General features: G+C 41.3%; 1 protein-coding gene across 1 annotated transcript; it reads right to left on the bottom strand.

Annotated features, from left to right (window-relative positions):
- Window positions 1–16067: 16067 nt before the first annotated feature.
- Window positions 16068–59639, bottom strand: DUSP10 (dual specificity phosphatase 10). The gene is made up of 4 exons (XM_054443485.2): window positions 56563–59639; window positions 53522–54375; window positions 20753–21124; window positions 16068–17323 (listed from the first exon to the last, which is right to left on the bottom strand). Exons 2-4 carry the CDS (start codon window positions 54330–54332, stop codon window positions 17058–17060), a joined length of 1449 nt encoding a protein of 482 aa, XP_054299460.1. The 5' UTR covers window positions 54333–54375; window positions 56563–59639; the 3' UTR covers window positions 16068–17057.
- Between the last annotated feature and the right edge of the window lie 12450 nt (window positions 59640–72089).

Raw genomic sequence — 72089 nt, 5'->3', positions numbered from 1 at the left:
AGTAGGGCACCAGCAAACTGAGGAGCAAGGAAGTCATTGTGAGTCCCAAAACCTCAAAAGTAGGGAAGCCAACAGTGCTGCCTTCAATCTGTGGTCAAAGGCTCGAGAGCTCCTGGTAAAGCACTTGTGTAAGTCCAAGAGTCCAAAAGCTGAAGAACTTGGAGTCTGATGTTCAAGGGCAGGAAGCATCCAGCACAGGAGAAAGATGAAGGCCAGAAGACTCAGCAAGTCGGTTCCTTCCACCTTCTTCTGCCTGTTTTTTTCTAGCCACCTGCCTGCTTTCCTTCTGGCTGTGCTGACAACTGATTAGACTGTGCCTTCCCAGATTGAGGGTGGGTCTGCCTCTCCCAGCCTACTGACACAAATGTTAATCTCGTTTGGCAACACCCTCACAGACACACCCAGGAACAATACTTTGCATCCTTCAATCCAATCAAGTTGACACTCAATATTAACCATCACAGGATGAGAAGAAGAGATGAAGCTGGAGAGCAGGAGGGGGAATCAGGGACCAGACCACGAGTGTGGGTATCAGGGTTCCAGCAATGACATTGCTTTGGGAACTTGTCAGGTCCTGACCTGGAGTCTGGTATGTGCCCCTGTGTACCCAGCTGAGTTTAAAGGTATGGCCCCAGCCTTTCCCAGGAATGCTGCTCACCCATCTTAGAGGCAATCGGCACTGGACAAGTGTGATGAGGTAACACTATTTTTCTAAGTGCTTTATTTCCCTGAACATGCCATTTATTACATTTTGGGTTTTAGCTAAGGCTCATGGGAATGGACTGGAAGGACAGGGCTTCCCAGCTCAGGTTCAGAGTGAAGCAGCATGCCGAGTGAGCATGTTTCCAGAGCCCAGAGGGAGAAGGCCCAGGTGAAGGCTGCCAACTGGGGTGTGCCAAGAGGGTGGAGGTAAAGAACCACCATGGCAGGTCACCACCCTCTCCAACCCCGACACTACTTTGAATTATCAGAAAACATACAGATGTCTGCCTTACAGAAGACCCTTTTATTTTTTGCTTTTATAACTTTATTATGATATAGTATCAAATGTACAGAAGAATCACAAGTACTTCCATATATTCTTTACTCAGTCTCCTTATATATTAAAATTTTGCCCATATTTATTATGTTATTGCCTCAAATTATATGCACACTATTTTCTGAATCATTGGAGAGTAGTTTCATATGTATATAAATATATATTTTACTTTTAATTTGCCAGATACAACTTTATTTTTTTAATTTTTAATTTTTGTGGGTACATAGTAGGTGTCCATATTTATGGATTATCTGAGATATTTTGATACAAGGATGCAATGCATAATAATCCCATCAGGGTGCATAGGATATCCATCACCTCAAGCATTTATCCTTTGTGTTTCAAACAATCTAATTATAATATTTTAGTTATTTTAAAATGAAGGATTAAATTATTTTTTATTATAGTCACCTTGTTGTGCTAGCAAATACTTGGTCTTAATTATTCTTTATTACTATTTATTGTACCCATTAACCATCTCCCACTCCTGCCCACAATTACCCTTCCTAGCATCTGGTAACCATCCTTCTGGGAGTAGTTATATATATATCATGCCTTTATTCCTAAATATTTCCATGTGTATTTCCTCAGAATATTCATACATAGTCACAGTGCAATTATCAATGTTTTTTAAAAAATTAACATTATTATAAAAGTGTTATCCAGGGTCCATATTCAAATTTTGCCAACTATCTCCCAAAACGTTTGTTATTGCTATTTATTCCTAATAAAGCATCAAATCCAGTATTACACATTATATTTAGTTGCCATATATCTTAGTTTGCTTTAATTACTAGCAGTTCACTATGTACATCATTTCATTTAATCCTCATAACTGAGGCTCAGAAATGTTTAAGAAACTTGCCCAAAGTCATAGAGATTGAAATCCCAGTCTATTTGATTCCAACGAGTCTTTTCTTTCCATGGTATCATCCTGACCATAATTAAGATATTATGTTCTTCTAACATGGAACCAACTATCTCTCAGAACTATCAGAGAAAAGATTTGGTTTCTTGTCCAAGATGTATCATTTGTTAAGTGCATGATCTTGAGGTGCTCATAGACTTATTTGCTGAGGCTCACTTTCCTTTCTTGCATAATGAGAGCCATGCCTGCCATTGCTAACCTTACAAGATTGCTGTGAGGTACTAAAAGAATGAGCATGTAAATGACCTTTGTAAATTGTAAAGCTAGAAACATACAAAAACCTACCAATGGCACATTCACACTAAGGTGTAAATGGCTGAAATCAGACCCTACACTGAGTAATGACAGAAAAAACGGAGCAAGAATTAAACAGAATAATAAAATATTCACATAGAAAGGTAAAAAGGCAAAAGAATAGGCTGAAGATATTGGAAGGACATGTTTCAGCTATGTCCTAACTTTTCTGAACCAATTCCTTCCCGGACCCAAGGTGCTATCCTAAACTTTTCCATATCACTTTCCTGTGTTTATCTAAGATTCCAGAATCCATAGACTGCTCCCCTCTCCCTCCACCCATACACACACTCACACTCACTCCCTCATCCCTGGGAGAAGTTTCTTCCTTCTCCAAATACGTACAAAACCACCAGTCCCTAAGCCCAAGTGGGCTGGCTGAGATCAGGGCTATTCTGGGGCAGCCAGTTTGCGCGCTGATAGGGGAGGATTAATGAGACAGTCTGCTCATCCATTGCAATTAGAAACAACACTGGAACTATTCTGAGGCTATTTCTATGCAGGGAACTTGAACTGCTCATCAGCCCTCCTCACTCAGAGACCTGTGGGTAATTAGGGCCGTGTTAAATATAGGAGAATCAACCCAGAGCAGCCCCATCTGTGCCGGTGCCTTGGGTTCTGAGGATACACTGTGCCCTCAGCTAGCACTCCAACAGCAGTAAAGGGGGATTTAGCTTCAACCTGGAGGATTTTGGTGTTGCTTAACTCAAGCTAGAAATGCTCTGGCCTTTTAGCCCCACATGGGCTGTCAGATAAAACTCAGGAGTGAAAACCACATCAGCCCCAGGAAAGCACCTGACATTTATGGGCCCTATTTGCCAAGCCATAGGGTTGCCACCAACTCATCAAAAAGGACAGTTTAGCTTAGGATGAAGGCATGGAGGGAGTGCAGTGTGTCTGTAAACCTTATATTTGAAGAAGAACAACTAAAAAAACAAAAACAGTGGGTAAGGAAGGATGCTATAGTATGTAATTACAACACCCTCTGACTCCAAACAGTTGTGTGGACACTGGGTCATTATGCAGGACTTTTCTGTCCTTCTGAAAAGACACTCCTAAGTAATAAGCTCATAGCACACAAGATTGAAAAATACTGCACAGTCATTATTTTCTCATGATGTTGCTCAGGGGTAGAGAGTGTGCTGAGTATATTAGCTTCACTTTACGGATTTTATTTTCTAGAAGTTGTTGGGGGACATCGTAAACCCAGACCCATAGGTAGAGCCCACAATAGGTCCCAGAGAGAGCCATCCTGAGTTCCTGTGGCCACTAGTCTTCATGGTAATTACCTCTTTGCAAAATGCATCTTCTGGGGCCTGCTACTCAAAGTGTGGTCCTTGGATTGGCAGCTTTGTTCTCCACTTAAAGTGTGGTAGAAATGCAGAATCTCGGTCTCATCTACTCAATCAGAACCTGCCTTTTAACAAGGTCCCTTGGTGATCCATATGAACTAAGAGAAATATTAAAGTTTAAGAAATATTCTCCAGGAGGCCCATTGCCTTGTATCTGGGAGAGGGTGTGAGGCCATTTGTTGCAATGCCCCAGGTATTTGTTGTTTTCTTGTTTATGGTTGGTTGGTTTGTGTTTCCTGATGTCTGATGATTAGAAAGTCTTACAACTTCCCAGCCTTCCAGGATGGGTGCATTTGAGGGTCCTAAGGTAAAATTTTAGGCCAAGTCTTCATTCTTAAGCCTTTCCATTTCATCCATCTCACAAGGGATGAGGATTCAAAGGTTCTAGACTGGGAGGGCCTGTCTCCTAATTGATTTAGGATATTCAGTTGTGTTTATGGTTACCAAATGTCATAGGGGGTTGTCCTGCACTGATCTATAGCTCAGTGACTAACATCCTCAAGATGGGGAAAGTGGCTTGGTGTGTTTCTGTAGCTGTATACCTTGTTTCCACGGAGCCCATTTTTTATTCACGCTAAGTTTGCCTGGCCTTACAAAACTTCTTGGGTGGTAGCAGGGGCCATTGTATCCTAAGCAGATCCACTGGAATCAATTTTTGGTGGGAGCTGGCTCCAGTAGAGGTCAACTGCCCCAGATAAAAAAGGAAATTGCTGTTTTTCCAGGTATTTGGAGGGCTTGCTGACCAGGCAGGTCGCTGTCAGGGTTTGAAGGCACTAAGACCCAGGAAGTAGACACTCAGCCCAGCTGTTGAGACAGATCCAGACTCTCCATCTCTGACAAGCCATTTGGACTGTCTTTTTTGAGTTCTTTATATTATCCTAATTCATGGGCTTCAGGCAATCACAACCACCCAATGACATCTTCTTTCAGCTGCAAAGTACCATGGGGTGATGGACAGTGCACTACCCTGGAGACACTATTTCACAGGCAATTTTGCATCCACTGAGCCCCATCTGAAGTTGACTCACGTGGACTAGTATGGGCTGCAAAGAAGCACACAGACGATGGCATCTCTAGGAGTACTAAGCTACCCAGATGACCGAGAAGAACAGTTATGATAAGGTGACAGGCTGCATTTCTCCAATCCTGAGTAGGAAACATATTTTCATCCCACATGGTAACTCAAGTTCTATGGTTGTCAGGAGCTTCTAATGTCCCCATATTAAGAACCACACAATGTATTACACCACTAGCTATCACATGACACGTGGGAGAGAGTTTCAGAAGAAGAATGTCACATTGGTTCTACTTCCTTATACCTAAGTAATTCTCCTCTTGCCCATGGAAGCAACAGAAGTGCCATTTGCAGATTACCTTCTTTTTTGATTTGTTTCTTTGACAAAGTTAAATGCCCAGGCCAGACTATGAAGTATTACAAGTATAGCAGTGAACAGGCAGATATGCTTCCTGCCTAATGAAATCTACTTCTTGGTGAGATACACAGACATTAAATAAGCAATCAGAGAATTAATGCACAATTAAAATTGTGACAAGTGTGACAAAGAAAACATACAGGATGCTGTATACAGTGGTTGTTCGTAAACGAGCTTTCAAAAAAAGCCTTGATTTGTAGCATCTGCCAATTTCTGCAGTGTAAATATATCCACAGTTAATTTCAAGCTACGGGCAGTTGCAGTTGCCAGCTCACACAGTTCTAGAATATTCAACAATCAGCTCTGGTTAGCCAGCATGAGCCAACTTCAGCAGACCACTGCGTCACATCAGGTATTATAGAGAAGGACTAAACTGAGCTATGGGGGGTCAGAGCTTTTCTGATGAAGTGAAACTTAAAGTGAACCTTGAGGGATCATCAGTAATTTGCCAGGAGTGAGAGCAAAAGACTTTTCACGCATAAGGAATAACTTGTACAATGCATAAGGAATAACAAGCATAAGGAATAACTTGTACAAAAGAGGTAAGAAGGAACATGGTGTTTTATGTAATGGGAGAAGATCAGTGTGAGGAAGCTTAGTGTGCCTCCAAACCAGATGAAATAGATACTATTATAATTATCCTCATTTTTAAGGAAACTGAGCTGCAGACAACTTGAATAACCAAGTAACTAGCTCAAGGTCACACAACTGCAAAGTGGTAGGGTGTGGATCTGAATCGTGGCAATCTTTCTCTAGAGGCTGCCATGCTATCACTTTGTGCTGCCTTTCAGCTGACAATGAAAATGGTAGGCAAGGGCCCAAACCACGCAAAAGCTAGGAAAATGACTTTCTTCTACAAGCAATATCAAATTCGTTTCTCAAGGCATCTCTCTAGGCCAGCAGATCTTACCTAACCCATTTGGTTAGGAGACCATAGGAAAATCTGATGAAAGATGTAGACACCCTCACCATAATGAATGTGTTCAAACACATACACAAATTTACATATGTTTTTTGATGGTTCACAGATACCCTAGTCCATTTATAATCTCCTTAGTAGTCCAAACATTGCAGAAAAGCAAATCTGTGGGCTGCATTTTCCCCTGCTGCTGGCCTTCTGCCTCCTATCTCTATCTTAGATACTTTTGTCGATTCAGTTCTTGCTCTCTGCCATCTTACAAGAAATTGGCAAGCTTCCAGGAACAGAAGATTTCATCTTTCACTGAAGCCCTGGGGCCATGTCATTTAAAATACCTCTAGCAAGAGTGCTGGACTATGGTCAGGAAATGATTTTCATCTCAACCTGCTCTCTGACAACTTTCTCCCGTTTCCCTATCCGTAACATGGAAATTTGTTAGCACCTATATTTAGTGCTTTCCTTGAAGACCCATATCCTGGCACTTCCTATGTTAAAATATGCCATAAAAATCCAAATGTGCCGGGTGCGGTGGCTCACGCCTGTAATCCCAACTCTCAGGGAGGCAGAGGTGGGAGGATGGCTTCAGCCCAGGAGTTCAAGACCTGCCTTGGCAATATAGTGAGACCCCGTTCTCCACAGAAAGGGGGGGAAAAAGAAGACAAAAAAAGGAAATTACCAGACCCTTTGGCCGGGCATGGTGGCTACTGCCTGTAATCCCAGCACCTTGGGAGGCTGAGGTGGGCGGATCACAAGGTCAGGAGATCGAGACCATCTTGGCTAACACGGTGAAACTCCGTCTCTACTAAAAATACAAAAAAAAAAAAAATTAGCCAGGCGTGGTGGTGGGCATCTGTAATCCCAGCTACCCGGGAGGCTGAGGCAGGAGAATGGCGTGAACCCAGGAGGTGGAGCTTGCAGTGAGCCGAGATCGCACCACTGCACTCCAGCCTGGGTGACAGAGCGAGACTCTGTCTTAAAAAAAAAAAAAAAAAAAAAAAAAAATCTAAATGTATGCCTATAATTCAGTTTACAATAAGTCTACTTTTCACTGAATTATATTTGAGAGTAAAATTGTATTAGAGTATTGAATTATATTTCAGAGTAAATTTCTAGTATAATTATGCTTTACTCTGACTTCTTCATAATTGTTTTTGAATTTATAGGTGATATTCAGAAAAGTGTTCTGAAACCTTTGGGAAAAAATCCCATATAAATGCAGAGCATTACAACTATAATAATAATTATTTTGCTGCTATTTCCACCATTGATCCTGAAACTATTTTTTCCTCTGCTTCCAATCAGCTATTTTCTCCCTCCCATCCAAAATAAGAAGTGACAGCTTTAAATTAGCTAAAGATAAAAAAAAAAAAAAAAGATCCTTGAGGTACCGTCTGCTGTGACAACCTTACGAAGTAGAGGAGAGCTTTTTGATACCATCCCACACACCAGCTTATGAGAGCTGATTGTTAAATATTTTGGAGTTTTATAAGTTGACAACTGTTTTAGATGTCAAAAGCCAATGGAGTAAAAATGCTCTGATGAGTCAATAATAAAATACTGAGCAATACTACAACCAAGACACTGACCTAAGTGTTATAGGGAAGACCAAGTACGTCTTTAACCTATAGCCTAAATAGATACATGGGAGGCTATGGGCCCCTCAAGGGTACAGTCTTCTTAATAAACACTTGCCATGGTTTGGGCCACTGAAAGATATCAATGAAACACATGTTTGTTGAACAAACAAATAAATGGATAAATGCTAAGGTGCAGTGCTGCCTAGCATTGGGAATATGACTTTCAAGAGAATCCCAGAGACTCGTGTCCAGATTAGGAGAAAGGAAATGTCTTTCTGATGACTTTCTTGAAATTGACATATATAAGGAATAAGGACTAATGAATAAATACTTGTGTTCTGTTCTTTTCTTTGGGCCTTTTTCTCTGCCTCTCTTACTTCTCTTCCTGACTTGGTAGAGTGTAATCCATTTGAAATACTGCTCATTGGAGCCCCTAGTGGTTTAGTAGATCTGTGAAATTCGATATTATTTTCTTACAAAAACTCTCCTCTGGGGGTAGGAACCTTTGTCAGTCTCCTAGTTTTGGCTTTGTTGTGCAAAGTGAACTATCGTGGATTAAAGATGGCCACAAGTTCTTTGCTACTCTATGCATTGAGAAGTGAAGTCTAATTACCCAACCCTTGGATCTGGGCTTGCATTACTGATTCATTTAATAAACAGAATTTGGCAGAAGTGATCCAGAACTTCGGAATTTAAGTGATTTAGAAGACTTACAACTTTCATCCATGCCTTTTGGGATCCTTGTTCTTGGAAACTAGCTGCCATGTTTTCAGGAAGCCCAAGCATCCCTAAGGAGAGGTCCATGTGGAGAGGATCCAAGGTATCCAGTAGATAACCCTGGATGAGTTCCAAGTCAACTATAAGAAGCACTTGCCAGTCATTTGAGCAAGCTATCTTGGAAGTAGGTTCTCCAGCCCCAGTCAAGCCTTCCCAGATGACATTTCTTATCTGCATGAGTTTATCAGAGATGAACTGTCCCTATTGAACCTGCCTAAAACAGATTAGTGAACAAAACAATTGTTGTTGTTTTAAGTCCCTAAGTTGTGTAGTAGTTTATTATGCAGCCATAAGCAACATGCCAAAATAGTAAACAAAAGGAATATTGAATTCTTAAAGGAGTATGAAGATTAGAGCCACCAATAGGAACTGAAACAAAATGCAAGGATGGAGATTCCTACCAAATTCCCCATTTATTTTGCTGATTTATCCTATGCAGAACACAGATGAATTTTGAAGAATGACAGTGAATTTTTAATATCTCAATCAGATGTTGGCTCCAATTGCAGCTGTTGTTCCAAATGTAGTTTCATTGATGGAACAAATCAATAGGGCTCCTGGCACCTGCTCAGGAGCCACTGAGCTGGCAAATGCTTATTTCTCTATACCTGTTAATAAAGTCTAGAAATTAGCAAATTACAGCTCATGGGCCAAATTCAGACTACTGGATTTTTATAAATAAAGTTTTATTAGAACACAGTTACATTTATCTATTTACATATTAGGTATGGCTGCTCTTGTGCTGCAACAGCAGATTTCAGTAATTATGGCAGAGACCATATGTCCTCCAAATTCTAAAATATTTATTTTCTAGCTTTTTACAGAAAATGTTTGCTAACCTCTGGTAAATACCATCAGAAGAAATTTGCTTCCAGCCAACAGGGTTACTAATATACCTCCACCGTCCTACTTCAGGGCTATTTCAACTTTACAGCCCTGTGTTATAATCTAGTCCGCAGGGACCATAATTGTCTATCCATTCTATCAGATACCATGTGGGCACATTATATTAATGATATTATGTCATGATTACCATACCTGGTAAATAGGATAAAGTAACTAGTTCTAGATAATGATGTTAAGATACTTGCATACCAGAGAGTGATAAATTCCACAAAATTCACTTTATGTCCACTGAATGTTACTGAAATTTGTAGTGATCTACTTGTTTTGAGCATGCCAAGATATTCCTTTCATGAACATGATGACAGGTTGCTATATCTGACCTCTCCTACTACTAAGAAAGAGGGATAATGTCTAATGGGCCCTTGTGGATTTTGAAGAGAATATATATTTCATTGGGCATGCTACTACAATCCATTTACCAAGTAAGATATAAGGTCATTAGTTTTGTGTGAGGTCCAAAACAAGAAAAGCCTCTACAATACAAGGCTGCCATGCAAACTGCTCTTACATCTAGATCCAGTAGATTCCATGGTGCTAAAAATGTCTCTATTAGGCAGGAATCCTGCATGAAGCCATTAACCTGATAGATGAATCATAGAGCAGACATTTAGAATTCTGGAGCAAAACTATAACAACTTCTTCAGAAAAATTCTTCTTTTAATTCAGATATTCTTCTTTTCTCTTCAAAATTCTTCTTTAGAATACCAGTTTGAAACTGGAAGCTTGATCATGGGCCATCAAGTTATAACGCAACCTGAACTGCCCATGATGAACTAAGTGTTGTTGATCCATCAAGCCTCTAAGTTGTGCATGAATGATCAAATGGAAGCCTCTAAGTTGTTCATTCAATGATCAAATGGAAGTAGAATATATGAGATCAAGAACAAGTATGTTAAATAAGCAAGTGACCCAGTTACCCATGGTGTCTATTTGTGCAACAATAGCTTCAGAATCTTACACCCATGGCCTCATGGGAAGCACTCAGTGACCAGTGGACTGAAAAATATTTGGCATTGTTTACAGAAATTTTTGTGTGATATTCTGGTATCATCCAAAACCGAATGACTACATCATTGTGGCCCTATACTGGTGGCGTGGGGAAGAAAAATTTTCCCAGTAATAAGAACTTCCAGCAGTGTACCTAATGTTCATTTTGCCTCAAAGGAAAGACAGCCAGAGGTATAAATCTACATTGCTTCCTGGGCAGTAGCTAACAGTTTAGATGGATAATAAGGGACTTAGAAGAAACATGACTGGAAAATTAGTGACAGGAAAATCTGGGGAAGAAGTAAATGGATAGACCTTCCTAAATGGGCCCATGTGAATGTTCATCAAAGCTCAACTTCAGCATACAAGAATCTTAATAATGGACAAGAGAACACATTCTGCAGACCTCTATCAGGTTTTTCTTTCCAGTTTCTTCTGTTCTTGACCAATGAGGTCGTGAACAAAATAGCCATGATGGTAGACATGGAGGGTATGCATGAATTCAGCAACATGAACTTCTACTCACAAGGCCTGAAAAGGCAGTATTTTGTTCTTGCTCCATAGAAACTTACTCTTTATAGGGATTTGTCTTCCCTACCTGTAATACCTTTGCCAAGATCAGTATCTGTGGACTTAAAGAATTCTTATATCTTATCTCCCTTCATGTTATTCCACAATGCTTTGCTTTTGACCAAGGAACTTACTTTGCAGCAAATGAAGAATAACAGACTCATGCTCATGGAATTCATTAGTCTTAACTTGTTATTCATCACTCTAAAGCAGTAGAAAGGTGGAATTCTTCTTTTAACTATTTACTGTGCTAGATGGATGGAAACACTTTGCAGGGCTAGGATAATGTCCTGAAAGATGCAGTAAATTCTCTAAATGATCAATCAATGCAGACACAATCTTATCCAGGAAATCTGGATAAGACACAATCTTATCCAGATTTCATAGATCCAGGAACCAAGGGGAAAAAATGGAAAGGGCTCCTCTTACTGTTACCCATAGTGATCCACAGCAAAATTTATTCTTTCTATTCTCAACTTTAGATTCTGCTGGTCTAGAAGTTCTGGTCCCCAAGGGAGAGATGCTTCTACTAGGAGATACAGCAATGATTCCATTAAGATGGAAGTTGATACTCCCTGCTGCCGATTTTGGGCTCCTCATGCTAAAGAATCAACAAGCAAAGTCAGATATTGGTGTATTGGCTGGGATGACTGGGGAAATTGGATTACTACTAGACTATAGGAGTAAGAAAAAGTGTGCCTGGAATTCAAGATCATATCTTAAACTCTCAAGTCTTGTAATTACTTTTGTTGCTGTAACGAACAAAGTAAGTGGAAAATAACCCAATGCGGGCTCAATTGCAAAAGCTTGGATCCCTCAAAAATGAAAACTGACATCACCCCAACAGGCAAGAAACCATGACTAGGTGATGTGCTTGCTGAGGACACAAGTATATGGAATGGGTAGTGAAAGAAGGAAGTTATAAATACCAGCTATGACCACAAGATCAGTTATAGAAATTAGGATGGTAAGAATTATGAATATTTATTTTTTGATATACATATATTTGGTTGTATATTAACCAATACTTTTTTCTACCCCATCCACCATCTAATATAAAATGGGGTAATAATAGTCTTTGTATTAGTTCCCTAGGGCTGCTATAACAAAGTACCACAAATTGGGTGGCTTAAAACAACAGAAATTTATTTTACTGCAGTCTGTATGCGAAAAGTCCTAAATCGATGTGATAGTGGGGTCACTTCCTTTTTAGAAGCTCTGAGGGAGAATCTGTTCAATAAGTCTCTTGCAGCTTCTGATGGTTGCTGGTAATCTTTGATGTTCCTTTGTCCAATCTCTGCCTCCATTGTTACATGACATTCTTTGTGTCTGTGTTCAAATTCCCCTCCTCTTATAAGTACACCAGTCACTGAATTAGAGCCCACTTTAATCCAGTATGACCTCTTCTTGATTATATCTGCAAAGATCGTATTTCCAAATAAGATCATATTTACAAGGTTCAGGGTTTAGCACTTCAACATGGCTTTTTGACAGACAAAATTCAACCCATAATATCATTATATCTCAGTATATTTAAATGACATGACATCAAAGGGAAAGTGGATCTTAGCTAAAAAAAGACTGAATATCATCCCCAAATGGACAAACTAACTTATGAGGCTATGTATCTTTTTTTTTTTTTCTGTGGCATCATCTCACTCTACCACCCAGGCTGGTGCAGTGGTGCAATCTCGGCTCACTGCAACCTCTGCCTCTTGGGTTCAAGTGATTAGAGTAGCTGGGATTACAGGCATGCACCACTATGCCTGGCTAATTTTTGTATTTTTGGTAGAGACAGGTTTCACCATGTTGGCCAGGCTGGTCTCGAACTCCTGACCTCATGTGATCCACCCACCTCAGCCTCCTAAAGTGCTGGGATTACTGGTGTGAGTCACCGCACCCGGTCGTCTTTTAAATGTGTTTTCATCTGTAGAACTGATAGTTGCATCATACTAGATAGAAGCATCATTTTGCTAATGTCTTCATTTGGAAGTTATATTTAGTTAAGAGAAGTGGACATGGATGCCAAGTTGGCAAGGGATGGACTTTGGTAGCTTTCTACAGTATCAACTTAGCTAAATCAGGAGCTATATTTTCCAGAATTTCCTCTCCTGATTCACACTGAGTTAAGGTTAGCCTTAGGGGAAATTTGCATGAGGTTGGAAAAGCAGAATTGAAGCAGCAACCATTTGAAGGGGGCACCAAACTCTATGATGGCAAGCACACATTTTCCCTGATGTGGTGACTCACCTGGACTTAGCGCAGCAGCTGTAGTTGAAGCTCCCAAAACTCTGTCTTCAGCTTTGCCAAGTCCTATGCTAGGTACATGTTCAGCTCCATGGCAGAGGGCACTAGATCCCTCTGGAAGTCACCCCCATTGAGGTTGGTAAAAGGCTGATGTGGGTTCCAGTTTTTCCTCCTAATTCCAATTCTTCTTTGTTCTCCTTTACTTCACGCCCAGCTTTTGTTACTGATGGCTGTGCTGACCCAGAGAGTTCAGCCCATTATCAGACAGATGCAACACACTCCCGTTGACTTCTTCACCAGATCCCACACTTGCCTGAGGTCTAATCCCTGGAATAAAACCCTCATTCTATGTCACTGTTTCTGCTTCTTATTAAACACCGATACATGCACCTTGTATCAAACACTGACAAAAGTTGTCACGAAGGAAGAAATCAGGAACCACAGAAAGCACTGGTGTTCATATTCCACCACCTCAAAAAGGCAGGAAGTCTTCTACAGATAGGTGTGATTTGGGGGCACTTCTGAATTATGACCCATCCTTCTGGGTGCCAGTGCTACAATAGTCATTTGCTACCACCCTTCATCTGACCTCCATTCATATGCAACAACTGTCTCCAATCAGAGCTTGAAACCAAACAGCAACTATATTTCGTGATATTTCATGTTTCATGTTTGGGGAAAAAAGCATAAAATAAAATGTGGTGTGGCCTATTTACAAGAACCTGTCCCCAAATAATGTGAAGGCCATCATTGATTGATCTCTATTTAACTTGGCTCATTGGACTTCTTACCATCAGAATATCTAGTTGAGCAATTTATTAGCATTCTATCTTAGTCAGCTTCTGGAGTGTAATTCAGGTCCTAGTTCCTTACTCTGACATAGGTTTTTTTCTTTTCATTTTAGCCTCCCATTTTCTCCTGTTTCTCGTATTACAAAAGGCCATGTTTCCCCTTTACTGCCAGCATGTGATTGTGGGGTTGTGTACATTTCTTCTTGAATATTTCCCCTTGTACATGTTGTCAGCTTCCTTGCCCTACCTCCCATGATGCCTTTCCTTATCCAGAAGACACTGGCACTAACTCTTTCAAGAAATGAAAACTCCCTATCCTGGTTCACATGCATTGATTGGAAAAGTATTAACTATTGAAATAAATGTAAAATATACAGAAAGCTAAAGCTGCTGTTTTGTTCAACCTAAGATAACAATGCTTGCTGTATTTCTTTAAATTAATTACAGGTTCACTCTACTAAGTAATTAGATTCATTTAGTATAAAACAACCGTTGCTGGATTCTGAGAATGGTTCATGCGTTGGTCAGGGACTTGGCTTTCTTGGGGAGACACAATTATTTCCTAGGGCAGCCTTATAGCTCCCAGACAGCTAGTGAGGCCCAGCAACATGTGGAGTCTGGTTTCTAGAGCTATGGCTTGGTTAATCTGTATTATTTTCATGAAGTGGTTAACATTCCTTATGAAGAAATGGAGGCTAAGTGACTCACAGCAGATTAGTAGAAGAGACCTGAGTCCCTCTCAGAATCCTTGGTATTCTGGTTGGCAGGATTACTGTTTGCCCAAGGATAGGCTTTTCTCTCAAAATCATAAACTTCCAAAAACAAAAATCATTTCCATGGGGATAAAGATGAGAAACTGTATTGACTTTTCTCTGTTTTGTTAGAAAGAAAGAAAAAAGAGAGAGGGAAAGAGGCAAAGGGCGAAAGAGGGAAAGAGGCAAAGTGGGAAAGTGGGAAAGGGAAGGGAAGGCAAGAGGGAGGGAAGGGAAGGGAGAGGGAAGGGAAGAGCGAGGGAAGGGAAGGGAGAGGGAAGGGAAGAAGGAGGGAAGGAAGGGAGGGGAACAAAGAAAAAGCAGAAGGAAAGAAGGAAGAGACAGAGGGAGGCAATATACCTTACATGCAATCAGAAATTTAACATTTAGACTTAAAATAACAAAAAGAAATGTCTGCTAAATTACCATGTATTTTAAATCACTTATTATATATCAACCTGACTCCTTAAATACTCTAACAGCAAGGAAATTGTTAGCCTGAGGAGTAGAAAGCACAGAGATTTACTTTTCACCTGATTAACACTTTCTATTAAAATAATCTAAAACAGCTGTTAATTCCTGTTAAATCCAGTCTCCACTTTTCTATAAAAGAAAAATTTAAATTATTTTTGGTAGAAAAGCTATTTTTTTAAATGTCAAAAATATTTCCTTATAACATTTTCAAGCCAACATACACAAAATTATTTATGTCAAATGTTGTCACATAGAATCCAACATGCCAGATTCTTCAACTCTTTTATTCACCCCAGGCAAATTTCAGTTTGCCATAAATCTTCCTTATGGCCAAGTCCCACTAGACTTTTAATTTAATGAAACACAGAAAATATTTGCATTGTGTTTTTCCCATACCCTCAACCCTCCATCAACAGTGAATTGGGAACCCAGCTATGCATTAACCCAGTGTTATAAGGAAGCTGTACATATGTATGGAGCTGAGTTTCAGTTTGCTGGGAAAAGAGTAGGCAATAGCAATTTGCTACAATGCATTACATAGTTAATGTCACCAAAGATGTCAAGTGAGCAAGTGACAATGGGGTGGGGGGGTGGGGGGAGGAACATCAAGATCCCTAAATGGAAGATTGTCCTAAGTATTTATCAAATAGCCACTACGGAGATCACTGAATTCTCACCAATCAATCTGGCAGTGATTTGGTCACCAAGGTGCAAAGGCAGATGGGATCCCCTTAATGCAAGCCTTCCCCAATGCAAAAGGAATGATATTTGCAGGAGAGGATGACAGCATTGTGAGAATAGAAGGGACAGTGACTGGGCAGATCAATACTGGAGCTCTTTCACTTCCTTGCTAATTCTGTTTCACAGTGAGAAAACTGGATATGTTCCCTTCCTCATCTCTCTTTCCCTGTATAAAAATCTGTTTTATTTCGACTTTGTTATATATACAAGTTACCAGAGCTAAGAAAGGCTTGAACCTGAGTTAAGGTAAAAGAGTGGGGAAAAAAAGACACATCCCAAACCAGTTTCATTTATATAATGAAAATAAATTTTCACACAATCAACAGAAACACACCAAGATTTTTTTTTTGCGAAAAATATTTTTAAATAAATTTTTCTTTTTTCCTTACATTCTGATATACATATGTAACAAGGTTTATGGCACTGTAACCAGAATCAAATCAGAAAAAAAAAAAAAAGGAAAAAGGTGGGAAGGAAAGTAATTGATATATTGTTGAATTCCTTTCTATCTCCAAGCTGGCAAATTTGCACTATTTGTCTATCATTCAGCTGCCAGCTCTAACTTGTTTGCACACTTAAAACATCATATTATTGCACAAGAAGCCAGTGAAGGCATATAATGGTCAGTTCCTCACTATTTCAAAAAAAATCTCTTAAACCCAGAGAAGGAAAAAAATAAAATAAAATCCAGAGCATGAAACACACAAAATCAAAGGTATCCTTTGTCTCTTTAAAGAATGCCTGAAGGATTCTTAGACCAATTAAGCTGCCCTGATCTTCTCTTTGCACCAGTGAGCACAACAGGGCTTGGTTTGGTTGGGTTTTTGTTTTCTGTGTGGACAGCCCAGGTTGATCCCAGGCCTTGGTGATTCAATGTCTTTTCTATTTACTTTTGGTTCTTTTTAATTGGTTTAAAGTGTGTAGTATCTTCGGTCTATGAACCTGCACAGACTATTTAGTCAAAAACTCTACAAATAGCTTAAAAGGAAAAGGGGGAGAAACAAGTTGTATTATATTTTTATTGTTGGCTTAAAAAAATTACTTCTTTAACCTCCTTAATTTGTCAGTTTGTGGGAGGTGAATCTCAATGGCATCAAAAGTTATAGTCTTCTTACACTTGTTAAAAATAAAGTGTTTCAACAAGTTTGTTTCCATTCACAAACTTTACTCCCAACTAAAAAAAAAAAAAAAAAGAAAAGAAAACAGAATCCATCCTCCTTCCTCATTGTCTCCTAATGGAGGGCAGCAATCCTTTCCATCCAGACCATTGTCACACGACCGTCTCCACGCCCATCAGCTTTGGTGTAAGGATTCTCGGTGTCACACCGTTGTTTAGGTCTTCCTCAAACTCTAGCAACTGCCCCATGAAGTTAAGGTTTGGGGAGATAATTGGTCTTTTGCCTTTGACAAATTTATAAGCATCAGTCATGGTCATCCGAGTGTGCTTCATTAAGTAAGCGATGACGATGGTGGCGGAGCGGGACACCCCAGCCTGGCAGTGGATAAGAAGCCCCTTCCCACACTGGTGAGCTTCCTCTGAAAAAAGGGAGAAAGACAAGAGATGAAGGGAAGATGGAAGAGAGAGGTACAGAGAGAGAAACTTTTATCTCAACTTTGCAATGCCTTATTTTGTATAGAAATAATGAATTAAAACAGTTTTAAAGCCAAGTATAATCCACTAGCTCATTATGTATATTTACGTCACAACTTCCAGAACTGGCTAAAGTTGATATCAGCACAAACAAGAAGCTATACGTCTACATTTAAAGAGAGGATTAAATGAAAGAATTGCTCATAGGAACAGTTTGCTTCACAGGTGACAGCAGTGGCCTGAAGCCAGACCTATAACACAGTTAGCTTTCACGTTGAACAAGCTACTGATTAAGTCGACTCTAACAGTCACTGAACCTTCTCTCAAATGTCTTGTTCTCTTTTTTTCTGGAATTACACTACTGAAAGAAAAAAAAAAAGAATGAAGGAAAAGGAGAGAGGGAGGGGAAAAATTATACACACACATGAAAATATACACACACATATATATGTATATGTGTGTGTGTGTGTGTGTGTGTGTATATACATATATATACACATACAATTCCTCTTTGGATTAAGGATGTTAATTCCAATTTTCGGTTGTGTGACTTAACAAACCTAGTGCTAGTAACAACTCTCTCACTTGTAATAGAGAAAAAACACTTTCTTTATTCTATAGAATTGCTCTGTACACGAACGGGCATTAAATGGATAAGAGTTTTAGTCTTACTAAACCCTGATTAAGGTTAAAGGAAAAAAGCTTAACTAGAAAGATACTATGTTCAGCTTCTCCCCAGAAAATCCAGTTGTTGCAAAGTTAACTAAAGGCTAGTAGTATACAGGCTGAGGGTGTCACCTCTCAAGCGTTCAATCCCGTTTGCTTCCATGTATGACATTCCAATGTGGCAATAATGCAGAAGATGGAGGAATCCCAGCAATGGCTCAAAATCCAGAGCAATTGAAAGAGGAAGACTTGCTAAGTTTTCAGATATATTAAAAGCTCAGGACAATAGCGTGCAGGCACTACCTGAACAGATTCTTAATGACATTTCCAGACTCTAACACATCCCTATGAAAGCTTCCTTGAAGGAACACCAATTAGATAAACAGGTAGGGAAGGAGAAGGGGTAGAGAGAGTAGTGATTTCACCTAAACTACATCTACTGGCTACCCACCAGTGGACCAAGGAAAAAAAAACCTGATGTAAATTTTCATCTTAAAAATTTACAGATGAGGTTTACTTGTCATAGTCAACAGTATTTCAAGAAAAGTAAGCATCTCTCTTTTTCAACTTTTTCCCTTCAGCACACAGTACTTAGCTCCAAGTCAAGACCAGAAAGCATGGTGGTGAGAGAATGAGCTTCTGAGTGCCTGGCTGGACCACCGGTTCCACTACACACACTTGATTCAGGAATAAATAAACTGGTATAAACACTAAACTTAGATGCTGCTTAGCTTATATTACACTCTCAGTGAAAGCTATTATGTTTATAAAACCTGCTGTGTTTTTCCTAAAGCAAGACTGTAAGATTTCAGCTTATCCAATAATATAACAATGAAAATAAAATTGTGCCTATGCAGGTTGTGATATGGAGTTGTTCTTCGGGCTGAATGCTATTTGTTATTGGTTTTGTTTTCCTTAAAAAAAAAAAAAAAAAAGGCAGGTAAGCCTGAGTAATCTATAAGGAATGTGAGAGCTTTGGTTGAAATCCTCTTAGAACAAGTATATCTTACCCTACTCATTAAATAGAAAACAATTTCCTAACTTCCTCCAACTGGAATTAAGTCAGATGGAATCTTAGTCATAACATCACATCATGTATCAACCAGAAGTTCCTCATATGCTTGTTGAGAAATTTTTCTTCTTCAGCGCTCCAGGTTTGGCTCAGATTTTATTAATAAAGAATCTGCAGTATCTCTGCATCCTCAGTGTTGCCAGTTGGGAATTACTTAATAGGGCATCATAAACATTGCCTTAGTGTGTTGTGAAAAGGCCTCAAGGCTTGGGAGTCAAAAACCCTGGATTCTGGCCCCTTCTTGGACACTAGAATTCCTATGACCTTGGAGAAGTCACTTTACTTCTCTAAGTTCAGTGATCACCCTGAATTTCCTTTCAGACTCAGTATTCCACGGTCCTGTGCTGACGGCATAATTAGCAAGGAAAACAGCTTGGCAAAATGACCAGAGATGTCAACACTACAGCAAATCCACCAGACCCCACTGGCTGTTAAACCTAAGGCTGTTTTTTTTTTTTCTCTGACAAAGGAACACCCCACTCCACTTAACTGTATTCTTCCTGGAATAACAACCTGCTGTAATATTTAGGAAAAGTACTAGGCCACCCCTTTATGGTAATAAAAGTTGAAGTTACGTAAAAAAAAACAAATGTTGAGTTTTGCTATATTGCAGGTGCTCCCAAAATGATATTTTGAGTGTTTTTTTGTTTTTTGTTTTTTTTTTTTTTGAGACAGAGTTTCACTGTTGTTGCCCAGGCTGGAGTGCAGTGGCATGATCTCAGCTCACTGCAACCTCTACTTCCCAGGTTCAAGCAATTCTCCTGCCTCAGCCTCCCGAGTAGCTGGGATTACAGGCATGCACCACTACGCCTGGCTAATTTTGTATTTTTTTAGTAGAGACGGAGTTTCTCCATGTTGGTCAGGCTGGTCTCAAACTCCTGACCTCAGGTGATCCACCCGCCTCGGCCTCCCAGTGTGCTGGGATTACAGGTGTGAGCCACTGCGCCCGGTGATATTTTGAGTCTTATAGCAGTTTGGGGCTATAGAAGTTGCAGAAATTAAGATTAGGGTTAGGCTAATAGTTGCTTCCTTCTGGGGATTAAAGCCTGCTGTTGCTAAAACTTCCTCCTTGGGAACTACTCCGTCTACACAACCTGATCTTTCCTAGTTCAATGAGTTTGGGGCAGACTGTCAAAGGAAAACTAGTACCATCTCCCCTTATGCTGGATGAATAAGGCTTAGTAGGGTGACCGGAAGGCATAGGTATGTTTGGAAGAGGTGTCATATTCACTAGATATTGCTTCCAAGGTGCTCAACGGCGATAGTAGATCAAGTAGCAGTAGCACCAACTCTGACCTCCAATTCCTTACTTTCCATCCACTTTTCTGGTTATAGAGCACATAAATGCTAACCCCTACCACTATTTCACTGAGAACTTGAGGGATGAGGATTTCTAGTTGAACGGATCCCAACAAATTCAATTACTGTCCTTTTATATCCATCCTGATGGCTTGGATACACTCGACAGGCTATGACTTAGGAGAATGCTTAAGCTGTTTCAGGTAGCAGAGCCCTCCAAAACTCCAGGGCAGCTTTTCTTTTCCAACACAGGAATAAACCTTGAACTTGATATCAAAGCAAGAGCCGGAGGGAAAAGGAAGGCAGAGGATGAAAATTCCCTATGGGAGATAGTTACCAATGAACTCAAAAGCCTCTTCAAAGTACTGCCGCAGGTTCTGCTTGTTGCTGTCAGTGGCTGGCAGCCGCTTGTAGTTGAACAGGCCTTTCTCATAGTGATAGAGGGGAAGATGAGTGGTGACGTTGATGACGTAGCCGATGTTCAGCCGCTGCATGGTGTCCAGGTCCTGAGCATCCTGCTCGTTGCCAAGGAACAGGAAGGGCAAGATGGGGGTGAGCTCAGCGTTCTCGATGTCAGGGGTGGTGGGGATGGGCTGAGGTAGCAAGCTCGAGGCCGCGGATGCGCCGCCCCCCACCTCCCGGCACTCTTGGAGCTGGAGGGAGTTGTCACAGAGGTTTTCATGGTTCTGCTTAAAACTACTAAGTCCACCTAGAACACAAACACAGAAGGTGAGAGTGACTGAGATTTCAGAGCTGGCAGAGAATGCCACCTCCCCATTAGAATGAGTTTGCACTGTAGCTCATGCATATTTTAAATACATATATAAATATGTATTTAAGCAAAAAAAATAAAAATAAAAATAAAAAATAAAAGTCCATTTGGAGACCCAAGACAAGCTTCGGGGAATATCACTGCATGGAGCACTTTGGAAATGTGCTCTTTCTACAAATGAGGGCATGTTCCCCTAGCAAGAGTTCCACGCGACATCAAGCAATTGCCTCAGCTGCAAATGTGACCTGCCTCAAAGAGCCATATGCTCAGTGGCCTACATAGAATCCTGCAACTTTGGGAGCCAAGAAAGGCACAGATGACCTCCTCGGGTGGAATCTCAGCACCACAGGAGCATGTCTTGCACCCTTCATAACTCACTTCACCCAGAGGGACAAGTTTGCTCCCAATACAGCAGAGTGGTTACAAGCAGGAACATTGGAAGAGACAGGTTATCTTGATTATAATCTGGGTACCATCATTTCCTGACACTATGACTGAAGTTCATTTATCTCTGTGCTTCAGTTTCACCACCTGTAAACTGAGGGTGATGGTGTCTCCCTTTGAGTGCAATTGTGAGCCTGAGATAAATGAATACGTGTAAAATACTTAGCACATCTCCTGGCACACAGTAGAACTCAGCAGGCATTCACTATTTTAATTTATATTATTTATATGATTGCCCACAGGTGAAATCAGCAGAGACGTACTCGGAAAAGACAAGCCAGGGTGGGCTGGGAAGGATTGCTCTTATAATCTTTTTTGATATTCTCCATGTAGGGCCCTGACATTTGTCAAGCCTGACTTTCAGTAGAACAGAATGTGAGAGCAGTGCAGTTGCTTACTCCTCGACTTTCCAAGGCTTGTGGGCACATAAACCCATCAAGAAACCTCTTTCGGATGTGTGAATGCATACTTTTGAGCTTACGGCTCTGCTCTGCCTCCCAAGAGTTATGGGTCTAGCATAAAAAGTTTATAAACTGTGCTTATTTCTCCATTTTTAAAATGCAAACCTTCCCCTGAACAAGTGCAATCTCACTTTTGGGAATGGATCTTAGGGAAATCATCTAACCAAAGATAGTTAGCTAGATATATGGAGATGTTCACTACAATGTTATCTGTTTTATATATATTTTAAAAAGGCCAAGTAAAACACAAAAATAAAAGAAAAAAGTTATTACATTCATTCCACGGAGTATTATGTAGCCTTTAAAAGAGTAGTTGCAAAAAGGATGTGAAAATAAATAAAACATTTTGGTTTAATATTACATTTTTTAAAAGCTAAGTAAAAAACATTCACCAAAAGCTGAAGAACTGTACAAAAAAAGAACAATTGTTTAAGTTAGGGAATTTACGGATCACAGTTTATTGTTTAAATTTTCTGCTAATATTTTTACACACAATGGCATGCACAGATAAACCCAAAGGATTATTACAAAGCTCAAATTATAATAATATACATGTAAGTGCTATAAAATCTGGATTGACATTATTAGTGCCAACTGAGCTCTAATCCTAATCAAACAGAACTAGATACACTCTGGCTTTCCCTTTGAAAAGAGGGGGAAGTGGAAAAGTCCTGTTAGCTGAAAGCCACCAGAACACAACATCTACCCTCAAAGACAGATGGCTTGTGGCTGTCTTGATAGTTCCAGGAGATAAGGCAGAAAACCCAAAGCATGAACAAGAGACGGTTATGTTGCAATAAGGACAGGAAGTCTATCTGTCCACTAGCCTCTGAGCCTGGCATATGTTCTTCTCCATTTCAAGTCTCATCTTTGACAAACCACAGCGGGAAACTCCAGACCATAACCTAGACCGAGTCTCATGACTTTTCACAACCAATGGACCCAGAGCTGGCTGTGTAAAAGAAAGAAATCATATTCTCCTTAAGGTATGGTTATGATCCAAAGAAAACTCAAAGGGCAATATTATGTTCACTTTACTCATTGAAAGTAAGAAGTCAAAACCTACCCCAGCTTTTTGAAAAGAAAAACAAGAGCTATATACGAATTTCAGTTGATTTCTAGAATTAACCTCTGCCCTTACATATGATAATTTATTCTGCTAGGCAATTATGACAATAAAGTTTGAACCTGAAGAGATAATTCTGAAGTAGAAGAAAGAAAATATGGAAAATAACTTCACCAGTGAAGACTTAAAAAATAAATAAGATAAAAACTACCCATTGTCATCATCACAGCCTCCACAAAAGGGATTCTGAAGAGTTAAAATCTGCTCAGCTTCGCCTCCACAAAAACCCAAATTCCACACAGATTCTGTGATGGGAACCTAATTCACTTTTTTCTTCAAAAAAGGCAGTTGTTACATTTTTCCATATAAGAAGAGAGAGAAGAACAATAAAACAAATTCAAAAGAAGGCTCTAAAAGCAGGGGAAAAACCTCTCTGTTCTTATTTAGGGTACTCAAGCTGTAATTTGTCTTAAAAGCAGCTAGTTTAAAAAAAACCCAACACATGCTAGAAAACCCCACACACAGAAAAATGCAGCGTCCAGCTTTTTAAAATTCTGCCTCTACACCTCCTTTCTCAATGACATCAGCTGGAGGCTCCCCACCTGCCCAGTTGCCATAGCAGTTACACAAAGACATACAATGACATCAGTTGGCATGATATCAGCTCTTTGAGTGCAAACAATACAAGAAGAACTACTTTGTTTAAGGCCTTTGGTGCAACTGTGTTCTGGGGAGCCAATGATGTAATGCTAACAGGTGGCATGGGCCTTCCATTTGCCTAATGGGGGGAAAAAACCCATGGCGGAGTGGGGGGAGGAGGGAATTTGAGACAGACACACAGAATGCTCCAAATCACAGAGCATGCTTATGTACAAAAGTATGGGTGTATTGTATGTTTAAGCCATGTAGGAACTCTGTTCATATAATATTTGGAGGTGGGAGGGGTGGAGAGAAAAGGAGATATTACAATTTAAACATATAAGGTAAACAAGGAAATTCTCCTTGAGGGGTCTGAAAAAATAGTCTCCTGTTCAACTGCCAGTCTGCTAATCAACTTGGGCATCAGTTTTCCATAAGGCTTATGCACAGCTATGTATTGCAGTTAAAAACTCTCTCTGTGGACGGTGCTTAAAGCAAAAAAAAACCAGTGGAAGCTCACAGTGGTGGTTTTTTCCAGAGAAGTCTGCAGGAAGGACTGTTTTCTTCTCTTGGAGAAGGGTTGAAATTGAAATCTGGAGGGGAGGGGGAAGAGTAAAGCTAATCTGGTTTTTCTTTTCCAGTTACTTTCCTCCGACCCTACCCCATCAAATATCACCAGAGGCCAAAGTGACTGATCACTTAATGAGGAACCTTGATGATGTTATATTTATTACTATTTAAGAATATTAGAACATGATAATTAACAAACAAAGCAGGAGCACTGTAGCATGGAGGTTAAGAGCTAAGGTCAGAGACAAACACACCTAGCTGCAGTTATGATTCTGCCTCCTAGCAGCTGTGAGACCCTGTGCAAGTCAGGTTCCCTCATTAAGCCTCAGTTTACCAATCTATTAAGTGGATGTAATATCATCTACCCATCAGGGTCATAGTTCAGGAAGCCTATGTAAAGGTTTTGATACACAACCAGGTATTCGATAAATAATGTCTTATTAACCCCAATATCATCACCTTTGTCCTAAATTCCAACTGATCTATGCACACGCATAGTCCATGAGAGCCCTAAGTGCAGTGCAGTGATTCAGAGCAGGGGTATTGAGGCTGGACTTCTTGGGTTTGAAACCCCAGCACAGCCAAACACTAGCTATGAGACCCTGGGCAGGTTTCTCACCTGTCTCTTCCTCAGTTTCCCTGTATACAAAACAGGGATAATAATAGTACCTACCTCACTGTACTGTTGCAATGATTAGAGTGGTTAATAAAGTACCTTAAAACAATGTCCAGCACATTGTAAGTGCTTTTTCTTTTCATCACTTTGGGAAACTACCATTTTAAAGATCTAAAAAAAAAAATCTGCTTAATACAAAGACTCTATATAAGTAAGCTAATGTTTCTGAGTTTTTACTTTTAAAATTTTATTTAACAAAAAAGAATTAGGAACCAAGGTATCCGAGCAGTTTTAAAGTTTGCAAAACATACTTTTAACATAAAGAAAGCAACAGCTCCCTATTTTTCCTAAACAAATATATCTGATTTCACTTTGTTGGTCCTAGCTTTCCTAATAAAGACTGTCTTTGCATTTCTGGTTTTTCCACAGAATTGAATTTTGAAAATAAAACTGTTCTTCCCTCCTTCTTCCTTTTCTCTAATTTCTACCAAGGTGGCTAACTTCCCTATGTGCACAAGAGCCTGCAGTTATTAGTGCGAACATATTGTAGCCATGAGCAACAATGCCGGGGTGGGGTGAGGCAGGGCGGGTTGGGGGGGCAGCAAATATTTTCAAAGCTTATCTCAAAAGTAGGTTCTCTGCCAAAATGAGTATGGTCAGTACATTGATTCTAAATGGCAGCAACAAAGAATACGTAGAACCTCTAAAGAACTATATGTGGAAATACTGCCTGCCAGTTTCTTCTAACACACAGTCAGTTCAGTGACAGTCCTACTGAAGCAATGGATTCTAGTTTTAGTGGGAAACTTCTCTTTATAGATGCATTTCAGCTCCCGTTGCTGTTTTGGCTACTGCAGTCCTGGAAACAGAAGAGTCCTCTGTAATGTGATTCACAAGCAATGCACTGGGTGGTGAGTTAAAGAAACCACATCCAAATGCAGAATCTATAAGCAAGAGATTTTTATACTCTAAAGGTGGACAGCACTTTTTGGTCTTATGCTAAGCTAGAAAGTGAGCTGTTTCCAGAAATTTAAGGAACACTCTCACTGAAGGTCAGCAAACAGTAATGTCCAAAGACCAGGGGGAGGGGTGTAGGCTAAAATTGGACTCTTCTACAGTTTGCTATAAGCATATTGATCACCCCTCTCTGTTGCCTAGTTTTTCTTACTGAGTAACCAGTCTTTTAAAGTAAAACAGTACCTTGATGATAGTGGTTAAGATCATAGACTGGAGCCAGACTGCTTGAGTTAAAAATCCTGACTCCTATCACTTACCTTGTAATCTTGAGCAAGTTATTGATGTCTCTGCATCTCAGTTTACATATCTGTGACTTGTAATATAATAATTTCTATCTCACAGAGCTCTCAATATGGATAAAATGCTACATGAGAGTTAGGTGTTTTATTATAAGTGGGAGAGACATTGCTGTAAGTTGGATACTATTTTGTTTATACCAGGAACAGATGGATGCTATGATATACTCCATGGAAACAGAACATCAGAGCCACTCAAGATTCTATAAGCACAAGAATCTGTGGAAGAACAAAGCCTGGATGAACTGGAGCTGATGTCAGGCTGCCAAGGCTGAAATCTTCTTCAAAGACAGGGTCAGAGTCACTTCATAAGTTTCAGGACAGAATATCACCTATCTTAACAGGAGAAACATGTGGGGTGGGGGTGGGTACCAGCTCGATCCACAAAGATTATTTCTACTTCTTGTTTTCTATGAAATGTTCTTTATACTCCATAGATGTGATTGGGTATTTTACAGTAGGAATTGGGTATTTTACAGTACGGTATTTTCAAGTTCAAGATGAAAATGATTCCTACTGTAAAATACCCAAGGAAGTGTTACTTAAATTGTCTTAGGATCTTGCCCCCAGGGAACTTGTATTTCTTTCCCAAGAAGAGTAAAGGGAGGCCCTATCAAACAGAGGCAGAGAGAGTTGAATGGGAGTGTTGTCTCACTAGGTATAAGGTATGAAACAAAAGATAAAGAAGTATTTATCTTACTCAGGGGAAGAGAGAGATTTAGGAGGCTGACTATGAGTCAGAGAGAAGTCTTCTTATGATCACGTCATTTGACTGCTTCCCTCAAACCAGTGTGGTCTGGCTTACATGTGAGATGCCTTATGTTTGAAAAGACATAAACAAGGAAGTATCACATGCTTAAAATACACACATATACATAAAACTTCAGATATACTCATATAACATAATGGGATCTTGAATCCCATTGAGTACCCATCCATATGATTTGGCTTGCCATATTACTAAGTCTTTTAGGAAGATATATCTAAAAATATTTTAGTCCCTCCATTCATGGGTTTTTCCTGTGTGAAGGAGACACAGTTATCTACAGATATATCTTAAAAGCCAACTCTAGAAAAGACAGTGGATGATATATAAAGCAGCAAAAAAAAAAAGAGCTTTGCCTTGGATTTAGAATAGTGGGTCTGCCACATGCCAAGTGTGTCACTTTTTGAAAGTTATTGAAGTCTTCCAGGCTATCTTTCTATAACTATAAAATAGGACACTACTACTTAGGTCTGTCGTAATGATTCAATGATTTTGTGTGTACAATAGCCATCCTGGTATTTTAAGAAGGCATTCAAACCCTGCAGCTATTTGAATGATTGCCAAATGGAGCAGCAAAGCTAACTAGCACTGGAGGTAGTCAGATGCAGGAAGATGACCAGAGACTACAGTGGTCAATGTCAGTGTTGCTAGAGATGAACTTTTGGTGCTGGTACAGTTGCTTCAGAGCAGTGGGGAAAAGGAGACCATCCTGCAGAGGCAACCCCATGCAAGGGCATCACCAGAGAGGGAGGACAACAGGACAAAGCAGGAGCCATGAGGACAGCCCACTGTACCTCTGCTCTGCTAAAAGTGTACTCAGTGCTGTTAGCCTAGTCTACACTCCATCACTGCCGGAGGAAGTGGCATGCAGAGTGCGGGTTGAGGCTGGTGGTTAGTGTGGTCTCCCTTGAAAACCTCATTATATTTAGTTCTTTATGTCTATGATTTTTAGAAGCCTTGAAAAAAAGACATTTTTTAGGCGTATCAAATAGCCAAAAATACATTTCTGGTATATTTTCTAAAAATATATGTATACTTCTAGAAATTTTTTAAATGGACGTACAGAAAAGTTATCACACACACAACTTTTTCATACCTCAATTTCCTCAATAAGTTGAGGTGTTTAGTTTTTCTCAGAGTCATTCTATAAAAACTTAGTTTCAACAACTTATTATATGTATACATGCAGCCTCACTCTACAACTATAACTGCATTATTAATACATATTCTTTTAAAATATATTTTCCTTTCTGTGTATATCCAAATTAAGAGCTTTAATAGAATTTAGGTCCTTGGAGAGCAGGACTAGTCTTATTTAAATCCCTTTGTACACAGGAATTAGCCCCAAGTCACATGAAGACAGGTGACTGCTGGTATGTGAGATACCAACAGGAGCTATAGGGAAAGAGGTATTGAGATAGGTGGTCAATTTCTTTTTGGAAATAATTTACAAAAACTTAACAAAATAAAAAGATCTTCCTGGTGTTTTCCTAGTGATAAATGATAGGCTGAAATCACTTCCAGAATAGCCCTCCCAAAACTATCTTCCAATAATAAAAGTTGTTCATTTTTACTTAGTTCATCTAACCAAGTAGTATTTAGTAATGTTTTAAGAGAAAAAAAAATTCTGAAAAGTTGATATCAGAATTTGCCTGAATTTTGAGTTAACAATAGTCTTTTCTTTGGATTGTCTGGACAAAACAACATAATATAGAATACTGACGCTTACATGAAATAGACATTGCTTGCGTTGTCATCCTATAGTAACTTTGGTATCATAGTGATACAGGAGTTAAGAAGAAATTACTTAGGCAGATAGTGAGGGTACAGAAGTCCTTCGTAACGTTTGCCTTTTAATGAAAAGCAGCCCCAAATCATTTTCCAACAAAGAGCAGCCTGTAAAGTTGAGCTGCAGATACAGACAAGCAAACTGAGAGTTTGCACGGGTGGGCACCAACAGGAAAGAATTACCCGCAACTAGACATGTTCAAAATGGCGGCTCCATCTTCCCTTCTCTGCCAGCCACGTGTACAGTAAGGAGCAGACAAGATGGCGCCAGGCAAGGGGAGAGTTCATTTGCATAATAAGATTAGGGTGCGGTGACCAGCCTTCCCTGAGTGCTGTGTAAACCTCACACCTGGTCAAACCAATCTGTGAGCCCTACGTAAATCAGATACTGCCTCCTCAAGCCAGACTATAAAATCCGGCACATCCACCACCAGTCGGCCTTTTTCCTCTTGGAAGTCACCTCTCTCTCACTAAAGAGCGAGCTGTTTTCCTTTCCCTTTCTTTTGCCTATTAAACCTCTACTTCTAAACTCCTCATGTGTGTCCATGTCCTAAATTTTCTTGGTGTGAGACAACGAACCCTGGTTATTTAACCCAGACAAGGTAGCCACTTCAATAGTTACTACTGTTTCTCTCAGCTCATGTGCCATCCCTCCCACCCCAAGGTTAAAAAAAATCCAGCATTCCAGAAATAAGCTAATATTTGACGATGACACTCACCAAGAACTAAAACAGTCACTTTTGCTACTTCCTAATCTTTGTATAATTAGCAGTGTGCTTTCTTCTCCATTTTTTGTTCCATATACTTCTACATTTTCCAGTCATTAACTTGTTTATTGGAGGGGTCTCTTGTCATTTTTCTTATATTTTCGAATATACTGTTTCCTTCCTTGTTTGATAAAACCTTTGCCATGCCCTCAATAGGAAGAATTTTAAAAAATTACTGCCCACATATTTACCTCAAAAAAGTAAACTGAGTCAGAAACATCCAATGATTTAGGAATTGTGATTTATGAAAACTGAAAATAAAGTTTAATTGGAGGCCTTCCAAGAAATGCTGGCCCTGGAAAGTTTTTGTCAGAGCTTTAACGATTCCCCTCTGCTCCCACCACCCTCCCCTCCTGGCTCAGAAGTTGCCTCATGACAGAATTGGTATAGAAAAGAGCTGGGGATTGGATTTCCGCCAGCTGGAGTAGCTCAGTCCACACGGAAAAGTCAGCCTCTGGTTCCTACCCCCTGAAGGGAGGTGCAGTTCTCTTGCCCCACTCCTACCATTTCAACTTTAAGGCTTTAATGAATAACCAATGTTTGAGCTACCACAAGTTTAATTTGTGTGTATTTGAATAACACAGGCAGATTGTTTTGAGAGGATACCTCAGAAGTATGTAAATACAGCCTATTTCTTTAAATCTGTTACCTCATTTATTTACATTAGAACAGAAAGCACTGCCAGAAGCAACAGCTGATGACAGTCATGTAATTCTCCACAAAGACAACAATTAAACAGCTTTGTGTTATTTTAATGAGCAGATGACTTTTATGTGAGCAGGAGTTGAACTGTTAAGATCTCAAGAGTTCCCAGAGCCAGGAAGCGCCTCAGGTTTTGCAGAAGTCAGTGAGACTCTATGACTCTGGTTTCTTCCCCACCAGGGCCTTGGGTTTGGTCTCTATCTCTATCCCCTTTGCCCCCTTCTCCACTCTTCTTTCCCTCACCTGTTCTCCCCCACTCTTGCTCCTCTACCCTGATCCCTCCTCCCTCCCCTCCCCTCCCCTCTCCCTCTTCTCTCCCTGTCCCTGCCATCTCCCCTCTTCTACCCTTCTCTCCCTCTCCCTACACCTTCTCTGTCTCTCATAAATCCATCAGCAGCAGATGGGAAGAAAACATGAAAGAGAGACTTCTACCTGGAATGCATTTTGATGCTTGAATTTCAAACGAATCCACAGAATATTTGTTAGACCTATTTTTAAAAAGTCAAAGGTGGGCTGGGAAGAGTGATTGAGCACTCATCCCTGCCAGCCAAACACACAGTAAGGCTCTGCTAGTGCAGAGAATACCATCTTTAACTCACCCTCCCCATTCTGTCTCACAAAGCTTTCAGTAAGAACCACCTGAAGACCGGGTGTGGGCGTAGTTGACTTCAAGTCAGTCCCTCTGCCAGAGGGGCAGGGAAGTGCCTTCTGCTCTCCCTTAATCCTAGTCTGGAATAGAAGGGTCAGAACAGATGTTTCTGGTGGTTCCAGTTGTCACCTCCATCCACAGACCTTCCTCCCAGCCTGTGTAGTCTCATTTTTTTTTTTCCACCAGGATTTTGTCTACTTCTATTGAGCTCCATTCTCACTAACAAAAATGCCAACTAAAGAAAATAAGAGTAAGTATTTTTGCTTTCCAGGAAAGGATTTTGGGCTTCAATCAAGTGAATGGCTAAGAAGGGTGCCTACCAAGATCCAGTCTGGGGGTGAGGGGTCAGGGGCCGACAGAAAGACAGCCAAGTTCCAGCTCCCATGTTCCCGAAAACTTGCAAGTTCAGTTTTCTTTTTGGTACGTGTCTAAACTTTACCTATGTTAGCACAGACCAACTGGTTCCCAGGGAGAAAGGCACACCATAAACATTCAGATCAAGTCTGGGATTTGTTAACAGACATGCCAGTTACATTAACACATTTTTCACTGTTATAATCTCTTGTATTTAAGATCAAACCCTCCCCAAACATTCTGGGAGTTGAGGAGGTGAGTGACACACTGCAGAGGCCCCTTCCCAGACCCTCCCCACTCCATCAGGAGGAGACAGATGACAACCATAAACACAGATTCCAGAAGGCAGTCACAAATTAGGATAAGTCATAACGGAAGCCGCTCTCCAGTTCCTGGGTGCTATGAGAGGGGACTAATTAGACTGGGGTTCATGGACAGCCTCTCTGAGGTATGAGAGGGGATGGAATCCAGGAGAACAGAGGGAGGGAACACCACACTGGGAAAGGCAGGGAACTCAGGGGGCCTCTGAGTGACTCAAGGGAGCCAAATGTGGAGAGGCACAATGACTGGGCAAGAGGCGGGTGGGGAGAAGGGCTAGGAGAGGGGAAGGCTGGGAGGCAGGGACCCTCCTCACAGGGCCTCTTAGGCAGGTTTTATTCTGAGTTCAGTGGGAAGCTCCTGAGTGTTCCAAAGTCCACAACAGGTGATCAATATGTGTTTGAAAAGAAAAGAGGGGGAAGGGGAAGAGAAACAGAGAGAGCGAGAGAGAATGCACTGATTTACCAAATGGTGTAATTTACATACACTCCAAATTCTGGGCAAAATTCATACCCTTTCCTTTTCTGAATGCATTTTTTGTGGCTGCTATGGACTGATTGTATCTCTCCTCCCCATATTCAAACACACACACAAATTCGTATGCTGAAGCCCTAATCCCCAGTGTGAGGTCATGAGGGTAGGGCTCCTGTGATGGGAGTAGTACCTTTATAAGAAGCGACAACACAGAACTTGCTGTCTCTCTTTCTCTGCCTTGTGAGGGCACAGCAAGAAGACAGCTGTCTGCAAGCCAAGAAGAAAGGCTTCACCAGAACCCAACCATGCTGGCACCCCAATCTTGAACTTACAGCCTCCAGAACTATAAGAAAATAACTTTCTGTTGTTTAAGCTATCCAGTCTACGGCATTTGGTTAAAGCAGCCCAAATCAATATAGTGCCACTTGTAATTCCCAGTGTAGCTTACTTTTAGAAATACAACGTATAATACTTACTTTTGAAGAGCCACACTAAAACTTGTGGGCTGCCTGAGAACAAAGCCCCTGAGAGCCAACTCAACTTCGTATCATACCTTAAAGCCAAGCCAAAAATGGTACAAGGTCAGAATGGGGGTGGCAGGGTGGTGGGGGTGGGGGCGGGGGCTGCAGGGGGTGGGGGTGTTCTGAAAGGACCAGCATGCCTATAAAAGGCAGGCGCAGTAAACCTTGCAGAACCTTAGTTCCATGAACCAGCTACATGCACGCACAGAAGCCCACTCCTCTCCCAAAGACACTTCCCTCCTCATTAGATATATCCCCTTTCAGATCAGCACTGGCACATGACCTCCATGTGGCATCCTTCTGGGCAGAAGAATATTTTAGCTGGAGATATTCTGTGTACTGGGGAGGCTACTCTATACCATGTTAGGGCTCCACCTTTTTTGCTCACTGGTCTCAAACTTAATACTGGTTAATCCATCAAGACGGATTAAAGGAGGGGGAAAAATCCATGAGATCATCCTGGGAAGCTGCGGAGAGAGGAATGTTAACAGGAGGAGAGTGCTATAAAACACAAAGCCATATTTCTCCCGAAAGCTCAACCAGATATTCTGAATTATTATTTAATTCTCTAAAGAATGTCTAAAAACATTCTTGCCTTTCAGTGCAGAAGTTTAAATAATGAAGCATTGCTAAACAAACAAACAGAGGAAAGCCCAGTAAAGCTATTCATTACACAAGCCCACTGTACAAAAGGAAAACTGTTGCTCAACCATCCACCCCGAGGACCAACATTTATCTTAGACCCCAGATTAAACACATCACAGCTTCACAGCAAAAGTATGTTTCCCAATGAGATTTAAGTAAAGTCCAATTAAATAAATCTTCAGAAATGTCACGTGCGAACCTCACAGGAGAGCATATTTCTACTGTGAAACATTCCCATTGGAAGTTACATTCACAAAAGGTCCTCTAGAAACATCCATGACAGGAGGGGTGGGGGAAAGCAGTAAGCAAGACAAAGTTACACAAGTGAAGCCTGGATAGGGTTCCATTGCTAAAATCATATATGGAAGTGCCCTGCCAAAAATGCTGCATCTGAGTTTGCTTTGAATAAAACCCCCATGTCCAACAAACAGTATTTATAACTGTATTTCATAGGATCTGGAGGTCAAAGAGTTGTGGCTTAGGGAATTCAGGAAGTGGTAGGGGAAAGGATCAAATGTTAGCATCAAAATTTGAATTGTTTTCCTGAACCGATGTTTTCACTTCACAAAAGGCATAGCAACATCTTCCTCAAGTCACTGAGCTGGATTCTATATTTGGTGAATATAATGAGCAAGGCTGAGGACTAAAGGATCAACTTCCAGAAAGAAAAGGCATGGGCTTTCCTTAAACATGGACTCAGCCGTGTCTAATGATCACACCATACCATGAGGGCTGAGCTTTGACAGGTCCACCCAAAGCAAGGTGAGGTCTCCATGCGCTAAGAGACATACAAAGTTACACTGGGTTAAAAAAAAAGCTAGCATTTCCCTGCCTGGGTGACCACCTTCTGAGATTAGGGGGAAAACAAAACCATTAAAAACACTGCTTGTCTCTGAGGAGGTGGGCTGGAATTACATATTGTCAACATGGACTTGAGGCTAAGTGGAGGACCAGCCAAGTGATGGTCAGTTCAACCTGGGGCATGCGGAATGAAGTGCTGACCTGGGAGGCATCCCGTATCTGGCACCATCAGACTTTTGACCACTTCCCCTGAAGCCATGTCTAACTTTGCACAGGGTAACAGAAGCCCTGACAGCAAAGACTCAGAGGGCAGCCATTCCTTCCACACTAAAAAGATACTGGGTTCTAGCTCTGTGACCTCTTTTGCCACCCCTATAGAATCAGGACTTAGGGTAATCTTTAAGTTTCTCCTAACTCTGGTGTTCTATAACTTCAATATAGCCTTGATAAACCATATATATGATATGATATGATATGATATGATATGATATGACATGACATGACATGAATGAACAATGGCAAGAACAAAATCAGCTGTCAGAGGGTGTGTAAAGCCTGGGTGCTCTGCTTCCCACTTCCAGGCCTTTGCATTTGCTGTTCCCTCTTCCGCAAACTCCCTTCCTGTAGATCCTCACTGTGATACTGTGATATGAAAAAACATATATTTGATCTCTGCCCCTGGTTCCTGTAGCACAGCTTCTAAAACCCTTGGAATCTCTGAAGTTATGAGTGTTTTTTGAATGCCAATGAGATGACTAGTGGCTGGGGGCCCCTAAATAGCTCCAGGAAGGGAGCTGGTCACCAGAAAGAAAACAGTTTAATTAGAGGATTGGGACATTCAGCCGCATCCCCCAAACTCCAGGGAGGAGACAGGGACTGAAGGTTGAGTTGATCACCAATGACCAATGATGTAATTAATCATGCCTATGTAATGAAGCCTCCATAAACCCCATCCATTTCCTTCATCTGACCGTCCATCTATATTCTTTGTAATGTCTTTTATAATAAATGTGTAAACACATTTCCCTGAGTTCTGTGAACTGTCCTAGAAAATTAATGGGACCCAGGGAGGGGGCTGCAGAAATACTGATTTATAACCAATGCGGGGAAGGTGGGGTAATCTTGTAGGACTGAGCCCTCAACTTGTGGGGTCTGAGGCTAACACCAGGTGGAGTCAAAATTAAGTTGCAAGACATTCTGCTAGTGTCTGCTGGAAGACTGCTCTGTGTGTAGGGGGGAAAAATCCACAGAGGTGTTCTGAAAGTATGGTAGGATAAAAATTTATTTTTCTTTAGACTCACATAGGTGATTCAGACCTCAGACCAGATGTGTTCTCAGAAAAGTCTTCCCTGACATTCAATTTACAGCTACCTTTCCAAATCTCTTTTATCATATCATGAAGTTTTTAAGAGTTTCATTGTCTTCAGAACACTTATCGCTATCTGAAGTTACCTATTTATTTCTTCCCTGTTTATTGTTCTTATTAAAATGTGGACCCCAAGAAAGTCAAGATGTTCTTTGTCTTAGAGGAAATAGAGTGTAATGATTTGGTGCACTAGGGCCAGACTGTCTCCACAACTTTCCAGTATGATATTGACAAAGCTGTTTAACCTCTTTGTACCCTGAAATGGAGCTAATAATAGTACTAACAGGCAACAATAGTTATTGCAAGAATTAAATCAGCTACTACATTGTAGTTATTAATAGAAATTCTAAGTATTCACTGTTTAGCATCTGAATTGTATATAGTAAGTGCTCATTAAATATTTTTAGATTCAGTGAACATTGGAATGAGATGAGATAGGGCCAGTTTATTGTAAAGCATCTATTATATGCTGTTCAGCATTATGCTATGGATTTGCGAGATTTGATTGAAAAAATAGTCCCCAAAGAGAAATCTAATGAGGGAAAGGAGGAAGGAACTTTAGGGAAATTCAGTGACAGGACTGGCAGAAGAAACATTTTCAGAACACACTGAAGATTGATCTGAACAATGCCATCCAGCTGTAACTCACACAGTCAGGTGCAGGACTGGCCAGGTGAATTCAGCACCAGGATTTAGAAATCCTGGCATTTCAAGGCTGGGAAGGAGGGCTGACTAGACTTATGAGGAAAAGGCAATTTACAGGGGTGCTGGGCCTCCCTTAAATGTGACAAATGGGCACTTCCGGGGGGGCTGAGATCCAAGGCAAATAACACTTGGTGGCCTCTTACCCCTTCTCCTCTCTCCTCGCCCCTACTTCTTGGACATTCTATATGAGTGATGAATGGTAGAGATGGATGGAAGGTAGTCATGAAAGAGAAAAGAAGGCTCAGGAGGGAAACTCACCCTGAGGGATGTCACTGAGCAGCAGGAGGGGCCCTTAATTCAGTTTAATATACATTTATTAAGCACTAAATATGAAATGGGGGCACAGTGCTCAGTATAGGGTATACACAAGCTAAGATCTAGGTAGGCCCTCTCAAGAGCTTGTTGACCCTCTCACTTAGATGTGGTAAGCAGTAACAGATGATTCTGACAGTATCTTCACCACCTCCGGGTGGCCCTGTTTCTTCTATCTCCTTTTGAAGGGATACAACTCTGGATCTGAAATCAGTAATTTGGGGTTCCTCTTATCCCTCTTAATAACTGTGCACCTTTGGGCAAGTTACTTGACCTTAAGACCATGTGAAACCACATGATCATATCATAAGAGCTATTTCTTCAAACACAGGAGTTCTCTCTTTTCTAAAAATAAGGGCTGTTACAGCCCTAGATCTCTCAAAGAGCAATAGCATGCTGTAATGCTCTTGAAAGGTAAAAAAAAGGGCCTTGAAGCCTCTGGTATTCTGGAAGGTGAGATTCTCAGGGACTGTGTGAGAAGTGAATGCCTCATGTTCTGTACCTCTTCAGTTGGTTCTGATGAATTTGCTCTTCCCCTCTCAGAAACTGGGACTGAGACTTCCATGGTCATTGAGTAGCAGAGAACACTGCCTCATAGTTATCTGGTGTGAACTGTCCGTAGTCTTAAAGCTGAACACCTCTGAAGAGCAGGCCTGGTGTGATGGCAGATGAAAAGTGCCCAGGGCTGGCCCATGTTAGAAACAAACAAGTCATATTGATTTCTTTTTGAAAGAGGCCTCTTTTATACATTCCAAAATCTTGTTTTATTCCTGGTTTTCACTGGTGAAGGAAACTTTCCTCCCAATAACTGCAGAGTTTATGTTGGACTTTTCTTAGAAATCTGCATTCTAAGGTGGCCCCAAGAGATACTCATAGGAGTCAACTTTCTAGGAGCTGGTGACCTAAGAGGGCCTTACAGAACATGGGCCAGGCCTGAGCAGGAAACAGAAGAGTAGTGGTTACCAGGACCACAGACAAGAGGCAGTGTCTATTTTAAGCAGGGATGAAGAAACTAAACCAAAATAAATAAAACGCATGGATCTTGGCTTAAAAATCCAAACAAAAGCCCCAAAAGAAAAAACAACAATTGAACTAAATACCTTGTTTATGAAATGTAATAGGACATACCACAAAAGCGTAATTCCAGACAAGGCAAATGATTAAAAAACACAACAAAAATCAAAATACTCCTTACCCATAGTATCACCCTGTGTCAGCTTCCCATGAAGATCTCAATCCCAAAACCAATACTTAAGAATCCCTGGTATCAAAGAGGGGCCAACACATATGTTTGTCACCACCACTAACATGATGCCAGCTGGGAGACGAAATAGGCCCCAGAGATTACAGCCTGAAGGGTTTTGAATGTGAAGGTCTCAGAGGCCTGCCTGCCTCCCAACTGATCCTAGTGGGCAAAAGCAGTTGCTCAAAGGCTGAGTCATTTTCCAAGTCTAGAATGCAAATGGCCATTGTCACCAAGGAAATGGTGTTACAGAGATAAGCAAGTTAAGCTGCAGCACTTAGCTGTCTCAGCTGCTGTTCTCCTAATACATACATCCAAATAAAAGGCAGTCTATTCTTGCAATACTGCAATATAATTCTGAAACTGACTAAGCAGAGTCAGTGCAGACTCCACAAGTTAAGGCCACAGTCTCAAATAAGAATGCCTTCACTTCCAGATGCTAGCCACAGGTTCAGGGGTTCCCAGGCCACCCACACTTCTAACCAGCTGGTTATAAATTCTGTGGCTTCTACAATGCTTCAGGCTTGATAATTCACTAGAATGACTCACAGAACACAAGCCCTATCTTTATGATGATAGTTTTTATTATAAAAGCTACAAATCAGGAAGAGCCAGATGAAGACACATACAGGGCAATATCTGGGAGGGTCCTGCATATGGAGCTTCTAGGCCCTCTCCTTGTGAGATCAGGACACATTACCCTGCTGACACAGCAATGTGTTCACTAGGAAGTTTAACTGAGCTTTGGTGTCCAGAGTTTTTATTGGGGTTCCATTACTTAGGCATAATTAATTAAATTATTGGCCTTGTGATTGAACTCAATCTTCAGTCCCACTCTCCTCTGCTAAAGAAGATGAACTAATACAAAGCCCTGACTTTCTAATCATGTGGATGTCTTTCTGATGACAAACTCTTATCCTGAGTCATCGCATTAGCATAAACACAGGTGTGATCCAAGGGGCTCATCATGCATAACAAAGACACTCCTAACACTCGGGGAGTTCCAAGGGTTTAGAAATTATTTCCCAGGAACTGAGGACAACGGCCAGACAAATTCTCTATTATACAACAGTTTCTTAGTGATGAAGAGAGTGGGCTCTGGAGTCAGGCGGGTCTGAATTTGGCATTGTGCTGTGAGACCTTGGGCAACTTACCTAACCTCTCTCAGCCTCAGTTGCCTCATCTAAAAAGTGGGGATAATAATACTGTTATTACCACATTGAGATCGGCAACATTTGATAGACATGGAATTCAGGCTGCTATAATAACAAGAATTTTTTTCTAGTGGCTGCATTCAAGAAAGTAAAAACAAACAGGTAAAATATTGCTAATATATTTTTTTTAACATGTGCAAATATTATCATTTCAAGAGTCAATATTAAAACAATTACTAATGAAATATTTTACATTATTTTCTATATAAAGTCTTGAAATCTAGTATATATTTTACACCTACAGCACATCTCTGTTTGGACTGGCCCCATTTCAAGTGCTCAATGGCCACATTTGGCTTGCAGCAAGGCTACTATATTGGACACTGCAGACAGATTTAATACGATTGCTATCCCCATTAAATGAGTTAATGCTCAGTGTCATAATTGTTCCCATTCTACAAATGTTAACTAAAATGTGTGTTTGTTTGCATGTGAATGTGTGTGCATGCACATGGAGAGGTAGTGACCAATGACTAAAATCTAAGGTGCTATAAGCCACACTACACCAGGAAGTCATTCGGCTCCCATGGAACATCAAATAGCCACTCTCTTTTCAGGAAAAGAAACACTTCAACTTGGAGAAGAGAGGCTGTCTGATCGATTAACTACAGCATGCTCTTTTATTTCAGCACTCCCACATCTCCAGTGCAGGTTTTAATATGAGCCAAATCAAGTAGCCATGACAATAGCTTTGAATGAGAAAAGACACCCCAAAAGCAGTGTGCAGATACATGCGGATGCCTGAAGGAGCTCAGAATGTCTTAAGGAGTCGGGGGAAGAAAAACTGCAGAGAGGAGCTTTGACTCACTGAGTCATTGAGCAACTGTTCCATGCCCTCTCAGGCTACCTCCCACAGCCACTGCCCAGCCAACAGCTAGCTACACCCAGCCAATCACTCACTCCACTCCCTGGAAAAAGCTCCACATTGGGAAGCCAGAAGAATGTCACTAGCAAGAGATTGATTTCAAGGTAATTATTCAGGCAACTTTGTAGCATCTCATTCTCAGGCCTAAGTGTTCTCAAAGTTTGTTTTAATAAATGCATATATTAATATGAAGTCTCTGCGTCTTTTAATAATGATATCCCACATTCAGCTCCTCCCTATCTTTGTAAGAGAGGGCTTCCTGGACTCCATAACCACAGCATTCATCCAGTTCTTTCTATTCTCACTGGAGCAGAAATGGGGCTTTCTAGCCATCCTCAAGGTAGGAATTAAGAGATTCACCTAGTAAGTGTACATGAATAGATTTTTACATAATATGCAAAATTAATTATAATAAACTCAACCAATTCACATATTTTATCAAGGAAGACAAGCTAATTATCTGTCAAAGAATTATCTCCTATTTAAACGGCACTTTACCTCAATTTGGCAAAAAGAACTGATGGGAATTATCTTTCCATTCTGATGTGTTTTTGCTGCCTGTGTTTGCTTAAGCCCCTAGAAAACTTCAGCACTGCACTAAAACCTCAGGATTTAGAAAAGTTGGGAGGAAGGGAGACACAAACACATCTACTCAGCATCTCACTAAGTCTACCTCTTGCTGTTTTTATTGTCCCTTTCAGAGTGTTTTATCTACAGTGTAAAACTGGGAGTGACTCATATTTATGAAACAAGGAGCCGTTGTTAGCCTTGCCAGATCATTCACTTCCACAATAGCTTCTGATATTTAATAGCGCTGAGTGGGGCTTCCACATGTCCTCACTCTATCCACCAAAGAGGTCCAAGATCTGCAATATGTGCCTTACAGGACATGTGGTAAACACACACATTCAGGATCAGTATCAGACCTGTGGTCAAGGATAAAGATGTCCCTAAAAACTCACAACTTTGATAGGTAGTTGGATCTTACACTCAGGAAAGAAAAGCAGAAGTTAAAAAGTGAAAGAGAATTGGGGGGAAAAATAAACTCAAACTGGCAACTAGCACCCAAAATGGCAGCTAGTACCCATTTCTCTAAATGGGGAGTGCAGTTGGGTGGGAAGGTGGAGAAAATTTCAAACAACGGTTTCCCTCGAGAGGTTTCTTTTGTCATACCAAAACCTTGGAAACAATCTTAATTTATATTAATAGGCAAGTAAGTAAAATGTGGTAATAAGACAGGTTACAGCATTAAAGAAGAAAATCTATGATGACAACACAGGAAGCAAAAGTACATGCAATATAAAGTGAAAATGAATTTCAGTTTCTATGTGAGAAACCCTGAAAAACATGCACATATATGGGTAGAGAACAAAAAGAAACATAAAAATGAAACTAGGCCAGTCAGGGCAGGATTAGTAATATTATGTTTTTCTTTCTAAAATGTTCTTAATATCTTAACAATAAGTATACATAAAGTGTTTCTGCTAAGACTTTTATAAGATTTCCTTACACAGAAATAGCATATAATTTTTCAGCACAGCACTATTTCAGGGAAAAAAAAAACCCTACATAGTTATCTATCCACCCCACAAGAAACACTGGGTTTTTCCAAACTTTTAAACAAAAAGATCTACCAAGCATCAGAAAAGTATTTCCTACTTGTATTGCATTAGTGGTGACATCAAAGCATTTTACTGAACTATACCACTCATATATCAGTTGAATATAAGCAGATTATGAATTATTATTGTAGAGATTCAATATTATAATTATGGTTGATTTTTAATAAATGTTAGCTAGTATGCATTAGTTATTGTTCAAAGCACTTCTATATATGTTATCTAATTCTCAACTGAGCCCATGAGAAAAGAGCCATTACCCTTCCCATTTTATAGACAAGCAAACAGAGGCACAGAAAAGTGAATTTGTCCAAAATTATAATAATTGGCAAAACCAGAATTCAAACTCAGCAGCCTGGTTCCAGAATCTGTGCCCTTAACCTCCAAACTATACTCCCTTCGCAAGAAAATATATAAACTGCATACAAATATAAGGGAGCATCAGCCGGCTCATTCAATCAGTCACTAAATACGCTCCTAAGAAAGGTAATGAGAAAAATTATGGAATGACCTGGCTGAATACTTGAACCCACAAGATTTGCTTATTTAACAACAACTCAGATACTAATCCAAAGGATTATATACTGGTTGGGCTTTTAAACACCCTAAACTGAGAGTTAGGAAACATGAATCCTATGCCAGTACTGCTACTAGCTATTTATATCCTCTTGGATAAGTAATCAGTTTCTATGTCTGTAAAATGGGATGGTTAGATCAAATGCTTGATAACATCTCTTACAATTCTGTGGCACCAAGTTCCTTGAAAAATGTCCTTCCTTTCTAATTCAGCATAGAGTAAGTGAATGCTTGCTGTGCCATGGACTGTAACTCTGTGGTTTTTCAACATCTCTAAAGTCATCCTGGGGTTGTTGTGGTTCAGAAAACTCACCTTGCCATGTAAATGTGAGAACTTATGATCAATGAAGTTAATCTCCTTGAATTTATTTTAAGCTTTCTTAAAATTGATTACTTTTATATTTCAGAATAAAAAATGCTCAGATTTTTAAATTTTGTTCTCCATTCACTAATTCTGCCACCTTGATCACCCATGTCCCCCTCCCTTCCCCTCTCACTGGAGGACCTGAGTGTTTGGGGTGACCTTACTGCTATGGTTTGAATATGTCCCCCAAAGTTCATGTATTGAAAACTTAATTGTCACTGTAGCAGTATTAAAAGATGGGACCTTTAAGAGGTGATTAGGTCATGAGGGCTCCACCCTCAAGAGTGGATTAAGACCATAATTGCATGGCCATTCCATGGAGTGGGTTATCACAGGGGTGGGTCCTAATAAAAAGGATGAACTCTTAGCCTCCATTTTCTCACTGTCTTGCACACTTGCTCATCATGTGATGCCCTCCACTATGGGCTGACCCTTGCCAGATGTTGGCACCCTGCTCTTGTACTGCACAGCTTCCAGAACCATAAGCCAAATAACCTACGGTTCTTTATAGATTACTCAATCTCAGGTATTCTGTTTTAGCAGCATAAAATGAACTTAGACAGTGATGAAACCTTACAGTTGACATCTGAGAGGACAGTCACACACTTTCACTGTGTGAAACTGGGTGCTCTGTCAGAAGACAGATTCTGCCTCTCTGAATGCCGCCCCTAACACAGGATTCCAAGGCGTCCATCCTGCTGTCCTTCAAATGTGTTCATTATTATTTTTCCCAGGGGCTGTCCTTGCCATACCCCCAGATTACCTGAGCTATATTTGTAGGCTTAGACTGTAGAAGGAAAGAACAGAGATAAGAAAGATTAGGAAAGGAGAGGAGAGAAACTAAACAGTAAATGGTTTGATAGGATCTGTTCACTTATCCCTGATAACTAACCTTCCCAAAGGGCAATCATAACCTACTAGAGATTCTTTCTTCACATACTTGAGGGAAAACAATCTATAGTTTTCATTATCATCTACGCTAATAGGACAGATAATGAATATAAAGCATAAACAATCAAATACCTTTGGCATTAGAGTCTTTAGGATGTAGTCATCATACTCATCACAGATTCTTTCTTGTTCATTATACCTAACTTTGTACTTGTACTTTTCTTTACCTTTACTCATCTACTTCCTAGTCCAGAAAGTGGGTTTATTAATATGTGCAAAAGCAGGAAATATCATCCTTCTATCCACAGGCTACTAGGAGAATGAATTCTAAGGTTCCAGATATCAAAAGCACACTGAGCAGAAGTATACCAGAGCTACACCCAGGATCCACTAGGCACCAGCTGAATGCTGGACAAGTGCCTGAACCTCTCCGAGTTTCAGTCTCTCGTATGTAAATTGGAACGTGATCATGAGACATAACACTTGTAGCATACAGTCTGGCATGTAAGAAATACTTCATATATGTTAGTATTATCACAGTTTTCAAAAGTTTGTTTTGCTCAAATTGTTATTCCTTAAAAAACTGTCATGACCAAAATTTAAAGTATCCAAAAGCTGGGATATAATTTGAGGCAAGGTTACTGGGAAGCCAGTCTACTCTAAGGACACAGAATAGGCTACTCACCTTAGCAATGGAATTTTTATTTGAGGATATACAAGAAAAATGGGGAAAGGAATATGGCATTATAACTAAGGCACCACAGAGGTAAAGCACAACTAAAGCCACCATAAGGAATGAAACTTGCAAATAGATATGGCCAGCCTGAAAAGAATTTGGGCTTTGAAATCATAAGAACTGGATTTCAATCCTTATTCTCTCATTCACTAGTTAATAACAAGGGAGAAAATATTTAATCTGTTCCTCAGATTCCTTAGCTATAAAAGTCAGGATATAAAATGACACTCACAGAGCTTCTCTGAGAACTAAATAAGACACATATATGACAGCCCAATGCCCAGCATCTAGAAAGCATTCAATAGCTTTTAACTTTTTTTTCTTCCAAACTATCTGGAAAATAATTTTCTAATTTCAGGGATGATAGGTTGGTCACAGAGCCAGAGTAGTTCTATGTGATTAACTGATGTTCTGCTGGCAGATTAAAATATCACCTCATAAGAACCATAAAACCCATTCCTTTAAAGTCTTATCATAAAAACATAGCATTTTAATAAAAATAGAAATTAAAAGAAACAATATAAAATGTTCCCTATCTCTTCAGGGAAGGCCCTCTTAGAAGTTTGTGTCTAGTCTTATTATTTTAAGACAGGAAGAAACACTGTAATGATTGAAGAAAATGACTCACAGTCTTCAATACTGGAGCCCAGAACTCAGGTCTGGGAGCTAGAAGATATGTTGCTGTCACCCTAAGACCCTCAACCCTCATGTTATTCTTTTCTGTCTACTCCCCCACCCCTCCTCTTTCTCCTTTCAATTTGTTTTTTGCTTCTCTCTTGCCAGTAGCAACAGCTGGTAATATTTAGCTCAATGGTAGTGAAGCTCAGGGCTGTGATACAAAGAATGCGAGATTATTTCTTCCATAAAATAAATATAAGATATTAAGGAACCAGATAGTGATGTTCTGATGCAAAATGGTGACTGCTTCCTTACCTCAGTCGAGTTCGCATTATAACATGAGAGGTTTAAGCTCCTCAAAGGGAGGACAGGCCTGATGCGACCCCCTGGCTCAGGCAGTTTAATCTGTTTACTTGATGTGTGCAATGGACAACAGATGCCTGACGGTGGTCCATTCTGAAGTAGTAAGGCAAGAAAGCAAAATCCCGTTGTGGAAGCACTCAGGAAGAGTTGCGCTTTGTTTTGTGTTCTATGAAATTCAAGTCAGGGAGCCAGGGTTGGGGGCGGTGGCCTTAGTAGGCCTTTACCACACATAAAACATTAAGGGCAACGCAGATAATTTGATGCATCCACAAATCCTTTTCTTTCTGTAAGTGATTCTCTACTTTGCCAGATTCAGAGCACAGGGTAATAGCCTTTATCTTATATGAAAGTACTAGGCCTGCACAGCTCATTTCCTTATCCGAAAACATGCTCAAGGTTTCTTTTCTTTACTTTTAAGTTACATAAAATATGGGTCTTGCTTGGGTGGGGGACTGGAATGAAAAAAATTACATATATCTATATCTCTCTATATATCTATATATGTAACTCCAACTTTTAAGTAATAATAGATGATGTAGACATAACCTGGGAAAAACTGATGCCAAGATCTCGCTCTTGGGTTATGGATGAAAACATCGAAAGAATCAAAGTCTTCATAATTAAAAGATTACATCAATTTTAATATAAAATGTATATTTTTAAATCTTTTACAATGAAATTCAGGCTACAGGTCATACTCATTTTCTCTTCCTATATTTTTCTGAATTAGTATGATTACACTCATGAATATAGAGTCTACAGTATATATAATAGAAACACAATCAATGAAAATTTGTTGAAGAGGGATTCAAATCTTCCTTGAAGGGGATTTAGGGGAAATAACACAGGCTTTGAAATCTTAGAGACATGTTTTCATCCCACCCTTGTCCCTTATACTGGTTTTTAATTGTACTTGCAAACATTTTTTTTTAAAGCAGGCCAAAACCTTGCCTCTGAAATATTGTTTACAATGCTTGTTTGCTTAGCACATCCTCTTTCCATAGACAGCATGCAGTGAAAATAAACGAAGCCCTTATTCCTATCATCAACATGTACAAAATTAGGGGGGTCCAAATTACAAAGTTTCACTCTGCCACACAGAGGAGACTTGTCAGCCCTGAGCTTTTGAGGCACAGAGGGCATAAATATTTATTTTTCATTAAAAACCAACCAATCATTTATTTTCAGATCAAGACATTGGAAAGAAATCCTATTGACCCATGACATATTTAGAAAAGGCTAGGCTATTTCATTTTTTCTTTTCTTTTTTTTTTTTTTTTTGAGACAGAGTCTCACTGTCGCCAGGCTGGAGTGCAGTGGCGCGATCTTGGCTCACTCCAACCTCTGCCTCCCGGGTTCAAGCAATTCTCCTGCCTCAGCCTCCCGAGTAGCTGGGACTACAGGCACGCACCACCATGCCCAGCTAATTTTTGTATTTTTAGTAGAGACGGGGTTTCACCATGTTGGCCAGAATGGTCTCAATCTCTTGACCTCATGATCCATCTGCCTCAGCCTCCCAAAGTGCTGGGATTACAGGCATGAGCCACCACACCCAGCCGGCTATTTCTTAAAAAAGAAAAAGAAAAAAAAAGTACAAACATGTGCTTCACAGGATAACAAAATTTCGTGAAGATGAAACCCTCCCTAAATAAGATTGTGTGGCAGAAGAAAATGAAGAATAGAAACACGAACACAATTTCCAAGATGGAAAGGATCTGGAAGACTGGTCCCATCCATATATGTTGTCTTTCTTGCATTTGAATGATAAGCATTGTGATGCAGATTGCCCAGCCTGCAGATTAGTGCCTAGCACACCAAAGGCATTCAACAATATTTATTGAACAAACAAATGAATCTCCTCTACCCACAAGTTTGTACAGCTGTGGAGACCACCTACCAAAAAGTCCCTAGAAGCCTAAGATGGTTGGGCTTCTTTGATAGCTGTTTTGACAGCTGTTAAGAGCTGAAACCACTAGATTCCCTAGATGAAGAGATTAAATCAACATTAATATTTGGTCCATATTCTAATATCCAGGTAAATATATAGACCATGAACTGCTGGTTTTGAAAGTCCTCAGACTTCGGTCTTTTTAGTTCTGAACTGAAATCTCAAAATTCAAGAAAAAAGGCATCAGTACTCAAAAATCTTATCTTTTATGCTATATATTAGATTCTGTTATTATTAAATAATAATACATATGAATACCTCCAGTCTGTTGATATCTATTGAATCTGTTGAACCTGGCAAGACCTACTTTAACATTAAGGACCAAATCTCTAAAATTAATCATGCATGTGACCTTGGACAAGCCCCTTTCCTGCAGTGGCATAATAAGAATACTGGACTCAATCAATGCTTCTCAAACTTTGCTGCCTGTTAGAATCACTTTGGGAGCTTTAAAAAAATCTTGATGTGCAGGCTGCACCCCAGACCAATTTAATCAGGCTTTCTGGACACAGGAACTGGGCATCATAGGTTATAAATCACCTTCAGGTGATACCAATGAACAGCCTGCAGTGAAAACTACTGGATTAGGGGCCCTCTAAAGTTCCTTGCTCTTCTCGAAGCTGGGATTCTTTAGTTCCAAAAAGGTGAGATGACCTTTCCTGGAACTAGAATTTCTCTCCTTAGTATGTAGTCTATCTTTTTCAACCAACTTGAATTAAACTGCCTAAGCACTCCGATATATCACCCAGTCATGCCCAAACTGCTCTTCAGCAATGCTGGGGCTTGGAGGTTCTGGCTTCTGATAATGCAGGGTTTAAGGAACTAGATCTTTGCTACTGGTCAAAAGCTCCCACTTAGTCCCTGAGGGTGTATGCACCAGGAGTATGTGATGGAAAGTTTTTCTGCTCCCGTAATTTTGTCAGACCTTCAGATGGGTTTGCCCAAAGGACCAAGTAGAAAAGTGTACATATTCACCATTCTCCCTTCTCCTTTCTCCTATACACATTGTGTTTTGAAAAAAGAAATAGGCAAAGTGCTTTACCTATTCAGTTTCCTTCCCCTGCTTTGCTTTTTCTAATGTGAAATCGTGTCCACTATTGCCAGGAGAGGAGTTTCTTGAACTTGTCCATGACAAGCTGGATTATTAAGTTAACTGTTCTGAATTGGTAAGGGCAAGAGTATTCATACTTAACAAGCTCCCACAGTACTGTCCTTAGAAGGACTTGCCCATCCTCCCCAACACCCCTGCCCCTGCAATGTAAGAGGTTCTTACATTAGGGCATGAGAGTAGGAGAGCAGAGTCCAGAGGCTTGATTTATTGACAGCCATCAAATGCCAGGTACTTTATATTACCTTGTTTCATCCTAGGATGCTGGAGCTGTCCCTGTTTTACAATGAAGAAAACCTGGCCTCTGAGAGATCCTGATTTGCCTAAAGGCATACAGTTGGTCAATGGAAATGCCTAGATTTGAACCCAGGTGTAAGTGAGCAAAATTTCACTCTGCTGAGCACATCGTGAATGAGGAACAGATGAAGCAAGAACATGGCTGGGAGAGAGAGTTCATTTCTATTATCTGTTCACCTACACTTAAATTAGGAAGCAGGAGAGTGTACCCAAAAGCTCAGAAAGAGGACAGCCAACTAACTGTGCAGCAGTTCAGAAAGAAGTTTCAGGACTTCCTGAAAGACAGGAGCAGGCCATTCAACTCCTTCCCTCCTTTTTCCTTCACATTCTAACTCATCACAACCCCAGGCTCAGGAACCAGCACACCCCTCCTTCCATCTACCCTTTTATAGTCAGTCCACAATCCTTATTCCAAAAATAAATCCTCCTGATGAGATGATGAGAGGCAACAAAAAGCAAAGCTAAAAAGTTTTATGCTTTTGTTATGGGACATTATTTGGACAGAATTATTATCATGTTTTTACAGATTTCCCTAAAACAAATAATTCTGGATATACCCAAATTACTCCAGCCTCCTGGCCCAATATGTTTTTGCAATTACTTGGCACTCCAACTCTATGCTACTTAAATTAGTTAACAGTCACCAAGTTATTTTTAGGCCATAGCAACACACACACTCTACTATACCTAGCTTGTTATTTGTACTCCTTAGGAACAAAGTTTGCCTTTTTACTGGCACTATTATTTCCTTTCAATCAATATCAATAACAACATTCTACCATATTTATGGAGTGCTTACCCTGTATGTGTGTAAAGTTCTGAACACTTTACACACATTAATTCATTTATTTCAGAAACTAACACTTTGAGATAGCTATTGTTATATCCTCTTTTTGTTAATGAGGTAACTAAGGAACTGAAGGATTTAGTTCCTTCCCCAAGGGCACATACCTAGTTAGAGGGGAGAATGCCAAGACTAGCATTCAGGCTGACTAGATCCAAAATTCTGCCTTGATTTCTCCATCATTCGCTACAAGGCTAATGTTTGACATTTTAGCCTTGGATGTTAACCAGAGGCTCAGAATAACAACAGCACATTTGTGAATGTAGATATGTCTTTATTTCAGATATTTTTTGAAATCCTCATAACATCTCTGAGAGAAAAGGGGAGACTTTTATTCCCTTCCCCACCCCACCCCCCAAAAAAGGGCAGAAACAGAATATTTTTCACAGGTCTCTGATTTCTGAGCCTAGCCATCCACTTTGTCATAGAACTCTACATTGCCAACAAGAGTATATTTCAGAATTCTTTTCAACTAGGGAAAAGTGTGCAATCTATGGTGTTCAATTCTAAGGAGTGATGAAGTTTTATAGTATAAAGGCCTAACTGCCTGCATGATCAAATCCTCCCCGTGGATCATCCTTTTAAACCATTTCCCTCTTCTTCTCTCATTCCCCAGTAAAGGCCTTTGGTACAGAGCAGTCCTATAAAGATTGTAGCAGTTGGTCATTCTTTGTTTTACAACAGCATAGAGCAAGTACAGGCATGGGCTCTGACATACCAGGGAGGAAGGGGGACACACAGACCCCAAGGAGGCACCTGGAGCCCTCCCACTGCCAGGGAGGAAAGCTTCTCTGTAGACCTGACTGCCAGTCAGTCACTGAGGGATTCTAAGTTGAAAAGCTCTTAAAAATGGGTACATGACACTCAAGTGTTTACGAGTGAAAATATTGTTCATAGTATACTATAAAATATTTCCAGCTTTATTGAATTTGAAACATTAAGTTACACATTAAACATACTTAAATACATTAAAACATTATCTATATTATATTTTTAAATATTTCAACGGAAAAGAGAAAGCAAATAGGAAAAATATAATTGTTTAATCTGGTTGATAGGTATATGGATGTTCATTACACACTTTTCTGCTTTTCTATATGCTTGAAAATGTTTATAATAACATTTTTGAAGGCATATACTGTCTTTAAGAAAAAGGTGCAGTAGACTATTTCTTCTTACCTAAGTAAATGACAAAACCCAGCTTTACTGAAAAGAAAGGGAGCCTGAAAAACTTTATACCAAAAACAGTAGCTCTCATTATGGATGGTCTAGAATTGTTTAGCTTTCTTATTCAGTTTGACTAGAAAGCAAGTTTTAGTTGATTAAAATTCAGCTTTGAGTAAAACAATATAATTCTTTCAAAGACCTCACAAATCCCTAAATATTTATTCATTTGGATCATTTTCACGAAGTTGAAGAGAAGCACAGGTCTGATGCCATTTATTCTTCAGAAGATGAGACTAAAACATAGATTCTAACATAGGTCACAACAGGGAGGGCACTGTAAATTAGAACAGTAACTTAATCCCAGGGGCTGCCATGCCTCTGATCGGTTTCTTCCCAACCTGACACAGCATTACTAAAATGGCAAGTTAGCAGCCGCTCTACTTGACAGACAGCACCAAAAATGGAGAGTATGGCATGGAGACAGGGGGACAAGGAGCTTGGACAGGGAGGGTAGCAACCAGTGTTTACAAACATAAACCAGAGCATCAGATGGGCCAGCCATAAATTACCCAAGATTGTACTGAAATCTCTGAAAATAAACTAACAAGCCTTTAGAAGTTTCCTCCTTATGTTCTAACTATGCCCCTGCTCCCACCAACTTCCCTGCAAAAATTACTCTTTCTGAAATGGTACCACTACCACTCTTGCTGAAATACAATCTTATCACCAAGGGAGGGGATTGGATTACTCAAATAAATGTGAGAGGAGAAGCCAGACCAGAATGGTCTGCTTGACCCACTCAAGAATCTGGGAGAAGTCTGCTGGTCATGCCTTTGGGGAATGCCCACCCTGTCTTTCACCACAATGGTGCTATGGTATTAATCTCTGGTTTACCAAGTTGAAAGGATAATGAAGGGCATTCTAATATTGACCCACTCCTTTCCCTTCTTTTCCATCTTGGTCCCAAATTTAGGCCATTCTCCCAAAAGATACCAAAATGACAATGATAATTATAAAGCAGAATATAGACCCCTTCACTCCTGAACTACATATTTTCATTGAAATTCCCAGACATTTGAAGAAAAGGCCCCCAAAGCTACAAATAATCTAACCTCTACCACCAGAGCGTCTTCCAAGTCGACTGCCGCGGTGTCTCACCAACTCGAAAATGACGAGGCCTCGCAGTGGCTGCCCAGGGCGCCCAGTGGTGAGGTCAGCAGTGTGTCCTGCCCCGCCCCATTGAGGCAATCTTACTCTGACACTGAGGAACAAGTCTAGGCTATCCAAAATCTCAACTGCATCCACAGGAAAGGGAGAGAGGAACCTCACTTTCACAAGTAGCACCCAGGAGATTCACTTCTCAATGACTAATGGGTCACCCCTACCCACAACTCCACCCACTGCAAAATAGAGGGTAGGGTCTGCAACTCCTAATCATCCCCATGATTAGGAGGTCTAGGGTCATCTTGATCCATGTTGTTTCCTCTCTTCAGATCATGAAGACACAAAAGACTTGCTTTTTATCATGAACACCTGCTCTGCGTGAGAAAAGAGGAGCTCATCATGATCATTGGCTATCCTCCTCTTTGCTCCCCAAGACAAACCATTACAAATGGGAAACTCCTTGGTAGGATTTTCTCATTTGTAAGAGGCCAGACACATCAAGATTATGGTAAGACAATAGCAGGGTAAATATCCTGGGAATCACTCAAAGTCAACCAAACAAGAATAGAGAAACAATAAAATACAGAGCTATATGGAGGAAATCTGAAGATATTTGTGACCCCAAGAAAACCCACCACCACAACCACCACCACCAGGAAATGCCTAGAAGCTTCTGGAACGCTCTACATACAATTCCTTCATGTTCTCCTTCCCACAAACCCCACCAGCCCTAAGGAGAGATGTGCCTTTGTGGTAGTGTAGCCCCATGAGGGCAAGTTTGAGGAGAGTGGAGGGTGGGAAGAGGAGATTGTGTCAATGGAATTCAGAATTATAGTTCCCAGAATGCTGCTTAACAAAAGGCAGAATGCCTCACTGGGAAGACAAGAAGGAGAATGGCAAAGCTGTCCCATAGAGACAAAATAACTAACTTGCTCACCCACATGGCCTATTGCAATTTAAATATGCAATGTGTTCAAACTCAGCAACACCTTTGGTAAACACACTTTAGGAGACTGGTTGGAGATGTGACCCAGAAACTGTGTACCTTGGCTCAAAACACAAAAGGAGAGAAGAGAGAAGATGACTATCTCTCACTACCACCACCAGGTAAAAGATGCCGAATGAGAGTGATATACAGTGCCCCAAAAGTCAGTACCTGAGGGCAAAGAGGTGCAACTAGGCTGGGCACAGGATGCAGGCTACTTGGAAAGGTTAGGCAACACGGTATGGAAGGTGCTCCGAGAAGAGTGAGTGAATAATTCCTTCTGCTGGAGCTCAGTTCCGCTAATCTCAGTTATTCTGCATTCAGTATACTGGGGCAAGTGACCCATTACTCCATCTTGGGAGGAGCCATGATGCCAACTGTTGTCAGGTGAGGCCAGAAAAAACAATGGGTTAGGGAGTGTTTCATAAAAACGTCTCTGTTCCCTTGGAGCCTTGGCAGAGGAATGGATATAATTGGTGAACTTATACTTTATATGGGGCCTTAGAATAAGAAGCTCTGCCCTTCTTCAAGGTCACTTTATAAACCACATAAAAGTCAAGCTGGTCAGAAAGGTGAGAAAGGGAAAGAATTTCCCACAATAAGAACCGGTACCTGTAGGTTTACTTGTAGTTCACCATAGTTGCTCCTTCCTCTGTTCCATCAACATTGGTCAAGTCTGAGAGACAATAACTTTCCACCTAGTGATTGATTGGAATAGAGCTAGCAGACCAGGCATGACTTGAGATACCATCTGGTGTGTATAAAGCCCCTTTTTAGAAAGATGAGAAAACAGTCCCAGAGAGGTGAAATGACTTGCACAATGCAAATTAGAACCCGAATTAAGGGTAGAACCCAGATCTTCTGGCTTCCAGTTCAGTGCTGCTGGGTTTTTCTTACTAAACCAAAACAATAAAGAGCATAGAAGGGAAGACAAGAATAAAGTCTATTTTGGTCTTTGGTAGCCAGGGTAAGGAGAATGCTGTCACTTCTACGAGAAAACCCAAAGTGAACCCGGCTAATCAGGACCGTGCTTGGGAAGGGAGCAGGGGCATTACCTTTCAACACCAGAGGTTCTTTGCCTTCTCTCTTCAGGGACTCGAGGACTATGTGAAGTGGCTGGGAGGGCATCACTCGGCTTGGCTCATTGGTATTCTCATCATAAACTATAATTTCTTTGGAAAAGATCCTCTTGAAAGAGTCCTTGCCTTCCCTACAGGAAATCAAGTCTAGGACAGTGATCTTGCCCTGCTGCAGTCTCCGCCGGCTGATCTTATCGGCACAGTTAATGTGGACAGCTCCTTGGATGTGACTCTTGTTGTACTCCATGAAGGGCCTGCAGTCAATGATGACAGGGCCCTGACTTGGCAGGTGACTCTTGCTGCATTTGGTCATCTTCTTTGCCAAGTCATTGGGGTAGATTATTTTGATGCTGGCTAGCTGCTTGGGGGTCCCTGACACAGGGCTGCCCACCCCACTTGATGGACTTAGAGAGCCTGTATTCTCATTATTGTTGACCATCTGGTTAGCAGGGCAGGTGGTAGAGGTTCCGATGGCAGTGGTGGTGGTGCCAGCGGCAATGGCTTGGGTTTGGGCCTGATTGTCCTTGTCGTAGGTTGCCACAGTGCAGCAGCTGGCACTGCTGCATCCACAATTCAGGGAGCGGGCAGAGCCGCTGGATGAGGGCATATACGTCAGATTCGCAGCCTTGAGGGACACAACGGTGGTGGCGATGACAGGAGGGTGGCTGTTACTGCCTGGGGTGGCAGAGCCAAGGTAGCTAGAGTCTAAACAAAGGTTGAGATCCTGAGGTCGGACGGGCCTAGATAGTGCCACTACTACCCTGTCGTCTAAAGGAGACGGAGGCATGAGGAGGCTGAAAACTGGCAATTCAAGAAGAACTCAAGACAGTCTGTAAAGAAGGGGAAGGGGGAAAGAAAGAATAAAGTCACATGACACAAAAGGCAGTCTCATCCAATCCCTAGGAAAGACCTTTGCATCCCTCTGAGCAAAGTCGTCCTAATTGCCCTTTATCATACCATTATCAAAACTTGAAATTCATTTTTATGTATTCAAAGAGGATGCAAACCTGACGGCTCCAATCAATTTGGTTGCTAAGTCTAAGGTTAAATTTGGATGTAATGTTGTAAATGTTAATGAACAAACTTTCCTGGACCTACATAAAAGTTCAGCTGTAGAGAAGGTACAAGCACAAATAATTAGAAAAGCTGAAGACAGAAGGGAGGCTCTTAAGAGGCATCTATTCTGAACCTCAGCTCTTGGGCACAAGTACACTGCAAACATCTGAGAAAGACCCATTTGTCCACCCTTGCATGCTTGCCATTTAATTCCCTCACTCGCTGCAAAGGCAAAGGGGTAACCAAGAGCACTGGCATGGTTCACAGAAATGTACAGCAGCTAAATATACATCAGGGTGGATGTCAACTTTCTGCAAATCCCCTTAAGTGAATCTCTTTAACTTGGAGCTATTCTTGCCTTCCATTCTCTATTGGGGTCCTTTGAAAAGCACAACACAGTCATATTAAAACCTCACATGTTGTCTTTTGGCCTCTTATAAATTAATCTGCATTTCCCCTTTTCACTACTAACTGGTGTCCTAAAACGAAATCTCAAGCCATGGAGCCAGATCTGGAAACCTGGAAACCCCAACCCCGGCAAATCCATCACTCTTTGCTCTCTCATCTACCCCCACCCTCATTCCTGCCTGGAAAGGACAACTTGGGCTCTCCTCCCCTCTTCATCTCCCTGGCTGGCACAGACTGTGCATCCTAGAGCTTCTCTCAATGGGAGGCAGCCACGTTGTATAAGGTTTCAATCCCATACAGATATCCCCCCTTCAAGGGTACTGATTCCGTAAAGAGGACCTCCCAATTAGCCTGTACTCGTTGAAAGGGGCAGTGAATTGTTGCCCACCGGATCAATCTCTGATTTCAAAAAGTGTCTGCAAAAAGACGGCTCCTTCCTCCTGTAGGCACAGGGGCACTCTACAACCCAGGCTTGCTAACTCTTCTTCTTCTATTAGACATGCACATAGCAAAGACACCAAACCCCACGCCAAGAGACGCTCACCTAAACGAACTTTAAGAGCTATCAGGAAAAATGCCATCTATCATCGTCTACACACGACCGTCACCATTCTCATCCGTCTACACACGACCGTCACCATTCTCTGACACAGAACCAAAGTGTCACAGGCGGAATCCACACTCACGAGCGCACACCGGGGCACGCACCCATCACGTCGGCAGATCTCCAACGACTCGGGTTTCTCTCACCCACCTTTGGATGGGAGCGAAGGAGTCAACCCCCCTTCCCTTGCGTAGTATTTTTTCTGAGGAGCGAGTACTATTCCAGAAGCTATAACTGTTTCCCGGTTGGACCAAGCGGTAAAAGTCTTTGCTATTGTGTTACCTGGTAGGACACGTCCAGGATCAACATACCATTTCTTTTGAGAGGGACGCATAAGCGTGTTCACAGAGACACACGCTGGGACCCCCACCTCCACACAGAGTTCACGGCTCACACACACACACACGGGGTGTATAGAGAGACCTGCATCCCTGCAGCAGAGGGTCGGGCGTATATACTGCCCGTGAAACCATCCAGTCTGGCCCAGAAAATCTCCTAGAGAAATACTGAGCTATCCCCTCTCCCTTCCACCACTAGGCAAGAGCTGGAGAGAAAATTAAGTGGTTAGAGAATGCTTCTTCCCCACTCCTGGAGCACTTAACATCCCCCCGCCCCCTCTTCACTCCTCGGCACACAGCGCACTAATGAGCCCCGGGCATTTAAAACTGCCGCAAGGCATCCCAACAAACCTCATTTTTTTCTTTGCCCCAAATCCAAGTAGACTGCAGAGAGAGTAAACGTACAGGGCAGCAGGAGCCAACAGCCGGAACCTTATAACCCTACCTGCTGTAGCTCCTCCGTCAGCATCGCATCTCTTTCTGTCTCTGTCTCTCTCTCACACACACACATACACACACACAAACACACTCACACTCACACAAGCACCGCCTTACAATCCTCCCCCTCCAGTCCCGGGCTCTCAGGAGTAGTCGCGGTGACTTCCACTTACTTCATAAATAAGTGTATTCCTCCACCATCTGGCGCTCCGCTTCAGCTATGGACTCGCACATTCAGCCCCCATTCACTTGGCTTCATTGATCTCCAGCAGCAACATAGTTACTTTCTCTTTTGCTACACTGTAAATGTAAGGTTCTGAGGGGGCGGACTCGCCGCCGACCGACGGCGGGCTGGACCAATAAGAATCCGGAGAAAGCCGACCGCTACCTCACAGAGCCCCGCGACCAATGGGCAGCCTAGGGGGCGGGTAAGAAGGCGTGGCCTCATCTCTTTAAGGAGGGTTTATCCGACGCTGCCCTGGGTCCTCGGTGTTATAACACGGGCGGTGATGTCATTGGCAACCAATCAAAAACTTAAAAGAGCCAGCCAGGGCCGCGCGGAGCAGCTGCTCTCTATTTACATGTAAACCGAACCGGCAGGATGCAGTTAACCCTTTACCAGGTTGAAGCGTCAGCGGGCTGGACGCGCTGCTCCCCTAAAACTGGCTCTTCCCACTGGACGGGATCCTCCAATACTCCCTCACCGGGGGACAAACCACGCTATTTTTCCTCCTTACTATGGACGGATGATCAAAAGTATCGGAGTAACTTTCTAAAGGAAAGAGACTGAGATCACCGTCCCTAGTGGGAACGCCGGGTTCTCTCCGAGTCGCTCGAGGTGACTTGACAAACCCTAAGCCAAAATTCGCGGACCTCGCCGGGTCTTCTGCGCTAGGACCAGCATGAGCGCGCAGCCAGGGGTGATGCTTCCGCTCCCAGGGGCCACGCGCTAAGGGCCCGAACTTGGCAGCTGACCGTCCCGGACAGGGAGGCCCTTCAGCCTCGATGCGGCCTGCGTCCTCCCGACGGCCCTGCTCCTCCCGGGAAGCGTCCGCCTCCCGCCCGCCCGCAGATGTCGCTGCCCCTCTGGCTGTCCCGGCCTGACCGCCGCGCGCCGCCCTGCTGCTCACCTACTTCCGCGCCCCGGTCACGCCCCTGCCGTCCCCAGGCTAACCCTCCCGGGGCTCGACCCGGAGCACTAAGGCGGCGCCACTGAGGGCTGCTCGGAGGAGGAAGCTTGAGTCGACGCCAGAGGCGGCAAGGGACGCGCCCTGAGCAGCGGTGCAGAGGCCAATCCCCTGGCCGGGCGTCCTGGGGCCCGCTACGCGCCCGCCGCCGCCCCCCTTTCCCGCCTGACGCGCTGGGTCCCCGCGCCGTGCCAGCCGCGCGCAACCCACCCGCCCCACATGCCTCGGCCGCCACCCCTCGGTCCCGCACGGCCCCTGCCGAGGCCAGGACCGGCAGCCCGGCACTTCTAGAACAGCCGCAGCTGGCGGAAAAGAGCCAGAGCCGAGTGCAAATAGCTAGATTGAATGGGGCCGGAGGAGCGTGGAGGAGGTGACGCCGCCTCTCCCCGCTCCCCTGACTTTGGCCGGCCCCAGGTAGCTGGCCGCAGCTCCCGTCCTGGGAGAAGAGTAGGGGGCGGGGGAAGCCGCCCCATGCCTAGTCCGGAAAATATTCTCATTAGGGAAACTGCAGGAAAGTTGCCCTGGGATACAAAAAGAAGTGGAGATGAACAACCCCAGATGAACTGTGGAGAGTCTACGTCCAAGAACCCTAAAGAAGTAGAGCTTTTTCTTTTTTTTATCTGTGAGAGAAGGGATAAAAAGTGAAATAATGGAATAATAATATTATGAGCACTAGGGAATGTTGGGCTATCGTTTTTCTCCCTTACCTGATTGGATGGGGTTTGGAGGTCTACTTCAGACTCCAAGCCTAATAGTATACTGAGTAGCAGGGGCATATTCATGTCATTGTTTTCAGGGCAGATCTGAAATCAGGAGGTGTCAGACCATAGCTAGCAAGTCAGCTATGCTCAATGAGCTGTGAAGAGAAATCCCCTTGGGCACCTCCACTTACATGCAGGTACATACCCCCCAGTCCAGCTTTTCACACCAGTGTTACGACGGGCATCACGTACACGTCCGATAGTCTTACATAGGAGAGGATTTTGTGTAACGTCTGTCGACGAAGAGTCAAACTCTGTAAAATATTTGAAGAGATTTATTCTGAGCCAAATATGAGTGACCACGGCCTGTGACACAGCCCTCAGGAGGTCCTGAGCACGTGCCCAAGGTGGTTGGGGTCCAGCTTGGTTTTATACATTTTAGGGAGGCATGAGACATCAATCAAATACATGTAAGAAATACATTGGTTTGGTCCAGAAAGGCTGGACAACTCTAAGGGGCGGATGGGCTTTCAGGCTATAGGTAAATTTAAACATTTTCTGGTTGACAATTGGTTGAGTTTGTCTAAAGACCTGAGATCAAAGAAAGGAATGTATGGGTTAAGATACGAGCTTGTGGGGACCAAAGTTTTATTATGCAGATGCAGTCTCCAGGCAGCAGGTTCAGAGAGAATAGGTTGTAAAATGTTTCTTATCAGACTTAAAGTCCATGTTGATATATAATAGGGCTCATCCCGCCCTCACTTCCCCTCATGGCCTGAACCAGTCTTTCAGGATAAATTTTACAGGAGCCCTGGTTGAGAAATTAGTCCGTTGGTTGATATATAATGAATGGGGCATGTCCCACCCTCACTTCCCTTCGTGGCCTGAACCAGTCTTTCAGGATAAATTTTACAAGAGCCCTGGTTGACAAATTAGTCCGTTCAGAGGGTTGCCTGGGAAGGCGGGGCAGGGGGGGGCAAGGGGGGCTTAGAATTTTATTTTTGGTTTGCACCTCTCTCCATCCACACACCAACACACACATCCATTCACCCTCCTGATAATAGCAGAGTGCTTAGGGCACACCATTTGGTTCTTAAATGTTTGAAAATCAACAGGTTATGGTCAGGAAACTTGGGTTCTGGGTAATTTCTATACAAGTCAGAAAAGAACTTCCCAGAGGTTCTACCCTTGATCTATCTGGAGCTGGAAGGCTGCAAGCTTACCTTTCCCTAAACATAGCCAATTATGGGAAAATTTTTCATTAACTCAGAGTTTGAGAGTTCTAAGTTCTGATTCTGACTCTATCTGTTATATCTGTTCATCCAGTCTCTGTCTTCATTTATCCATAAAATGGTAATACCCCAACTCAGAAGAAAAAGGGAACTCATTCAAGCGCTCAGGGGGGAAAAAAGATCTCCTGCTGATAAAAGGCATTCAGTGGAAAAAAAAATTAATTTACTTGCTTTAGGAAATAAGGTGCCTATCTTTAAAGGTATGTATGATCTATAAATGATGAATTCATTTCTAATGCCTCAATATCTAAGCCCAAAGTATAGATTTACACAATTGCAGAAGAGTTCTTAACGGCTTTTCCCACAGGCCCAAAAAGGAAAAGTAATTTCAAAAAGAAATGTAACTCTTGTAATGAGATGATTGTTTTATTATAGTTTCAAAGTAGTAGATTATTATAATTTAGTTGACTAAGAATCTAAGCCATCCAGGCTGAAACATTGGGAAAGATGGCAAAATTCCTTATCATGTATCAAACCTGAAACATGGAATAATTACCAGATTATGAATATAAGCAAAGTTGTAGTTATTTTTTAAGTTAGGCATCTCCAAGTTTATATTCAAGTCATAAGACTGGTGAAAGAAATCAGATTATAGATGGAATTTTTTTCCATTCACTACTCTTCAGAACATCTTTTGGACAAGAAGAAGTGATTCTGTTCCTGTTTTTGAGTGATAAATGTGAAAATACTTACACTGAAATATAATGCCCTGAGACTTAAATTCGTAATGCTAGTCAGCCAATGGCTACAAATCTGATCTGTATATCAATAACCAGCAGCAGAGCCTTAATGTTAGTTTCAGTCCCAAAGAAACAGTGAAGCATCTTCATTCAGTTTGGATGTTGTAACATGATTGTATTGAGCATATCTTTGTTCCCACAAACATCATAAGAAAAATATTGACTGTTTCAGCACAAAGTGCTATGTGTTAAAGTCAAAAGATGACGATAACTGAGGCCAACATATAAGATATAATATGGATAGTATTTAGCAAATGTATTAATTAAATTACTTCTTTTTTGTGCACTTAAATGGTTAAGTGTGTAGGGTAATGGCAGAAGGTGGGGCCTTCAAAATAATCCTCAAGGTCAAGGTAGATTTCTGGAGGTACTAGAATTAAGGCAGAGAATGGCTTGGAGAAAACTTAAAAATAATCCAGGATAAAGATGATATTATACCAGAAGGAGTGGGGAATAAGCTGAGGAATAGGAAAGTGGCATGGTAAGTGTTTGAGGTCATTGAGACCAGCCTGGCAAAACATCCAACAACACTCTCGAGGCCTAGGGAAGGGCTGATAAGAAGGGTTCCCTGAAGGAAGGAGCTGCTATGGTTTGGATGTTCCCCCAAAATATATGTTGAAACTTAATCGCCAGTGTGACAGTATTAAGAGATGAGGCCTTTTGGAGGTGGTTAAGTCATGAGGGCAGAAGCCTCATGGAAGGGATTAGGGCCATTACAAAAGGGCTTCAGGGAGTGAGTTAGTTTTCTTCCATTCCCCTGTGGGGACACAGCAACAAGGTGCTATCTTGAAATCAGAGACCGGACCCTCACCAGGCAGTGAACCTGCAGGTGGCACCTTGATCTTGGACTTCCCAGCCTCCAGAAGTCATGTGAGTGATAAATTTCTGTTCCTTACAACTTCCCCAGTCTCAGGTATTTTGTTATAGTGGCACAACTGGACTAAGACAGTGGCTACTGTAATGATGGAAACAGAGGCAGGGCCATGTGCTTGTCCCACTATCTATGAGTTTGGACACAAGAGGCCTGCAGTCCTTTCCTACAAAATTCATGGGCAGGTGTGTTTGTGACTCAGGAAAAGGCTCTGAGCCATTTAAGGCTCTGTATCTATATTTTCCAGTGTGGTGGTCATTTGACACACGTGTCGGCCACTCGAAGTATGGCTAGTCTGAATTGAGATGTGCCATAAGATTAAAATACACATTGGATTTTGAAAACTTTATATACAAAGTGTAAAAGACATCAGTGCAAATGGGGGCAATAGAAGTGGAGCCTCTGTGACCACAATCTTGTCCTCCACACCTCCACACCTGACAGATGCAGATATAGCTATGGATAGATATATGTCTTATTCATGGGGTTCCAAAGTAAAATTTCAGTTAAAGAAAGGATCCTGGTTGGGATTTTTTTGTTGTGGTGGTTCTGGTTTTTTTGTTTGTTTGTTTTTTGCTTTTCTGTTTTTGAGATGGAGTCTTGCTCTGCTGCCCAGGCTGGAGTGCAGTGGCATGATCTTGGCTCACTGCAACCCACACCTCCCAAGATCAAGCAATTCTCCTGCCTCAGCCTCCTGAGTAGCTGGGACTACAAGGCGTTCACCACCATGCCTGGCTAATTTTTGTATTTTTAGTAGAGACGGGGTTTCACCATGTTGGTCAGGCTAATCTCGAACTCCTGACCCCATGATCCACCCACCTCAGCCTCCCAAAGTGCTGGGATTACAGGCGTGAGCCACCACGCCCATCCTCTGTTTTGTTTTTTAATCCTGTTTCTTTTTTTTTTTTTTTTTGCCTGTAAAGCAATTTCACTGGATGGCATGGCCAAAGCATGATTGACCTCAGACCTCTTTTCAAGGTTCACTCTGGCCTCTACTGATCACACAGAGGTGACTGGATGGTTAGGGGAATTAATATGCTCCCTGTCTTCATTTGGGCAAGCAGATCCCTTTCAGTTTTTTCTTCCCCTTCACTGCTCCCCTATTTGTAACATCTGCTGCTCTTTCTCAGAAGAAGATTTTGCCTCAGCCCAAGTGTGTGGACCATGGATGTAAGCTTATTTTCTTTATGAAAATAACACACACAAAACATTCACTGGCCTTGGGTCTCCAACAATGCCCTCCTCTGTGGCGGATGGCCTGTTATTATTATGTGTTGCTACATCAAAGACTGTTAACATTTTCCCCTTCACTAAACTGAACAATCATGTTTTATCATTACGATATGCTGTCAGTGCCAGTTTCTCAACCCCAGGAGGCTGGGTCCAACTGTGTTACTGAGGGATGCAAAGTTATAAGGTAAACATGCACACAAAGCATTCATAAACCCCCTCAAGACTTGTTTCAGGTCTAACACTAAAGAATTAATCTAACATTCTCAGCATCTCCTAGTAGGTTCAGACTGTACCACTTCTACGTATAAGAAGTTCCTTTAGACAACAAAGTGCATCCTAATGTACTTTATCTTTATAATTGAATATTAACTGATTTTAAAGATCTAGAATTTGGGGAAAAAATAATCATAGGTAACATATTACTAAGTGTTTTGTTCTGTGCTAAGCACTGCTGTAAGTGATTTACATGCATTAACTCACTTAAATCTTCACAGCCACATCGATCTATAAATAAGTACTTTTTATTAACTTAATTTAAAGATGAGAAAACAGAAATACAGATGGGGTAAGTAATTTGCCCAAGGTCACAAAACTAGAAAGCAGCAGAGTCAACACTTAAACCCAGACAATCTGGCACCAGAGCATCTGCTTTTAACCATTTTGTGTTATTTCATTCACTCTTGTTGTAATTTTATAAACTTCTATCATGTCACCCTCAGTCTCCAAACTGCAGTATATTTTTAATTGCCTCTTCATAAGAATTTGCTGTTTTTTTCTTTTGTTTTCTTCTGAACTTTTCTAAGTCCATTATGATGTGAATCTCCATGTGGTCTCACTCTTACAACCGCAGCCTCCACATTGGGGAATGGATCCAGACCTCCACTTTATTTCCAGAACAGTCTCAAATATTGCCCTAAATTGTGTCAATGGCTTGGTTGCTACTGCAGATTGGACTGGTAAATTCAAGGAAGAGCCTATGACACTTCTATTAGCAAAACCATGTCTTGTTTGCCATCCATCCCTAGCAGGTGGCCCAGGAGCTAGCACATAGTTTGAACTCATTAAGCTTTGGTTCAGTGAGTGAGTGACTGGATGAATGAATGAACTGTGAATGTTTTTTAAACATACTGTCTTTGTCCATTCAGACTGCTATAAAAAAAATATTGTAAACTGAATGGCTTACGAACAACAGAAATTTATTTCTCACAGTTCTGGAGGCTGAAAGTCCAAGATCAAGGTGCCAGCATGATCGGGTTCTCGTAAGGACTCTCTTGCAGCTTACAGACTACTAACTTCTGGCTGCGTCCTCACATGGTGGAAAGTGTGAGGGGTCTCTCTAAGGCCTCTTTATAAGATCACTAATCCCATTCATGAGGGTTCTGCCCCCATTATCACCTTGGGCCTTAGGATTTCAACATATGAATTTTGGGGGGACACAAATATTCAGGTTGTAGCAAGAACGTACCTTTGAATTACTCATTTTTCTAGAGGCATACCCTGGTCCATCTGATGATAGCTTTCTAGCTACTGATTTGGCCTTCTGTAATAGCTGGAAACTTAGAAACCTCCAAAGTCACTAAATTCACTACTCTTTTGAATTATTTACGCAGATATTAACCAAGTGTCTATCTCTGGGGAGCTACATTGTTTACACATCACTTGTTTTGTTTTGTTCTGATCATATTTCTCTCTTTACAGTTTAACTCCATTTATTTCCCATAGAATTTAGAAAATATCAGCATCTTTCTCATTATAATCCATCTCATTATACTCCATACCGTACTTGATTATTGTTTTGGTCAGTGCTCTTTGCAATTATGATTGTCTTCAATGCTTAGAAAAAATTCCTCTTCTTGTTCACTGAGTTTCAGCAGGATGAAGGTATCTTCCTTTTCTCGTTCAACATCTTCCTTCTTGTAATTCTCAAAGGCATGCATTTCCTGGTGTTTATCTCCCTGACAGATGGATTGTCCAGTGTTTATTTTCTCTAGCGTGTGACTGATGCCAATAAATAGCTTTCTTCAGAAAGGCATTTAATCAAGGACCTGAGCCTGGACATCAGTAAGTTCTTCGTCTTCCTGGTGGATGTGCTCTGAAAGGAAATGCCACTACTGATTCTGGGTTAGTTGGGGAGCAGCACCCTGAGAAGTCCTGTTTCTAATGCTCTGTGAATGGGCCCAACTCCACCTGGATTTCCCACCCAGGGGGAGGGTTCAGTGTTTTCCCTGGGTTAGCTGGTAAATAAAGCAAACACTTTGTAATTATACTCATGACCAGCAAGGGCCGAGAATGTACGAACATGGTGGATGAAACCCTTTCTGGGTGAATTTAAGTGTCTATGCTATGCTAAGTACTGAGCCCATAGTACCACTCAGGCATATAGTAGGGGTATTCAAATTAATCCAAATCAGGTCAGGTCTAGTCAATTCAAGTTATTCAATAGGTAACAGAAAAATCCTTATTGGAACTGGCTAAAATTTTAGTTCAAGTAGAAATGTTAGAAAAGAAGGAAATGTTATGTTTGCCATTAACTTGCAGGTCACAAAAATTTAGAATGCAAGAAAGATAAATAGATTGGATCAGAAAGTAGCCAAACAGAGAGCTGGCGCTGTGCTTCACTCATCTGCCAGTACTCACCATCACAGGTATGGTGACAGAAAAACTGTGTCATTTTTCTACAGTAGTAAACTAAGATGTATAATTCACAAGGACTCTTAGCTCCTTCATGCTTCAGTTTGCAATTCCTATTCCCAGTAATTAGGAAAACTGAAGCAACTCTATGAACCGCCATTCTAAACCTTAAATTGGATTAATAATAGCAAACAGTCCAATGAAGTGTCTTTTCTATATTCTGCAGAATAGAAATGCCGGTAGATTTGGACTCCCTTTTCAACACAGTCTAATCTTCATGTAATACATGAGTCCTCCTGAATATGGGTTAGAGGAGTTAAAGGCAGACATTTTAACTCATCAAAATTGCCCAGCATATTAAAGAAGGACTGAAAGAAGTAAGGCAGGCAGGCAAAAAGAACAGTGGGCTGGCTGGGTTTTTTGTTTTGTTTTGTTTGCTTTTGTTTTAAAATTTAGTTTGTATTTTGACTCCAGACTTGGGAAGGGTAACTTTAGGCAGAGAGAAGGCCAGGAGAAGACAAGTAGAGGGTATTTTGCTATTTCCAGAAATTTACAATTTCACAAGCTATTAAATAGAATAGGATCTGGTTACAGAGGGGTTGTTGAATGTTTGCTGGCAAAAAAAAAAAAAAATGTGATGTTACTAAAACTCATTCTGATTGACTTCAGCAGACACTGGGCCCCACCACCTGGGACAGGAAAGAAAGAATAGGGCTGTCTGTGTTGGTGCATGTTAAGGAAGGCTGCACTAGCTTAGACAGGTGCCAACTGCTTTTGCACAGTTGAGGGATGTCAAGCACACATCTGGGGCCCCTCTCTTTAAACCCAGGAGAACCTCAAAGACAAGTTCCACTAGTCCCATGGTATAAGGAGTAGTTTGTGTCTCTCTCTGTGTGGATGCAGAACTTCCCCTTTGTATGTTTAAGCTAGTGCAATCTTCCTTTCTGATGGTTAATTCTGTGGCCAACTTGACTGGATCATGGGATATGTGGTCAAGTGTTATTCTGCTTGTTTCTGTGAAGGTGTTTGTTTCTGTGAGGGTGTTTTTGAATAAGATTGACATGTAAAGGGGTGGACTTTAAGTAAAGCAGATTACCCTCCATAATTTGGGTGGGCCTCATCCGGTCAGTGGAAGGCCTGAATGCAACAAAAGACTGACTTCCCCTGAGCAACGGGAATTCTGCCAGTCAGCCTTCAGACTTTAACTGCAACACTGGATCTTTCCTGGCTCTCCAGCCCATTTGCCCACCCTGCAGATTTTGAACTTGCCAGCCTCCATATTGCATGAGCCAATTCCTTAGAATAAATCTCCATATATACACATACACATCCTGTCAGTTCTGTTTCTCCAGAGAATCCTAATACACCCTTTATCCCCTTTGGTGGACAGAGCAAAGCATAGCCTAAAAGATGAGAATTGTACCAAGTGTCCTGCAATCCTGTCCTGTATTACTAAAAATGTACAGAATTGGGTTCATCTTCATCTTTGAGTAACATAATTTCCATGAGTTTAAAACTACCCTAAAAAGGTGATGAGGATACACTTAATAGATCTAAGATAGAATTATTGATGCCAAAGAAAAACAAATTTCCCCCCCACAATTTATTAGGGAAAAATAGAAAATCCCAGTTGAAGTTTCTGGCTTTGGGATTCTAAAGAAATCTGGAGATTGGAATGATAAAAATAAACCTAAGATACAGTTTCTGAGCCTCTGATTTGTGTCCATTCAGCCTGAAGGAAGAAATATATGAATATTTTTACTTTCCCTCAAATGCATATTTAATCTTTTTCTAAACATCCTGAATTTTGAGACTGTCAGGAGTTTCCATAGTAAGAACAGATTGCTTTCCCAATTTTATAGCATGTATTAAGAAAGCCATTTTAAATCTCAGTATTAATGTTGACATCTTGTTGAGGTTATTTATTTGTTACTTCTGCTTTCCCAAGTTAATTGACATATGGTTGAATTATAAAATCTCAGCTAAGAGCCTAAGGAGTGGATTTCTCAAGAAGGGTTCACAGTTCACAAAAGCAAATCAGAGATAAAAATGTATGCCATTTTTGCAGCTGCCTTATGTTTTTTGTTTCCCTGGCTCTTTATCAGAGATATGTAGAGTACTTGACTGTGAATACGTAGCTCTCCATTTCATTCTCCCTCATTTCTAGTAGACTGGAAGCTCCCTGCCTGCTAGCCAGAGCAGCATTGCTCCAACTCTAAAGGCACATAGATCCCTGGGGGGCTTGGTTCATAGGTTTGGGATGGGACTGGAAATTGTACATTTCCTTGCATGCTTTCCAGCAATTCTGAAGCAACTGGACTACATACCACACTATGCTTGTCTAAATCCACACCCTCCAATACGGTAGCCACTAGCCACATGTGGCTATTTGAGCCCTTGAATTGTGGCTTGTCTGAATTAAGATCTAATCTAAGTATAAAACGTATACCAGATTTCCAAGATTCAGTAGGAAAAAATGGACAAAATATTTCATTCATAATTTTTTATTGATTACATGTTAAAATAACATTTTAGATATATTAGGTTAAATAAAACAGTACTAAAATTAATTTCACCTGTTTCTTGTTATGTTTAAACATGCAGTTACTAGAAGATTTCAAATTACTTATGTTGTTTGCAATTGCTGCTTACATTGTATTTCTTTTGGATAGTGCTCCTCTAGATCAACAGAGCTGGACTTGGAGAGACTGTGAGGGAAAGTAACTTCTCTGTTCCTTTGGTCACTTTTCACCAGGTACTCGATCCATCTCTTAATCTATCTCCTCTGCTCCTTGGAGCTGCTGTGGAACTATTTATTTCTGCATTCCTCCTCTAGGCCCCTTCACGGTTGCTCCCAACACTACTTGGCCATCTAGGGTGCTATCTGTCAGGATATACACCTTCTAGCAAGATATAGCCAAAAATGACAGGAAAGATCTCTCAAAAATTCATTAATGGGGCTCTCCTTTGTGTTCCCAAAAAACTTTGTGACACAAACATTCCATTTATAAAGGACAAAGTCTCCTAGGAAACATGGCATGGGCTTCAGAATCAAGTGACCCTGGAGTTTAATTTGATCAACTGATTGATTAGATCATTCAGTAACCTACTCTGTACCTACCTCTTAAGTGCTAGGGATTCAGTAATGAAAAAAATGAACATTTTCTCTGCTTTAAAGAGCCTACTGTTTAGAAGAGAAAATGGACATTAAACCAGAAGGCACATTAATAAATATACAATTAAAGAACACAACCCCCAACTTCTCTTTTGTCTTGTATAAAAATTCCTTACTATTTCTGAGCCTCAGTTTATTTTTTGGTAAAATGGGAATAATAACACTGCCTTCCTGAGTATTGTGAGGATTAGAAATAATTATTCTATTTGTGTACTTAGCATAATGTCTGACACAGAGACTAGGTGCTCAATGAATGATTTTTGGATGGCTAAAACAACGAGCACCCTAATCATATTTACAGTAGCTAGTTAGGTTATTGTTGCATGGCAGATTGTAGGTGAATTTTGACTCCTGATGTAACTCACACTTCTTGAGTATATTTTCTAAATCTATTCTTGGCACATATAAAACATGCAATAAATGTTTCTTGAATCAAACTCTACCTGGAATAGACTTTGGAAGTGTCAAAACACAACCCTGCTCATTTTTTGGAAGAAAAAAGACAGAGTTGGAGTGACTTACCCAGAAACATACTTTTAATAGTAGTTTCAGGAAATAAACTATTTTCAAAAGAAACTATTCCAGGAACATACTTTCATTAGTAGTTTCTATTTTCATAAGAAACTTATGCAGGAACGTACTTTCAATAATAGTTTCAGAAAAGAAACTATTTTCAAACTACTTTCAAAAACTGTTTCAGAAATTAGTCATACCTGCTAGGCATTTGTGGAAGGAGAAGAATTTGTGGCCAAGTGGTCAAAGAAGTGAGGAAAGAACTGGGAAAACTAGGACTTTAGAAATGAGCAAAATTCAAGAAGAGTAACTGATGTTTGACTGAATGTCAAACATTGTGAAGAATTTTAGTAGGTGGAAGATGGAAAAAAGACATGGCCATAACAACTGAGAATCTCACTGAAAGCAGGTTGCAGAGAGGGAGGGAGTTGTCCCCTGAGAGACAGTGGAGGTGAGGAAGTAGAGACAGACTGACAAAGACTCCTCTTTCAAAACGGTGTGTGATAAAGGAAAAGAGAGAGCTAAGGAGTTAGATGCAGTAGCCAGGGGTACCCTGGAGATTTCCTGTTTATTTTTTTCTGAATGGAGGACTTGAGTGTATTGGAGGCTGTGTTAAGGAGTTCATGGAAATGAACTCCTTTCAAGATGTGGAAAGTACAAGGGGGAGACAGTTGTCAGCACCATGTCCTGAATGAAGGAGAATGAATGAATGGGTCAGCAGGACCGGGGGCAATTATTCTATTTTTTATTTTTATTTTTTGAGATGGAGTCTTGCTCTGCCACCCAGGCTGGAGTGCAGTGGCTCAATCTCAGCTCACTGCAAGCTTCGCCTCCCAGGTTCAAGTGATTCTCCTGCCCCAGTCTCCCAAGTAGTTGGGATTACAGGCGCATGCCACCATGCCTGGCTAATTTTGTATTTTTAGTAGAGACGGGTTTCACCATGTTGGCCAGGATGGTCTCAAACTCCTGATCTCAAGTGATCTACCTGCTTTGGCTTCTCAAAGTGCTGGGATTACAGGCGTGAGCCACCACACCTGGCCGGGGGCATTTATTAGCCTTCAAAAGTGAGGAGACACCTTTGCTTCTGAGATGAAATGGAAATATGAATAAACATTAAGCTACATGTTGAGAGGAGAGGAGGTCAGTTGAAGAGGTGAAGAAGGAGACAAGACCAGCTATGGAGAATGAAGATGGCATCATATGCGGATGGTCTACCTGAACATCTAGTCCCAACTTTCCTGAACTCCTACCCTAGACCTGAGCTTCTCAAAGTCGGGGTCCCTTGGGCCAGTGCAGGACATCAGATTATTTGTTGCTGGCTCAAATTCAGAGAAGAAGCTTGTGTTGGAATGCAAACAACTGATTTTCTTCTTCTCTTTGAAAGAAGCACAGCATTAATTTACATTCTGGCAGCACTCTGTTTCTCATCACAGTGTCCAGAGCAGGTACTTTTGGGAAACTGATCCACACAATTTCCTACTGACATATCAATCTAAATACTCCAGAGACATCTCTAACCAACCTGAACTCATCACCTTACTTCCTATACTTTCTTCTGTTTGTTTACTCTTCCTCGGTGAGTTGGCACCTTCCATCACCAAGGCATCAAGCCAGAAATATAGAGGAGTATTCTTCTTCACCTGCCTTGACTAATCGTTCACCAGCCTCGTTGATATTCTCCCCTACATAGCTCTCAAATCCACCCTCTTCTCTCTATCCCCGTTACCACCAATCTAGTCTAGGCCACTTTGAAATTTTGCCTGGATATTGCCAGGCAAATCCAAGCAAGGCTTTCTCTACTCTGCTGCTCCAGTGAGCTGTCAAAAATCCAAATCTAAACACTTTACTCCACTGGTTGGCCCTTCACTGGTTCCTTATAGCCCATGTAAACACCAGGCACGGCTCAGTTAACTGTCCATAAGCCTGGCATTTTGAACTACTGGAATCTGCCCTTTCCTTGGTCTCTGAGTTTTTATGCATGTTGTTTCCTTCACGTAAGATTTTTGGCCTATATTTCTGTTGCCTCTTAGTTCCTTACCACTAAGAATAGACATTTTGTCATTCCAATCACCCAGAACAGTGCCTGGAAAATCGTAGGCATCCAGTACATGTTTGTTGAATGAGTAAATGAAGCCAAGGGATAACTTAGTTGATCTCATACTGAGCAGAGCTGATCAAAGTGGTATCATTAAATGCTGCCTGATTATGGTCAAGGTGGTCTCAGATCCCAGAGCCTATAGAGAAAGTCATAGAACCCCAACAATGGATGTGGAGTGCTGTGGAGGCTGAAAGGCAGGAGAGCCACTACTGAAATGTATCTATTGGTTGTGGCTTCCTTCACTGAATCTGGTACATTCATGAAAGTGTTCCTGGATTACATCAAAATCAGCTGTGGCTGAGATCATCTTTCAAAATGAGAATCTTACCATCCACACACTTTGTCTGCTACTCTTCATTTCTAGGTTTCCCTGGCTTCTCTCTCTTCCATCCCTAATATTACCATCCCCCTCCACCATCACCACAAACACCACCACCATTTTGGCTTCTGTCCTTGACTTACCATTTAATTTTTGTCTTTGCATTCCTATAAGATACAACTTGCAAAATTTGGCCACAGACACCAATGTAGCAAAGAGAGTAAAACAGCCCCAGTTCTGACATTCTATCCTGGTCTTTAGGACTTCACCTGCTAGGTTGTCACTTTATGCCAAAAGAATGGTAGGTAGGACAGAGAGGGATTGGGGGTGGGGTAACTAGCACAACCATTTGGAGCTAAATAATAGATTATGGCTGGAAACTCCCGTCTTGATTTGGCCCAAGGGCCACAGCTATATTTGGCTGGCCCCTGATTGACATAATTATTATTGCCAGAAAGTAATTTTAGAAAGAACTTAAAAGGAGGACATGGGTGATTAAACTTCTAATAATAACATTTTTTAAAAGTCTGGGTTAATGAATCTGTAACTTAGGTAAAAGAAAAGAGGCTTCAAGTGTTCAGGGACTAGTACCTGGAACTAAGCTTGGGAAAGAAAATATTCTGTTGGGGAGTCAAGTAGGGCAAGAATAGATCACATGCCCCTAAGAAATCTTGGGGAAATAGAGAGCGATGTAGCTCATTTTATACTGGAAGTTCTTCTAAAAATGTTGTGAGCAAAATAAAGTTTCACAAAGCCGATAATGTTTCGAATTAATTCACTGAGCATCCCTTATATGCAAGGCACTGTACTAGTCCCTTTGGAATATTCCCATGGGCATGCGCAGGGCTGTTGTGAGCATGGGCTTAGGCACTCTGGGTGTTCATAGCCAGTGTCTGCTTTGATTAGGCCAATGTCCAGTCTGATTGGTTGATGCCCTACC

The sequence above is a fragment of the Pongo pygmaeus genome, chromosome 1 (assembly GCF_028885625.2).
Source record: "Pongo pygmaeus isolate AG05252 chromosome 1, NHGRI_mPonPyg2-v2.0_pri, whole genome shotgun sequence".
In the NCBI taxonomy this organism is placed as follows: Eukaryota; Metazoa; Chordata; class Mammalia; order Primates; family Hominidae; genus Pongo; species Pongo pygmaeus.
The sequence above is the reverse complement of the archived record's forward strand: the minus strand, read 5'-3'. Positions and strand labels throughout refer to the sequence as shown.

What these genes read in the sequence shown, in the direction of transcription:
- DUSP10 (XM_054443485.2), bottom strand. Translation starts at nt 54,332, where the DNA reads ATGCCTCCGTCTCCTTTAGACGACAGGGTAGTAGTGGCACTATCTAGG. An exon ending in AGAACCTCTGGTGTTGAAAG is followed by an intron (nt 21,125 to 53,521) that starts GTAATGCCCCTG and finishes TTTGTGTTCTAG; the next exon opens with GTGGACTTAGTAGTTTTAAG. An exon ending in AGAGGCTTTTGAGTTCATTG is followed by an intron (nt 17,324 to 20,752) that starts GTAACTATCTCC and finishes CCCTTTTTTCAG; the next exon opens with AGGAAGCTCACCAGTGTGGG.